At 44.3% G+C, this 72,089-nt stretch overlaps 1 protein-coding gene across 1 annotated transcript; it reads right to left on the reverse strand.

The window, feature by feature from the left end:
• Nucleotides 1-5,877: 5,877 nt before the first annotated feature.
• On the reverse strand, nt 5,878-57,360 carry LOC115111302 (transmembrane protein 161B-like). The gene is made up of 12 exons (XM_029637219.2): nt 56,744-57,360; nt 41,196-41,299; nt 38,382-38,465; nt 31,365-31,462; nt 29,857-30,013; nt 27,834-27,985; nt 27,449-27,509; nt 27,177-27,317; nt 26,802-26,915; nt 26,297-26,471; nt 14,865-14,961; nt 5,878-14,751 (listed from the first exon to the last, which is right to left on the reverse strand). The coding sequence occupies exons 1-12, from the start codon at nt 56,744-56,746 to the stop codon at nt 14,489-14,491; spliced, it is 1,449 nt and encodes a 482-aa protein (XP_029493079.1). The 5' UTR covers nt 56,747-57,360; the 3' UTR covers nt 5,878-14,488.
• Between the last annotated feature and the right edge of the window lie 14,729 nt (nt 57,361-72,089).

Here is a 72,089-nt window from a genome sequence, read left to right on the forward strand (position 1 = left end):
GGCTAATACATTTTTTTGTCAAGGAAGGCCAAATATTGCTGGCTTCCCTTGCCTTCAATGCTACGGGCGGCAACAATGTCATACTCATTTGGACCAAACAGCATCAGATAGATGGCCTACACAGAGAGAGACAGAGGGGCGCTGTTTCACTCGCTCGGATGCTTTCTCCTGTGAGATACATTTATCCTCTTGTGAATTTAAGAAAAATGACGAAACTCAGAGACGAAAGAAAAAAAATTATGTTTTTCAAATGTTTTATTGGTCCATTTTTGGGGGAAGCCTGGCTTCTCTTGGCATCCATGAATACACGGCACCGCATACTTGAGAAAATAATACCAAAGCAGGCCACGTTTTTCCTTTTTTCAAATCTGAAGTAGAATTGCAAAAATGATCTACATGTATAAAAACAGGTCAGAGGTGTCCAGGAGAACCGAAGTGTCCTCTTTTGAGCCATTCATTCTACAAGGTCAGGTCATTCAGGGAGCAGCTCCTCTTTATTGCTACTTCTCCCAGTTCCAATAACACAATGGTTGAATTCCTATTCTCCCTCAGAGACCTAGTGATTAAAGGGACACCTCTCCAGAAGATTCCATCATTCTTAATGTGAGATGGGGGTCTGGAGGGGTACGCCAACCCCCCAAAGGGGTGCTCTGTTGCCCTCTGTGGTGAACAGACTGATCTGAATGGGCCCCTTTCAAGGGAAAGAAAAGAGCCTCACCAGAGGTTGGTTTTGGGATCCGTCTCATTGATCCAGCTGCCTTTGAAATGAATGTATTGGCCCAGTTTCCCCTGTTCATATGGAGTATGGACAATGGCACTCAGCCTTTATTATAGCGCTGTACTATTCAAGGAATGCCTCATAATGACTGAGTTTGAGTATGACTCCCCTGTCGTACAACTCATCACCTCACTCCAACATACAAGGACATCAGAGGACAGGCAAAGCAAATCAATAGAGAATGGCTAAATTAATTTCAGTTGGTACAAGGACTTCCATTTAGTCTAAAGTGTCACTCGAGGCTAAATGAAAAGATATGACAACCAAACAATATTGAACGCTATCTTGAGACTGGTTTACAATGAAGCCGAAAATGTGTCCTCAAAAGTAACTCGATGGAGGCCTTGGAAAGCCAAAATGAACACAGGTCATTTACAGTGAGGGGCTTATCAGAGCATTTTCATTATCAGTCTAGTTGACAGGCTGATGCTAAGACACACCCTGTTAGGAGCACAACCAGGACAGAGCCAAATGTGAGGAAGACATCAGGGATGAAAAGGCCAGTTACTAAAGTTCATTTCTTTATTTGTTTCTGTTTATCTTTGGAACTGTAAAATGCTGTTGCCTGTAGCCAGTTTACACATGCTACTGTAACTAATAAATCAATAAAAGCAGTGGTGTAGTGTCATAATGTAAACAAACAACAATACTATGTATTACATTCAAGCAGCACTTTTCACTGAGGTCTTAAAACACTCATAATTGCATGGGGTTAATTCATCCCATCCACTGACAATATGTAGCATCCACCTGGGTGATGCACGGCAGCCATTTTGGATTGTAAATAACATGGTGGGCTTTTCAACACATGGGTCGTGTTCCCCTGCTCAGACGTTACATGCGTCAACCAATGATTGCGTGCCACATCATCAACTGTGCCGTCGGGGACCAGATTGCTATAACACGATGTGGTTAGCTGATACGTAAAATACCTATCCAGGTGTTGTAAGATCTGGCATGCATCAGTATGACTGACTGACTGTCATCAGATTCCTGCTTACCATATCAGAGTGAGTCTAACTTTCCTCCACATTAAACCAAATAAGTTAAACATAGGTCATAATAAGACATGACAAAGAAAATGACAAAACAAATGCCACTTTATTTAAATGCAAGACTCAAATTCAGACAATTTGAGTCTTGAATTTAAATGTAAATTCAGACAATGTATAAAATCAGTCGGTTTTTCCACTGAGTAAAAATAAGTAATTACTTGCCTGTTTATAGTCTACAGAGAACTGTTAAATCATTGGGAATAATTTCACTATACACACACAGTGTGCCAAACAGTATAAACTCACTGTTGTCAAAACTACATTCAAACAGGAAAGAATGGTTCTCATGTTATGATTTTGAGAAGAGAGCACAGAGAGGTGTCGACACAGAGAGAGGGACAATATAAGGACACATGGTTGTGTTCCCCTGCTCAGGTGTTGTTGATGCATGCCAATCTTACAATTCCTGGATTGGCATTTAACGTATCAGCTAACCATGTTATAGAAATCTGGTGCTAGACTCCACAGTCGATGACATGGCACTTCAAGGAAAAATCCACTCAAAAACTGTCTTCTGTATTTTTTTTCCTTAGTCTACTGTTGATACAGTCCCAAAGTGTTTTGCATGTCCGCAGTAAAGTTTTCAAGATATTGGACTCTTAAGAAGCCAAGTGTCACTTCATCATGAAGTTTCAAGTGACAACTTTGCTTCTTGAAAGTCCAATATCTTGAAAACTTTACTGCTGACATGCAAAACACTTTGGGACTGTATCAACAGTAGACTAAGGAAAAAAAGAGCAAATGATAGTTTTTGAGTGTACTTTTCCTTTAACCCATGCAACATCTGAGCAGGGTAACTCAGCCCTTTACACAGGGAGTCTTTGGCAAGGCATCATTTCTGTCCATTTGTTTTGTACTGAACACACGTATCAGACAATACTGAAACACTAGGAAATAATTCAAATTGAAGCTAATATTTTTCACTGGTAACATATGGATTAATATGAGTCTGGACACTATTGTCACGTGGCCTAACTCTTTCTAATGATCCTCCAACAGCTGCCTGAAGGTATGATCAATTTAGTTCTAAAGTCAAATACTACAACAGATGCCATCATAATAATAATGCTGATTTATATAGAGCCTTTCTACCGAGGTACTGAAAGCACTTTACATAGTAAGTGGGAAACTCACCTCATCCACAACCAATGATGACTCACTATATTAACACTTGTCCATTGGAAAATTGCTGCATTATTGAGTCAGAAACTGGCAACATTTTCAGAGCTTTCAAGAAGAGGTACATACATGTATGCCATGCCTCTAGTGGCACTCTTCATTCCGTCCTACAGTGGGTCATCCCTGCAGTGGGTCCCTCCCACAGTGGGTCCTTCCTGCAGTGTCCACGACTCTGGCGCATAGAGCTCAAGTGATCAGTGGTCTAAAGGTCCTCGATAATATTTCAGAGCAAACCGGTTAAAAAATACAAATGTTTTAGATAATATAGAGTCTTGAATGTAACCTCTCATGCAGTTTAAGTGTAATGGTTACTCAATCATGCCACTGCTGGCCTAGCCTGGCCATTGGGATAGGAACCCTCTGAGACATAAAACATTTGCTTTTCCTTGTGCTGTGCTTCAACTTGGTCAATTAGCAACCAGTTAGTCAGTAAATGGAAATTCTTGAGATTGAAAACAAATTTTAAAAAAGAAATAATATATATTTTAATTTAAAGACAAACTAAACCAGAAGTAATAAACACATGGAAATGTAGAAATACTTGACCCAAATAAAGAAATACAAAAAAAAAAAAAATCGCAAATGGTGACAGACGAGACAAACAATGCCTTTTTGGCCAATGCATTGTAAACGTATCTCAGCTTCTCCTCGATTGACAAATTAAAGATACAATTTGCAATTGATTTGTCTTGAACACATTTCTGAACTGAAACATTGTACAGTCCAATATCACATTGTTTGGTGTTAAGATTAGAAATGATTAGATACAGGCCCTCAAATACTGTATATACTGAACAGAAATATAAACACAACATGCAACAATTTCAGTGAGTTTACAGAGTTACAGTTCATATGAGGAAATCAGTCAATTGAAATAAATGAATTAGGCCCAGCCATTGGTGGGCATAGGGCCACCCACTGGGGAGACAGCTTTTCCCCACAAAAGGGCTTTATTACAGACAGGCATACACCTCAGTTTCATCAGCTGCCTGGGTGGCTGGCCTCAGACGATCCCACAGGTGAAAATGCCAGACGTGGAGGTCCTGGGCTGGTGTGGTTAAAAGTGGTCTGCGGTTGTGAGGCCGGTTGGACGTACTGCCAAATTCTCTAAAACGTCATTGGAGGTGGTTTATGGTAGAGAAATTGACTTTAAATTCTCTGGCAACAGCTCTGGTGGACATTCCTGCAGTCTACATGCCAATTGCACGCTCCCTCAAAACTTGAGACATCTGTGGAATTGTGTTTTGTGACAAAACCGCACATTTTAGAGTGGCCTTTTATTATCCCCAGCACAAGGTGCACCTGTGTAATGATCATGCTGTTTAATCAGCTTCTTGTTATAGCAGACCTGTCTGGTGGATGGATTATCTTGGCAAAGGAGAAATGCTCACTAACATGGATGTAAACAAATGTGTGCGTATGGAACATTTCTGGGATTTTTTTTTATTTCAGCTCATGAAACATGGGATCAACGCTTCACATGGTGCATTTATATTTTTGTTCAGTATACAATAAATGAAAAAAAAAAGATTTAACTTAAAACGTGGTGTTCGTAGAGGTTCAAGAAATCTTCTGTTGAACTAGTCACGAGGCATATGGCTGGTAATAAGAGCCATGTGCAGCCCTTAACCGTTGAAGGTAACAATTTAAATCACAGACGCCAAACACTTTCATCATAAGAACAAGCTGAAATTAGGCAGGATTGATACATTCAGTGTGCACACTCCCCACCTTTCAAGAGAGGAACAAGTTAGGGTAAGATTGACAGAAAGCCTTCACAGGAAACAAAACAATGATTTTGTCATCCGATATAATGCTGTGTGAACATGTTAAAGGTTGACTCAGTGAAATGACGTTGCCACGAGCAGCACAGCAGATATTGAGACGAGCGAGATGCAAGACTTCACTCTCACACAGTATCTGTGCATGTGCACGCACGGGTTCGCTTCACGCTGTTCACAGCTTGGTAGCCAGGGCACCAAAACAGCGGAGAAGTTGAGCTTCGCTCTTCAACGCTTTTAGTTGTTGTGGAAATTGACCAACTATGCGGTTTACTTTCTGCATCTGTCACATCGCTGAATCTACATATCAATACGGAGTTAGTGTTACGATAACCATTGACCAAAACAAAGCTCTCTCTGAACTCTGATGAGTATACTGCAATGATCAAGGGGGCTCCCGAGTGGTGCAGCAGTCTAAGGCACTGCATCTCAGTGCTAGTGTCCAGGCGTCTTTTATTCACGGGCTGGACAATCAGACACCCTGGTTGCATGCATGTCAGTAAGCCAGCTGCTGTATCATAACCAGACTCTGAAGATAGAAGGCCGCAGAGTTGCTGGGAGTCCCACTGGAAGGGCAGTCTTGGCATCTCTTTCAAAAAAAATATTCCTACATTCACAGAAAATCATAGTTTCTCTACTGGCTCTACAATGGGTGGAGGAGGGGAGAAGAGAGTGGAGGAGGGGAGAAGAGAGTTGAGGAGGGTGGAGGAGGGGAGAATGGCCGAGGAGAGTGGAGTCAGGTGAATGCACCAATTTGTAAGTCGCTCTGGATAAGAGCGTCTGCTAAATGACTTAAATGTAATGTAAATGAGTCGAGGGGAGATTGGAGGAGGGGAGGGGAGAGTGCAAGATGGCCGAGGAGAGTAGAGGAGGGTCGAGGGTGGAGGATGGGAGGGGAGGGTGGAGGAAAAGAGTCTTATAAGTGGCAGTTGACTTAACTCTTCTCCTCTTGATCAAAATGCCCTTTTAGTTTTTAACCGCTAGGCTACCTGCTGCCCACGGGCATAATGTATGCCAACATGACAGCAGGGATCTTACTCACATTCACATTGATACATACACATGACACATACACACATGCCAATCTTAGTTAACTCAGAATTAAAGTCTTGTGTAATTGGTAAAATGCTCATTTAAGTTCTGGTTCCACACGTTAAGAGAAGATATTGAAAAAGGATCAGACCCGGAACGAAGACCTCCACCTTCTCTCTCTCTGCAGGTTACGGCAGGGTCAAATGTCCCCTCTCCTTCTGAAACACCTGCGAAATCGTGATTTGTCCAAAGTACCGGAACTATAATACCGCTCGTTATCTCACGCATCCCATTGCATCATTACAGATCTACAATACAATTTCTGTTTACTTTAGTCTGCACACACAAGTATTAATCTACAGGGCACACCTGTAAAAGAGACATTGGTGTGATTTCCCTGTCAAACTAAAAGATTAAATAAAACATCTACAGATGCTATTCCCTTGAACATGCCCTGTGTGCTGCCCTACCTGACTGCTGCCACAGCTTGTCAGAAGGGGCACAAGTTTCTCTCAGCTCTTTCAGTATGGCACAGTTTGTACCAGGGTCAGGTAATATATACACCACAAACCATAAGAACACATTGCACAGTTTCAAGTGATGGGATCTCAGCAAGGAATGTCCCAGTGAGGTTCCCCTCCTCCTCATCCAGCAGGAATAGCATCGCTTCCAGCTGTCCCTTCTCAAACCGTGACTTGCGAGCAGTGGTTTAGCTCTCATGTCCCATCACACCATCCACAGGTCCCAAGCCCCCACCACAGCATGCAGAGACAAGGTCGTTTCTGCTGCTCTGTTTAAGACTGTACGCACATTGAGTGTACAAAATATTATGAACACCTGCTCTTTCCATGACAGACTGACCAAGGGAATCCAGGTGAAAGCTACTGAATGATCCCTTATTGATGACACTGGTTCAATCCACTTCAAATTCCGTGTAGATGAAGGAAGGACAACAGGGTAAAGGACTTGTAAGCTTTCAGACATGGTGTGTGTGTGTGCCATTCAGAGGGTGGATGGGCAAGACAAATATTTAAGTGCCTTTGAAAGGGGTATGGTAGTAGGTGCCAGGCGCACTGGTTTGAGTGTCAAGAACTGCAACACTGCTGGGTTTTTCATGCGCAACAGTTTTACGTCTGTATCAAGAATGGTCCACCCCCCAAAGGACATCCAGCCAACTTGATATAACTTTGGGAAGCACTGGACTCAACATGGGCCAGCATCCCTGTGGAACACTATCGACACCATGCCCCGACGAATTGAGGCAACTCAATATTAGGAAGCTGTAGGGCTGTGGTGTTCATGAAATTTTGTCAGCCGGTGAAAATAACTGCCGGTGTCACTGTAATTGACCGTCAATTAACATAAACACGTATAGCATCTCCTGGCTTCCACGCAGCCTACAAGCCACTGATGTAGAACTTTGGAACATCTACATTTGAAAAAGTCTAATAAATCAATGTAATATAGCCTACACCATCACAATAAACCCATTACAGGTCTAAAGAAACATGATATGAAGAATAGGTAGCCTATTTCAGAAGAGCAGAATCTGGCTATGCCATATGGCTCTGGGCGCAGACAAAATTTGCTTAGAATTCCGTGGTATTATTTTACACTATGAAGAAAATCTTTTTGAACATAGTGGGGCAAAAAGTATTTAGTCAGTCACCAATTGTGCATGTTCTCCCACTTAAAAAGATGAGAGGCCTGTAATTTTCATCATAGGTACACTTCAACTATGACAGACAAAATTAGAAAAAAAAAAATCCAGAAAAATCACATTGTAGGATTTTTAATGAATTTATTTGCAAATTATGGCGGAAAATAAGTATTTGGTCAATAACAAAAGTTTCTCACTACTTTGTTATATACCCTTTGTTGGCAATGACAGAGGTCAAACGCTTTTGGTCTCAGCTCTCTGCAGGTCATTCACTAGGTCCCCCCGTGTGGTTCTGGGATTTTTGCTCACCGTTCTTGTGATCATTTTGACCCCACGGGGTGAGATCTTACGTGGAGCCCCAGATCGAGGGAGATTATCAGTGGTCTTGTATGTCTTCCATTTCCTAATAATTTCTCCCACAGTTGATTTCTTCAAACCAAGCTGCTTACCTATTGCAGATTCAGTCTTCCCAGCCTGGTGCAGGTCTACAATTTTGTTTCTGGTGTCCTTTGACAGCTCTTTGGGTCTTGGCCATAGCGGAGTTTGGAGTGTGACTGTTTGAGGTTGTGGACAGGTGTCTTTTATACTGATAACAAGTTCAAACAGGTGCCATTAATACAGGTAACGAGTGGACAGAGGAGCCTCTTAAAGAAGAAGTTACAGGTCTGTGAGAGCCATAAATCTTGCTTGTTTGTAGGTGACCAAATACTTATTTTCCACCATAATTTGCAAATAAATTCATTAAAAATCCTACAATGTGATTTTCTGGATTTTCCCCCTCATTTTGTCTGTCATAGTTGAAGTGTACCTATGATGAAAATTACAGGCCTCTCTCATTTTTAAGTGAGTGGGCATGCACAATTGGTGGCTGACTAAATACTTTTTTGCCCCACTGCAGCTGAATAAAACACAAAGGTCTTTTTTCAAACGATTTCTGTGGGAGAGCGCACACATGGCTATTCTGTTAGGTTAACAAAGAAGCAAGTTCTCCTATATGCTTAATTTAGAGTTATTTCTGCAACATTAGTTGTGATAAACTTTGGGCTATATGTTTAGATTTGTAATACATTCTAAGCCTGCATGATGCGACTGAGGATTTTAAAATGTTTTCATTAAAGGCATGACCTCTGCTTTGTTTCTTGTGCAGGCTGCACACACTTCATCAGTAACGCCCCCTAAAAAACCCATGCTTTTTGCAGCCAAAGTGGACATTATGCCCTTGGGCTGAACATAATCATTATAATTCCCTTCTCCCGGCTGCCAATCGCCTTGCTCCAAAGCACCTCTCACATGGCTCTCTCAGATATCTCAATTATTTTTAACCAATGCCCGTCATGTGATCGTGTCCTTCTTACAGGCATCTCAGCTAAGTAGGCTACAAGTGAAGACAGACACACGCAACTGCGCTCGTCCCTCTTATCGAATTCCGAGGCGCATACTGAAGATGTTAGAAGAACTGTCCACATTTACATTTCGTCAGCCAACAAGATGAGTGAAGGGCAAACGAAGGGCAAAAACACTGGCCTATGTCAATCTGCTATCCACCGTACCACAAAAGTTGACCTATTACCTATGGTCAACTTGCCCTTCTGGGCAAGAAATCAATATTCTAAACATAGTCTGAGACAGTTATGAGATGCGATAGATCCCAAATGACTACAACCACTCACATCAAAATTAATTTAAAAAGCAATGAGGCTGATGCAACAGATCAGCACGTTTAATTTAAAATCTTGATAAATTACACTTTTTCTTTATATTATAAGCTGAGGAATGTGCACACGGCAGTAGGGAAAACACTAATTTTAATGGTAGGTTTATTTGAACAGTGAGAGACAGAATAACAACAACAAAAATCCAGAAAAACGCATGTCAAAAATGTTATAAATTGATTTGCATTTTAATGAGGGAAATAAGTATTTGACCCCCTCTCAATCAGAAAGATTTCTGGCTTCCAGGTGTCTTTTATACAGGTAACGAGCTGAGATTAGGAGCACACTCTTAAAGGGAGTGCTCCTAATCTCAGCTTGCTACCTGTATAAAAGACACAGAAGCAATCCATCAATCAGATTCCAAACTCTCCACCATGGCCAAGACCAAAGAGCTCTCCAAGGATGTCAGGGACAAGATTGTAGACCTACACAAGGCTGGAATGGGCTATAAGACCATCGCCAAGCAGCTTGGTGAGAAGGTGACAACAAATTCGCAAATGGAAGAAACATAAAATAACTTCCAATCTCCCTCGGCCTGGGGCTCCATGCAAGCTCTCACCTCGTGGAGTTGCAATGATCATGAGAACGGTGAGGAATCAGCCCAGAACTACACGGGAGGATCTTGTCAATGGTAACACACTTCGCTGTGAAGGACTGAAATCCTGCAGCCCCCACAAGGTCTCTCTGCTCAAGAAAACACATATACATACCCGTCTGAAGTTTGCAAATGAACATCTGAATGATTCAGAGGACAACTGGGTGAAAGTGTTGTGGTCAGATGAGACCAAAATGGAGCTCTTTCAGCATCAACTCAACTCACCGTGTTTGGAGGAGGAGGAGGAATGCTGCCTATGGCCCCAAGAACACCATCCCCACCGTCAAACATGGAGGTGGAAACATTATGCTTTGGGGGTGTTTTTCTGCTAAGGTGACAGGACAACTTCACCGCATCAAAGGGACGATGAACGGGGCTATGTACCGTCAAACCTTGGGTGAGAACCTCCTTCCCTCAGCCAGGGCATTGAAAATGGGTCATGGATGGATATTCCAGCATGAATATGACCCAAAACACACGGCCAAGGCAACAAAGGAGTGGCTCAAGAAGAAGCACAATAAGGTCCTGGAGTGGCCTAGCCAGTCTCCAGACCTTAATCCCATAGAAAATCTGTGGGGGGAGCTGAAGGTTCGAGTTGCCAAACGTCAGCCTCGAAACCTTAATGACTTGGAGAAGATCTGCAAAGAGGAGTGGGACAAAATCCCTTCTGAGATGTGTGCAAACCTGGTGGCCAACTACAACAAACGTCTGACCTCTGTGATTGCCAACAAGGGTTTTGCCACCAAGTACTAAGTCATGTTTTGCAGAGGGGTCAAATACTTCCCTCATTAAAATGCAAATCAATTTATAACATTTTTGACATGCGTTTTTCTGGATTTTGTTGTTGTTATTGTCTCTCACTGTTCAAATAAACCGACCATTAAAATTATAGACTGATAATTTCTTTGTCAGTGGGCAAACGTACAAAATCAGCAGGGGATCATACTTCTTCCCCTCAATGTACATAGCTGATGACCCCTGGACTGTTTCAATAACACGGTACCTCATTTTGTTTACCTGTCGGCCCCAGCCTCAAACTCAGGTCCTGTATGTACCTAACTGACCCGCTCTGCCAATTCATCGTCATTTACCCGTTGTTGTCTTAGCTCTCCTGATCAACACCTGTGTTTGCTTTATGCCTCTCTCTAAAGTCAGTATGCCTTGTCTACTGCTGTCTTGGCTAGTTTTTATATCACTGTAGAGCCCTCAGTCCTGCTCAAAATGCCTTAGATAGCTCTTTTGTTCCACCCCACACACATGCGGCGACCTCACCTGGCTTAACTGGTGCCTCCAGAGACGAAACCTCTCATCATCACTCAACGCCTAGGTTTACCTCCACGGTACTCACATCCTACCATAGTCTGTACATTATGCCCTGAATCTATTCTACTATGCCCGAAAATCTGCTCCTTCTATTCTCTGTCCCCAAAGCACTAGACTACCAGTTCTTATAGCCTTTAGCAATGCCTTTATCCTACTCCTCCTCTGTTCTTCTGGTGATGTTGAGGTTAACCCAGGCCATGTAGCCCTTAGTTCCATTCCTTTTCCCCAGGCGCTATCATTTGTTGACTTTTGTAACCGTAAAAGCCATGGTTTCATGCATGTTAATATCAGAAGCCTCCTCCCTAAGTGTGTTTTATTCATTGCTTTAGCGCAGTCCTCCAACCCTGATGTCCTAGCCGTGTCTGAATCCTGGCTTAGGAAAGCAACCAAAAATTCAGAAATTTCCATCCCCAACTACAACATTTTCCACCAAGATAGAACTGCCAAAGGGGGTGGAGTTGCAATCTACTGCGGAGATAGCCTGCAGAGGTCTGTGTCCAAACAGTTCGAGCTTCTACTTTTAAAAATCCACCTTTCCAGAAATAAGTCTCTCACTGTTGTTATTGACCCCCCTCAGCCCCCAGCGGTGCCCTGGACACCATATGTGAATTAACTGCCCCCCATTTATCTTCAGAGTTTGTACTGTTAGGTGACCTAAACTGGGATATGCTTAACACCCCAGCTGTCCTACAATCTACGCTAGATGCCCTCGATCTCACACAAATGATCAAGGAACCTATCAGGTACAACCCCAAATCCGTAAACACGGGCACCTTCATAGATATCATCCTGACCAACCTGCCCTCTAAATACACCTCTGCTATCTTCAACTAGGATCTCAGCGATCACTGCCTGCATCCATAATGTGTCCGCGGTCAAACGACCACCCCTCATCACTGTCAAACACTCCCTAAAACACTTCAGCGAGCAGGCCTTTCTAATCGACCTGGCCCGGGTATCCTGCAAGGATATTGACCTCATTCTGTCAGTAGAGGATGCCTGGTTATTCTTTAAAATTGCCTTCCTCACCATCTTAAATAAGCATGCCCTATTCAAAAAAAAATTAGAACTAAGAACAGATAAAGCCCCTGGTTCACTCCAGACTTGACTGCCCTTGAGCAGCACAAAAACATCCTGTGGCGTACTGCATTAGCATCGAATAGCCAAAATCTAACATCTACAAATCAGCTGGGCTAGACAATCTAGACACTCTCTTTCTAAAATTATCCACCACAAATAGTTGCAACCCCTATTACTAGCCTGTTCAACCTCTCTTTCATATTGTCTGAGATCCCTAAAGATTGGAAAACTGCCTCGTTCATCCCCCTCCTCAAAGGGGGAGACACTCTAGACCCAAACAGTTAAGGGCCTATATCTATTCTACCCTGCCTTTCTAGAGTCTTCGAAAGCCAAGTTAACAAACAGATCACCAACCATTTTGAATCCCACCGTACCTTCTCCGCTCTGCAATCTGGTTTCCGAGCTGGTCATGGGTGCACCTCAGCCCCGCTCAAGGTCCTAAACAATATCATAACCGCCATCAATAAAAGACAGTACTGTGCAGCCGTCTTCATCAACCTGGCCAAGGCTTTCGACTCTGTCAATCACCACATACTTATCGGGAGAATCCACAGCCTTGGTTTCTCAAATGACTGCTTCGCTGGTTCACCAACTACTTCACAGATATACATTACTGTTTCAAATCGGAGGGCCTGTTGTCCGGACCTCTGGCAGTCTCTATGGGGGTGCCGTAGGGTTCAATTCTCAGACCAACTCTTTTCTCTGTAAACATCAATGATGTTGGTGATTCTCTGATCCATCTCTACGCAGACGACACCATTCTGTATACTTCTGGCACATCTTTGGAAGCTGTGTTACTAACCTCTAGACGAGCTTCAATGCCATACAACTCTCCTTCCGCGGCCTCCAACTGCTCTTAAATGCAAGCAAAACTAAATGCATGCTCTTCAACCGATTGCTGCCCGCACCCGCCCACCTGTCTAGCATCACGACACTGGACAGTTCTGACTTAGAATATGTGGACAACTACAAATACCTAGGTGTCTGGTTATACTGTAAAGTCTCACTCCAGACTCACATTAAGCATCTCCAATCCAAAATTACATCTAGAATCGGCATCCTATTTCACAACAAAGCATCCTTCCCTCATGCTATCCTAACGATCCTTGACTTCGGCGATGTCATTTACAAAATAGCCCCCGAAACTACTCAGCAAACTTGATGTAGTCTTACACAGTGCCATTCGTCTTGTCACCAAAGCCCCATATACTACCCACCACTGCAACTTGTATGCGCTCATTGGCTGGCCCTTGCTTCATATTTGTCGCCAAACCCACTGGTTCCAGGTCATCTATAAGTCTTGCTAGGTAAAGCCCCACCTTATCTCAGCTCACTGGTCACCACAGCAGCACCCACCCGTAGCACATGCTCCACCAAGTATATTTCACTGGTCATCCCCAAAGCCAACTCCTCCTTTGGCCACCTTTCCTTCCAGTTCTCTGCTGCCAATGACTGGAATTAATTTCAAAAATCTCTACTTGCACATTTCATCTTCTGCACATCTATCACTCCAGTGTTAATGCTAAATTGTACTTACTTCACCACTATGGTCTACTTATTGCCTTATACCTCCCTAATCTTACTACATTTGCACACACTGTATATTGATTTTTCTATTGTGCTATTGACTGTATGTTTGTTAATCCCATGTGTAACTCTGTTGTTTGTGTTGCACTGCTTTGCTCCATCTTGGCCTGCTCGCATTTGTAAATGAGAAGTTGTTCTCAACTGGCCTACCTGGTTAAATAAAGGTGAAATAAAACATAAAAATAGAGGCCATCAAAACTCTGTTTTCTCACGCAATTGCATAGCCTATAGAAATGTTGCACATGAGCTCATGGGCTCACATGGAGTGTTTGATTTTCAATTTCTTTGCATTGATGTCAGAGTGACAATAGTGTGCTGGGTACCAGGCAGTAAGCAGGTTTGGTAGTCTACTAATGACCATCAGCAGCAGAGCTTGGAGAAGCCAAGTTACCGTAACTAAATGGTCACATGGAATTTGACTGCTGTCATGAACGCCAGTGTGGCGGTAATACGGTCACCATAACAGCCCCTAGGAAGGTGTTCTTAATGTTTTGTACACTCAGTGTATATTATCACTACCCTCATTTACATTAGTCTCATGGTAAGGATTTGTGAATCCTGCTCTCAAAAATAAGGTTGTAAAAAAAAGAAGGTTTAGAGTCATCCATGGAGGAAGCATTAGGGCACCTAATGACAACTCAGTCACTTCTGAACGGGCCTGGAACAGATCCTTGTGGGACACCACACTGACCCTGGGGCAATGCTGCTATGCCGCCATAAGATACTGATGATAGAAGAGGCCGAATATTGATGTGGAGAAGAGGCAGGCAGCGATCCACCAGGTGAAGAAGGAGAGGAGGCCGCGGAAAAGCAGGGGGGTGAACACTGTCCGCAAGCCCCCGAGAGCCACTGACAGGTGGGCCTCCACCTCCGGCCCTGGAGCTGCAGTTGGTGCTGCCACCATGGCAGGGTCAGAGTCCAGCGGACAGGGGAAGTCTTCCTCGGGGTACACACCCCAGGAGTGTCCACCTATAACACAGAGAGTAGGGGGGTACGTTAGCAGAGTGGTGGGCTAAAGACTGCTGTTAAAACGTTCAATATACTGTACAGACAATCATTTCTGATGATGGTACCAAACTCACCTAAGGTTTTTAGCAGCAAGGTTGTATGCAGCAACATCACCAAGGGTGCCACATACTGCAGTGCGATTACACATAGGTAGTAGAAAATACGGGCCACCTGGAAAGCACAAGAAAAGAGTAAAGACAGTCTTCAAACCCAGCGATTTGTGTGCCATTGAAATCCTTGGGCGGGCCTCTTAACCTCTCTAGGGTAGGTGAGACGCTAACGTCCCACCAGGCCAACATCCGGTGAAACTGCAGAGAGCTAACATTCTAAATACACCATTTGTTATAGTAAACATTCTTGTAAATACATGTATCTTACATCTTTTAAAAGATGAACGTCTTATTAATCCAGCTGCTGTGTCAGATTTCAAAAAGGTTTACTGCGAAAGCAAACATGCGATTTTCTGAGGACGGCGCCCCACACACACACACAAGTATTACTTGCATGCTCCAACCAAGCATTAGCGTCACGAAAGTCAGAAATAACAATAAAATGAATTGCTTACCATTGAAGATCTTCCTCTGGTGGCAATGCCAAGTGTCCTAACTATAAAGTGAATGTTAGTTTTGTTTGATAAAATCAATTTTTATAGCCTAACATGAAACATTTGTAAACCGCTTGCGTCGTGATTTCCGTCTCATTCAACTTTGGACGAAGCGTTCGTGGTAATTACACACACTAAACAAACGTTTATCCAGTCATGGTTGGTTTCATTGCAATCCTCTGGTTGTTACTAACACAACCATACTTGATGGTTCTTTTCCCGGGACGTATTGACCGAAACAAACCGATTTGAAGACACCAATCAATGACCTCATTGCGCACCAATGGTAGGACCGGTCTATCGTTGATTGACTGTATTTTGGCCCAATGACCACTGATCATCTTGAAATCTAGCTTGGAAGATAGCCAATGAGCTGAGGTAAACAGCAATATGTAATGGTTATATGTTCGAAGACCAGCCTTTGTCGTAAACTCGGGCGTAAAAGAGGTTCATTTGCCATTGCAAATCCTACTTGACCGAGCCACGAGTGTTACGCATAGCAGTACATATTAAATAGCATTTTCAACAAGTTTAAATATTTAAATTATGGCGAATAAATCAGGAAGAGCTAAAACAAAGTCTAGGTATACAGATTTAACCCAAATTATAGAGGAAAAAGCTAGAGACAGTGAGACCGAGTTGCTTCAGGAAGATGAATCTTTCAGCAAAGCTAGTTTTGACTCCCAGGCGGAAGACATGTTTCTGCAATCCATGCTGGATTGGTCAATTCTAATAATGTCATTGTTTGAAATTAATAATATCAAATATTATTCATTTGAGATTTTTTGTTGTTGATTTTCTTATTTTATTTGCAATATATAAAAATATAATCTGTAATGAAATGTGTAAAGTACACATTGGCTATACTGTGTGTGTGATATATATATATATATTTTTTCATAAACATGGAATGGAACAGCATTTCACCATAGTGATTATGTTCCCTGTACTCTATATATATCTGTTTATTTTACGTGTTGATACAGGGCTCAAACATGAAAGTATTGTTACTGATTATTTAAATCTTTCACAGTGGCAGTGATTCTGATTATGAGCCGCCAATGTCTAGGTGTCCATCTCCCTCTGAAGCTGGTTCATCCAGCCGGACCCCCGCTGTCTCCGGCTCCACACCTACTCGGCCATCTAGAGATGTGAAGTTAGTGACAAAGAAGAGGAGGTGGGGAAGAGAGAAACCTGCAGACAGAGGGCCAGAGGGTCGTTGTCACTATGTGAGAAGATGATGTGGAACCGTTTTTAGACCCAAAAGGCAGCCAGGACCTCAACTAGACATGACTGCAAAGTACAGCCCCCTTCAACTTTTTCAACTGTTTTCGCCTCGTCAGTTGTTGATTCCCTGGTGGCGAACACCAATAAGTACGAGGCTAAGAAGCAGGCAGGAAAAAAAGAGGCATGGAAGACCATTTCCATGTCAGAGCTTTTCTGCTACTTTTCAATGGTCATTTACATGGAGCTGGTGAAGTTGAAAACTCTACGGGACTCCTGGAAAACGTCAGCTCTCTATCAACTGCCTTTCCCCAAGACTGTCATGTCTTGTAAAGGGTTTCTGACATGCTCACGGGCGCTTCACATCAGTGACCCAGAAGTTGATGGGGAGAATGACAAGGAGGCACAGCAAAGTTTGATAGGCTGTGCAAAATCAAACCTCTCTACCCCAACATCGTTGAGGCCTGCAAGACCTATTTTCAGCCCGCCCAGAACCTGTCCATCGATGAGGATGGTAGCCTCAAAGGCCAGAATCAGCCTAAAACAATACATGCGTAACAAACCAACCAAATGGGGTTACAAACTGTTTGTTTTGGCTGATTCGGTGTGTGCCTACACTAGCAATATTTTTGTTTATGAGGGGAAAAACAGTTTTGCTACCGGTAATGGACTGAGTTATGATTCCATTATGGAGTTATTGGATTTTCAACTGCTGGGGAAGGGCTATAAACTGTTTGTGGACAACTTCTACACAAGCCCTACCCTGTTTACAGAGCTGAGGAAGGGCTACAAACTGTTTGTGGACAACATCTACACAAGCCCTACCCTGTTTACAGAGCTGAGGAAGGGCTACAAACTGTTTGTGGACAACTTCTACACAAGCCCTACCCTGTTTACAGAGCTGAGGAAGGGCTACAAACTGTTTGTGGACAACTTCTACACAAGCCCTACCCTGTTTACAGAGCTGAGGAAGGGCTACAAACTGTTTGTGGACAACTTCTACACAAGCCCTACCCTGTTTACAGAGCTGAGGAAGGGCTATAAACTGTTTGTGGACAACTTCTACACAAGCCCTACCCTGTTTACAGAGCGGAGGAAGGGCTACAAACTGTTTGTGGACAACTTCTACACAAGCCCTACCCTGTTTACAGAGCTGAGGAAGGGCTACAAACTGTTTGTGGACAACTTCTACACAAGCCCTACCCTGTTTACAGAGCTGAGGAAGGGCTACAAACTGTTTGTGGACAACTTCTACACAAGCCCTACCCTGTTTACAGAGCTGAGGAAGGGCTACAAACTGTTTGTGGACAACTTCTACACAAGCCCTACCCTGTTTACAGAGGTGAGGAAGGGCTACAAACTGTTTGTGGACAACTTCTCCACAAGCCCTACCCTGTTTACAGAGCTGAGGAAGGGCTACAAACTGTTTGTGGACAACTTCTACACAAGCCCTACCCTGTTTACAGAGCTGAGGAAGGGCTACAAACTGTTTGTGGACAACTTCTACACAAGCCCTACCCTGTTTACAGAGCTGAGGAAGGGCTACAAACTGTTTGTGGACAACTTCTACACAAGCCCTACCCTGTTTACAGAGCTGAGGAAGGGCTACAAACTGTTTGTGGACAACTTCTACACAAGCCCTACCCTGTTTACAGAGCTGAGGAAGGGCTACAAACTGTTTGTGGACAACTTCTACACAAGCCCTACCCTGTTTACAGAGCTGAGGAAGGGCTACAAACTGTTTGTGGACAACTTCTACACAAGCCCTACCCTGTTTACAGAGCTGAGGAAGGGCTACAAACTGTTTGTGGACAACTTCTACACAAGCCCTACCCTGTTTACAGAGCTGAGGAAGGGCTACAAACTGTTTGTGGACAACTTCTACACAAGCCCTACCCTGTTTACAGAGCTGAGGAAGGGCTACAAACTGTTTGTGGACAACTTCTACACAAGCCCTACCCTGTTTACAGAGCTGAGGAAGGGCTACAAACTGTTTGTGGACAACTTCTACACAAGCCCTACCCTGTTTACAGAGCTGAGGAAGGGCTACAAACTGTTTGTGGACAACTTCTACACAAGCCCTACCCTGTTTACAGAGCTGAGGAAGGGCTACAAACTGTTTGTGGACAACTTCTACACAAGCCCTACCCTGTTTACAGAGCTGAGGAAGGGCTACAAACTGTTTGTGGACAACTTCTACACAAGCCCTACCCTGTTTACAGAGCTGAGGAAGGGCTACAAACTGTTTGTGGACAACTTCTACACAAGCCCTACCCTGTTTACAGAGCTGAGGAAGGGCTACAAACTGTTTGTGGACAACTTCTACACAAGCCCTACCCTGTTTACAGAGCTGAGGAAGGGCTACAAACTGTTTGTGGACAACTTCTACACAAGCCCTACCCTGTTTACAGAGCTGAGGAAGGGCTACAAACTGTTTGTGGACAACTTCTACACAAGCCCTACCCTGTTTACAGAGCTGAGGAAGGGCTACAAACTGTTTGTGGACAACTTCTACACAAGCCCTACCCTGTTTACAGAGCTGAGGAAGGGCTACAAACTGTTTGTGGACAACTTCTACACAAGCCCTACCCTGTTTACAGAGCTGAAGGGCTACAAACTGTTTGTGGCTACAAACCCTGTTTACAGAGCTGAGGAAGGGCTACAAACTGTTTGTGGACAACTTCTCCACAAGCCCTACCCTGTTTACAGAGCTGAGGAAGGGCTACAAACTGTTTGTGGACAACTTCTACACAAGCCCTACCCTGTTTACAGAGCTGAGGAAGGGCTACAAACTGTTTGTGGACAACTTCTACACAAGCCCTACCCTGTTTACAGAGCTGAGGAAGGGCTACAAACTGTTTGTGGACAACTTCTACCCAAGCCCTACCCTGTTTACAGAGCGGAGGAAGCAGGATGTGTGGGCTTGTGGCACCATTCAGACCAACAGAGTGGGCTTTCCAAAGACAAAGGTGAACGACATGCCTAAGCGGACTGAGCGGGGTACCATGGGATGGATCCGTGAAGATGGCCTACTCTTTGTGAAGTGGATTTACCAGAGAGGTGGTCATGTGCTCCAGTATCCACAAGTCCTTCAGTGGAGATCACGTCGTCAGGCGTGTGAAGGACGGTGCCGGGGCATGGACCACAACAAATGTCCCCATTCCAGCTGCTGTGAAGGACTACAACAAGGGCATGGGAGGTGTGGACCTGTCAGATGCACCGATAGGTTACTATAATGTTCTCCACAAGACATTTTTCTATCATTTCATTGACATTGCTGTGGTGAATTCCTTCATCCTCCAGAAGGAAATGGCCAAGAGCTGTCCCCTATCTCACAACTAGCCTTCAGGGAGCTGCTCATCCAGGAGCATGCTAGCAACAGCAAGTCCACTGCAGCACCTTCTGTCCCTTCTGGTCCAACAGGTGGTGTTCACCTGCCCAGATTCATCTCTGCAGGCATGAATGTGCCTCAGGGCAAAAAGGGCACAGTAGGGAGACGTTGTTGTGCCCTTTGTCACAGGAAATGCCCCATCACCTGCACCACCTGTTCAGTAAGCCTCTGCTTTACACCAGAAAGAGACTGCTATGGCCCATGGCACCAGCAGCACACTATTGTGCAGAGGACTGAGGGTCTTCACAATATTGTAAATAGAAAATGTGTAAATAGTTACCCTTGTTATTCGTTTGTTTATTATTATTTTTATGTTTTTTTGGGGGGGGGGGGTGTTAGAATAGCATTTATGTATTTTGTATATAGTTCTTTCCTTCAAAATGTATCACTGTACCATTCGGCCACTTGGGTACATTTGGGTACATTTGTGTGTGACACCTGAGTGACTTCATGCTCAATGTCATGTAGCTCGCTCATTTTTGAAGTTATCTGTCCAAAACTTTGCTCAGCTATTGTTGCCATCTTATGTTATTCATTCAAATCATCCCCAGCATCCTATTTGTATGTTTGTCTGTTCTTGGTCATTTGAAAGATGATGCAGCAACAATAAAAAACAGAACATGTATGTTTATTTCCTTGTATTTTCTTCTACCAGATCTATTGGTGTTATATTCTCCTACATTCAATTCACATTTCCACAAAATTCAGAGTGTTTCCTTTCAAATGATACCAAGAATATGCATATCCTTGCCTCTGGGCCTGAGCTACAGGCAGTTAGATTAGGGTATGTCTTTAGGCGGAAATTGAGAAGGGGGGGGGGTACCCCAAAGAAGTTAAGTATTTTGTTTCCTAAAACACAAGGCCAAATCTACACTGGAGTTACTTGCAAGAAGGCAGTGAATGTTCCTGAGTGGCGGAGTCACAGGTTTGACTTGATCTACATGAAAATCTATGGCAAGACCTGAAAATGGTTATCAAGCAATGATCAACAACCAATTCGACAAAGCTTGAAGAATTTTGAAAAGAACGAGCAAATGATGCACAATCAAGGTGTGGAAAGCTCTGCCAAAGGTGCTTCTACAAAGAATTGACTTAGGGGTGTGAATACTTACGTAAAATAAATAATTCTGTAAATAATTTTCAATACATTTGCACAAAAAAAGGATATATACAGTTGAAGTCGGAAGTTTAAAACTAGTTTTTCAACCATTCCACAAATTTCATCTTAAAACTTGTTAGGGCCGTGGTCCCGTGGTGGGAACATCAATCAGCGGAAATGTTCAAGAGCGCCACCTATAGTGGTTGATAAAACTCAAACTTTCATTAAAATGGACATACAATGTACTGAATTAAAGCTACACTCGTTGTGAATCTATCCACCAAGTCAGATTTGTAAAATGCTTTTCGGCAAAAGCATGAGAAGCTATTATCTGATAGCATGTATCCCCCATAATACAGCAACGTCACCTAACGACAGATTTTGCGATAGCCGGGGGCTACTCAAAACGCAGAAATAAAATATAAAACATTCATTACCTTTGACGAGCTTCTTTCTTGGCACTCCTAGATGTCCCATAAACATCATTTTGGGTCTTTTTTCGATTAAATCGGTCCATATATAGCCTAGATATCGATCTATGAATACTGTGTGAACAACGGAAAAAAACATCGTTTTCTAACGTAACGTCATTTTTTTAAATAAAAAAAGTAGACGATAAACTTTCACAAAACACTTCGAAATACTTTTGTAATGCAACTTTAGGTATTAGTACACGTTAATAAGCGATAAAATTCATCAGGAGGCGATGTAAATTCTATAGGTGTCCGTCTGGAAATAATGTCCGGAGAAATCTCAACCAAAACATCCGGTCGGAGACCGGAGGGAATCGGTTCCCTTGTGTCGGTTTGACCAAGAAACAAAGCCGAAGCAAATGACAAGACTCTAGACATCGTGTGGAAGCTGTAGGTACCGCAACCTCGGCCTCATTTAATCCGGTTCACCTTTAACAATTCCTGGAAGTGGCGCATGGATATTTATTTCCATTTTCAGTGATCAGATTTTCCTGCACTTTTCGATGAAACGCACGTTCTGTTATAGTCACAGCCGTGATTTAACCAGTTTTATAAACGTCTGAGTGTTTTCTATCCACACATACTAATCATATGCATATACTATATTCCTGGCATGAATAGCAGGGCGCTGAAATGTTGCGCGATTTTTAACAAAAAGCTGTGAAAATTCGCAGCTTCCCTAACAGGTTTTAACAAACTATAGTTGTGGCAAGTCGGTTAGAACATCTACTTTGTGCATGACAAGCCATTTTTCCAACAATTGTTTACAGACAGATTGTTTAACTTATAATTCACTGTATCACAATTCCAGTGGGTCAGAAGTTTACATACACTAAGTTGACTGTGCCTTAAACTTCTTCGAGATAGGGGGCGCTCTTTTAATTTTTGGATAAAAAACGTTCCCGTTTTAAACAAGATATTTTGTCACGAAAAGATGCTCGACTATGCATGTAATTGACAGCTTTGGAAAGAAAAAACTGACGTTTCCAAAACTGCAAAGATATTATCTGTGAGTGCCCCAGAACTAATGCTACAGGCGAAACCAAGATGAAGTTTCATACAGGAAATGCCCAAGAATCTGAAGGCGCTGTGTTCCAATGTCTCCTTATATGGCTGTGAATGCGCCAGGAATGAGCCTGCCCTTTGTGTCGTTTCTCCAAGGTGTCTGCAGCATTGTGACGTATTTGTAGGCATATCATTGGAAGATTGACCATAAGAGACTACATTTACCAGGTGTCCGCCCGGTGTCCTGTGTCGAAATTATTGCGTAATCTTTAGGTCCATGCGCGTTCCATTTCTTCAGAAGAGAAAGTCAACTGCCACGATGGATTTATCGTCGATACATATGTGAAAAACACCTTGAGGATTGATTCTAAACATCGGTTTGCCATGTTTCTGTCGATATTATGGAGTTAATTTGGAAAAAAGTTTGCGTTTTAATGACTTAATTTTCGTTTTTTTTCTTACCCAAACGTGATGAAGAAAATGGAGCGATTTGTCAACACAAATAAAATTTTGCTATCTAACTGAGAGTCTCCTCATTGAAAACATCTGAAGTTCTTCAAAGGTAAATTATTTTATTTGAATGTTTTTCTGTTTTTTGTGAAAATGTTGCACGCTGAATGTCAGGCATAATCCTATGCTAGGCTATCAATACTGTTACACAAATGCTTGTTTTGCTATGGCTGGGAAGCATATTTTTGAAAATCTGAGATGACAGTGTTGTTAATAAAAGGCTAAGCTTGAGAGCAAATAGATTTATTTCATTTCATTTGCGATTTTCATGAATAGTTAACGTTGCGTTATGCTAATGAGCTTGCGGATAGATTTACATAGTTCTGGATACAGGTTTTTTTCGTAGCTAAACGTGACTCAGAAAATGGAGCGATTTGTCCTAAACAAATAATATTTTTGTAAAAACTGAACATTTGCTATCTAACTGGGTCTCCTCATTGAAAACATCTGAAGTTCTTCAAAGGTAAATGATTTTATTTGAATGTTTTTCTGGTTTTTGTGAAAATGTTGCCTGCTGAATGCTAACGCTAAATGCTACGCTAAATGCTACGCTAGCTATCAATACTGTTACACAAATGCTTGTTTTGCTATGGTTGAGAAGCATATTTTGAAAATCTGAGATGACAGTGTTGTTAACAAAAATCGAAGCTTGAGAGCTAGCATATTGATTTCATTTCATTTGCGATTTTCATGAATAGTTAACGTTGCGTTATGGTAATTAGCTTGAGGCTGTATTCACGATCCCGGATCCGGGATGGCTCGTCGCAACAGGTTAAACAGCTTGGAAAATTCCAGAAAATGATATCATGGCTTTAGAAGCTTCTGATAGGCTAATTGACATAATGTGAGTCAATTGGAGGTGTACCTGTATTTCAAGGCCTACCTTCAAACTCAGTGCCTCTTTGCTTGACATCATGGGAAAATCAAAAGAAATCAGCCAAGACCTCAGAAAAATAATTGTAGACCTCCACAAGTCTGGTTCATCCATGGGAGCAATTTCCAAACGCCTGAAGGTACCACATTCATCTGTACAAACAATAATACGCAAGTATAAACACCATGGGACCACGCAGCCATCATACCGCTCAGGAAGGAGACGTGTTCTGTCTCCTAGAGATGAACGTACTTTGGTTCAAAAAGTGAAAATCAATTCCAGAACAACAGCAAAGGACCTTGTGAAGATGCTGGAGGAAACAGGTGCAAAAGTATCTATATCCACAGTAAAACGAGTCCTATAAATCGACAAAACCTAAAAGGCCGCTCAGCAAGGAAGAAGCCACTGCTCCACAACCGCCATAAAAAGCCAGACTACGGTTTGCAACTGCGGGGACAAAGATCGTACTTTTTGGAGAAATGTCCTCTGGTCTAATGAAACAAAAATAGAACTGTTTGGCCATAATGACCATCGTTATGTTTGGAGGAAAAAGGGGAGGCTTGCAAGCCAAAGAACACCATCCCAACCATGAAGCACGGGGTTGGCAGCATGTTGTGGGGATGCTTTGCTGCAGAAGAGACTGGTGCACTTCATAAAATAGATGGCATCATGAGGACCCCAAGCATACTTCCAACGTTGTGGTTAAAATTGCTTAAGGACAACAAAGTCAAGGTATTGGAGTGGCCATCCCAAAGCCCTGACCACAATCCTACAGAAAATGTGTGGGCAGAACTGAAAAAGCACGTGCGAGCAAGGAGGCCAACAAACGTGACTCAGTTACACCAGCTCTGTCAGGAGGAATGGGCCAAAATTCACCCAATTTATCGTGGGAAGCTTGTGGAAGGCTACCCGAACCGTTTGTCCCAAATTAAACTATTTAAAGGCAATGCTACCAAATACTAATTGAGTGTACGCAAACTTCTGACCCACTGGGAATGTGAAAGAAATAAAAGCTGAAATAAATAATTCTCTACTATTATTCGGACATTTCACATTCTTAAAATAAAGTGGTGGTCCTAACTGACCTAAAACAGGAAATTCTTACTAGGGTTAAATGTCAGGAATTGTGAAAAACTGAGTTTAAATGTATTTGGCTAAGGTGTATGAAAACCTCCGACTTCAACTGTACACTACCGTTCAAACGTTTGGGGTCAATTAGAAATGTCCTTGTTTATGAAAGCAAATTTTTTGTCCATTAAAATAACATCAAATTGATCAGAAAAAAACTGCAGTTTCCAGCTACAATAGTCATTTACAACATTAACAATGTATTTCAGATCAATTTGATGTTATTTTAATGGACAAAAAAAATGTGCTTTTCTTTAAAAAAACAAGGACATTTCTAAGTGACCCCAAACCTTTGAATGGTACTGTATATAAAATCGCAGGAAATTGGCTTAAAAATTCAAAAAACATTTTTTTTTACAGAAATTCAACTGCGCCCATTACCACACCACTTAATTAAGCTCCTTTTAGATCCAGAAAAACAATGGGGTTTTAGAGTTCTCATACTCTGCCCATCTGTCAAGGCCAAATTATTGTCAGATTCAAGGCGCTAGGCTTGGGACGATAAACCGAAAATTACAGACAGACATTGCCTCCCTTGTTACCGAAGCATTTTTCTTACATCTGTAATTTTGCTACATAACATTCCTGTAGATTGTTCTAAAACCATTATTTGGTCAACATTAATAGCCTATGCACAAAGATGTCGGCATTTCTCTGAAGAGCCAAAAATAAATCTGATCATTCTGGATCCTATTTTGACAGGTTGCACATTGAAATATCAAATCATACATTTCCTGGATATGTTAGATTAAATAGTCTATGAGTCAAAAAGTAAACTACCATCTCAGTTGTCTTACTTGGCACTGGGAAAAAATTGTCTAGAGCCCTGCCGCTAATGTAAAGTAACCTATTTTGACAGGTTGCACATTGAAATATCAAATCATACATTTCCTGGATATGTTAGATGAAATAGTCTATGAGTCAAAAAGTAAACTACCATCTCAGTTGTCTTACTTGGCACTGGTAAAAAATTGTCTAGAGCCCTGCCGCTAATGTAAAGTAACTGTCCATAAAATGTTGTGTGTTATTGGGCCAAATAGTTACATTTATCATGATATAACTTTTTGTCGATATTGCCCAAATGTAACAATTTCCCCCCAAAAAACTTTTGTATAATGTATCGCTGATTTATTGTTTCCGAAGAACATTGGCCAATTTATTGCGTCCATATTGCTCAGATCTACAACGTGTCACTCACCATCTTCTGCAGGTCGACGGTGCTGATGCGTCCCGCCTCCTTCTTCATCTGCTCCACGCCCTTCTGGGCCAGGCTGAGGTAGGCCTGGAGGTGGTGCCTCATCATAGCCAGGCGCAGCACACACAGCAGCAGGATGGTCCATAAACGCAACGTATCGTACATCTCCTCAGTCATCCTGGTGGAGAGAAGAGAGACAGAGAGAGTCAATGTGTGAGAGAGAAAGAAAGAGTGTGTGAGTCAGTGTAAGGGAAAATGATTGGCCAACCCAAGTCAATAGCGTGAGAGAAGGTGAGGGTAGGAAAGAAGAGAAGTGGGATGACAGGGAGAGGTGGAAAGAGAGGAGATGGGAAGCTGTTTTACATGATGCAACTTACTACAAATATTTCAAACATTGGAAAGGCCTGGCTCTTTGACCTTGGGTGTGCCGTTTCATCACCATACATGTGGTTGAAAAACACTGGGAAAACATGAAATGACAAATGAAACAACCCAGAAGTGAACTTACAAAGGCACACTCTCCTTCCCCAGGGTAGGGTTCAGGATGTAGTCCTTGGTTATGGGCTTGACCCACAACAATACCATAATAAGAGGGGCCAGGAAGTTGATATGAAGCAAGGTCCTGGGAGACAGGAATAACATAAATAGGTCACACATTTTAGTCAGCAAAAGCCTTGCCCTATCCAAGAGTCCTTGAGAAAAGTGAATGAGTCCTCATAGGATGTCTCCCCACTCCAATGTGTGTTAACTGCACAGATCTGAAAACAACATAACACTCACACAACTACCACAGCAAACTCATAGAGGAATGGGAAAACAGCAGCTGTTGAACCGTGGTCTGGTTGAGGAAAGAATGAAGACTGAAAGGAAGAGAGGAACTCACTGTGTGACTTTAGCTGTGGTCAGGTTGAGGGCGTCCAGGTGCATTTGGGCCAATCGTAGGCCGGGGAAGGTGAGAAATGCACCAATCAGAGAGCAGAGCAGGGCCAGGATCAGCTTAAAGGTGAGTTTAGATATGGGACCCCTACAGAAAAGAACAGAGACACAGTCATACTGGGTTAAAGTCTACTTTACATTCATGTGTCAAAACACACAGTCCAGGAGTCATTTAGATTAATGACACCATGCATACTGATAGAATAAGCTCTTACTTACTGGGACTCCAACCCCTGGTTCTCTAAAAAATGTGTGGCACTTTCGGAGAAATTTGCAAAACCTAGGAGGAAATTAAAACATCTCTATATTTTAATTTGTCCTACAAATACCAGAAAAACAACAATTACAGTATATTAGAAAAATGGATTTAACTATGGTCCTGGGGAACCACAGGGTTTGCATGCTATTCTATCCTATCACTAACACACCTAGCTTGGGGAGTTGAATTGTATGTGTTAGCACTGGGCTGGAACAACAGCCAGACCAGCCTGTGAGTCCTAAGGGTTATATTCATATGGAAGCAAAGTTTTGCACTAATGAATAGGTTCCAGGCACAGGACTGAAGAAGTGCTATCTAGCCGTAATGACAGATGGTTCCACTCACCTGTCTCCAGGCCGAACTCCAGGTAGTTCTCGGTGACGATGAGGATGGCCATGGCTTTGACGAAGAAGAAGAAAGCGAAGGTGATGCAGAGCGAGCGCTCACCGCCCTCCTCCAGCTTGAAGTAGAAGGCCGTCAGGGAGAACAGAGTCTTACTGTGGGGCACGGGAGTTAAGGAACACACCAGCAGAAACACACAACTCATGAAATATAGCCTACAAATCATACTGCTGAGCGCCAAGACTGTGCAGAGATCAAAAATCAATCAAATTGTCACGTGCTGAATACAACATGTGTAAACCTTACTGTGATATGCTCACTTACAAGCCCTTAACCAACAGTGCAGTTCAAGAAAGAGTTAAGAAAATATTTACCAAATAAAAGCAAGTAAACAATTATAAAAAGTAACACAATAAAACAACAACAAGGCTATATACAGGGGGTATTGGAACCGAGTCAGTGTGCGGGGATACAGGTTAGTCGATGTAATTTGTATATGTAGGCAGGGGTGAAGTGACTATGCATCCTACACATGTATCTGGAGTAATGGTGTAATATACCAGATGTATCAGAAGCACTGCTGCATTGTAACCGGCACACACACACACACACACACACAGTCTAGCATCTGTCTCCCTCCTCAACAGTAGCTGTCATACATTACCCTGGGGTTCAATGGGCCAGGCTTCCTCAGACCTAGAATGGTATTTTTTTGTATTTTTTGTCTCTAGAGCTGGCCTGGCTCTCCACGGAGAGGGAGCTCAGCCTTTATTTCACAAACCAATGTCTCAGTGCATTCTGAATGGGGGAATCCAATGGACTTTTTCTGTGGGGTCACAAACGGGATACTAAAGGCTGCATTTTAAAAAGTTACTTGACAACTTCGAGCTAGCCTCTCAAAAGAGCAATGCAGCCCCATTGACAGAGCTGTCAGTGAAGCTGCTGCTAACGTGCCCCTAAACACTATCTGGGAAGCAGCCACAGAAAGTAAGGTGCAAATATTGCAGCAGCATTTCTGTAAGAGTAGCTTTTGCCCATTCCAGTTATACCATCACTGATTGTCTTGATAAGTCTAGGCTAACCAACGTCTACTTGATGTGTATTAGTTTGGGTATTCAACGTCATCAACATTTGTAGAAACTCAGAGCTCAGGAACAATCATGAGTTCTACTACTGAGCCACTGCAACCTGTGTTTTTCCTAACTTGCACAAAAACATTTTTATCTGCTAAATACATTCAAACTTAGCCATTTTAAGATTCCATTCCATAGATGCGTCAAGTCGAGGTTAACACAGCAGGTGCCTGGCTGCAGCCTCTGGCTCTTTACCACCCCGAGAGGGTTGCTGGAGATGGGAATCTGAATTCAAGTGTGGCATTAACACACAGACCATCGCATGCCCATCATCATCTTCATCATCCATCCAGCCGTGCTCCCCCCTCCTCCTCCTCCCACCACCTCAAAGTCTCTTCTTTTCCCAGGCAAATCAGTCTGGTGGGCTGTGAAAATTGAGCATCCAATCTTCCTCAGCAGGTAGGCAGGAAATGACATGCCTTCCGACCGCACTCAGCCAGTTCCCGACAGGGAGTGTGGGAAAGATTGACTGTGGCGAAGGATAACGCGTTGAATATAGTGACGTGTCGGTGGAAGAAAGTAACAGGTAGGGGGAGACAGGTGGTGGCAGGCAGTGGTTGGAGCCATGTCTGTCAGTTTATGGCCACTAACTGCCTGCTCTCCTGATGATCTCCTGATGCTCCCTGACTACTGAAATGGAGCCTGGAAACAATAAAGGCTCTCGCTCAGGTTTTTTTCTGTTAACCAGCAACAGAAGGGATGATTCTCAGTGTGTGTGTGTGGGATACTGCTGAAACTCTTTTACTAGGTCTTTAACCCAACATTTTGGGATTTGGCTTGACGGTGCTACTAGGTGAGATCAAATTGAACCTTCAACATCCTCTCGACAAATGTCAAATTGATTTGATATAAAAAAAGAGGATGTATTGAACGATGTATTGACTGAAGGATACATGACAAAGGCAAGGACCAGCAGGCACCACACCACGCTGATGTTCATCTCTCCTGAGGGCTGGGCCACAGTGTAGTACAGCTCTGTGATCAGATACACCACTGTGGCTGCCACCGTGAAGTCCACCAGCCACTGGAACTCTGGGAAGTAGTGCAATGCTGCAGAGACCAGGAGAGGCGGGAAGAGGAGGAGCAGCGGGAAGAGGAGGGGCAGCGGGAAGAGGAGGGGGAGAGGAGGGGCAGCGGGGAGAGGAAGGGCAGCGGGAAGAGGAAGGGCAGCGGGGAGAGGAAGGGCAGCGGGGAGAGGAAGAGCAGCGGGGAGAGGAAGGGCAGCGGGGAGAGGAGGGGCAGCGGGGAGGGGAGAGGAAGAGCAGCGGGAAGAGGAGGGGCAGCGGGAAGAGGAGGGGCAGCGGGGAGAAGAGGAGCAGCGGGAGAGGAGGGGCAACGGGGAGAGGAGGGGCACGGGAGAGGAGGGGGGAGAGGAAGAGAGGGGGAGAGGCGGGAGGGCAGCGGGGGGAGAGGAAGAGCAGCGGGGGAAGTGGAGGGGCAGCGGGGAAGAGGAGGGGGCAGCGGGAAGAGGAGGAGCAGCGGGAAGAGGAGGAGCAGCGGGGGGAGAGGAAGGGCAGCGGGGAAGAGGAGGGGCAGCGGGGAGAGGAGGGGCAGCGGGGAGAGGAGGGGCAGCGGGGAGAGGAAGGGCAGCGGGGAGAGGAAGGGCAGCGGGGGAGAGGAAGGAGGGGCAGCGGGGGGAGAGGAAGGGCAGCGGGGAGAGGAGGGGCAGCGGGGAGAGGGAGGGGCAGGGGGAGAGGAAGGGCAGCGGGGAGAGGAAGGGCAGCGGGGAGAGGAGGGGCAGCGGGGAGAGGAGGGGCAGCGGAGGAGGGGGCAGGGGGAAGAGGAGGGGCAGCGGGGAGAGGAAGGGCAGCGGGGAGAGGAGGGGCAGCGGGGAGAGGAGGGGCAGCGGGGAGAGGAAGGGCAGCGGAGGAGGGGCAGCGGGGAGAGGAAGGGCAGCGGGAGGGAGAGGAAGGGTAGCGGGGAGAGGAGGGGCAGCGGGGAGAGGAGGGGCAGCGGGGAGAGGAGGGGCAGCGGGGGGAGCGGGGGGAAGGGGCAGCGGGGAGAGGAGGGGGGCAGCGGGGGAGAGGAAGGGGGGAGAGGAGGGGCAGCGGAGGAGGGGCAGCGGGGAGAGGAAGGGCAGCGGGGAGAGGAACGGGAAGAGGAGGGGCAGCGGGGGAGAGGAAGGGCAGCGGGGAGAGGAAGGGCAGCGGGGAGAGGAGGGGCAGCGGGGAGAGGAGGGGCAGCGGGGAGAGGAGGGGCAGCGGGAAGAGGAGGGGCAGCGGGAAGAGGATTAGTTTGTTAATTTATGACAGTAGTTCTGGATGGGGATGTTGATATTTCGGGGAAAATGTAGATGTGCACAAATACTGAATTATGACGATTTGTTGAGGTTCAAGGGACAAAACAAAGGTCATAAAGATAAGATGATAATTGAATAGTGTTTGTAGATATGGCCTCATACCTAACGTATCCACTTCTGTGATGCACTTGGTCTCCAGCTGCAGGTCTATGTCCTTGGGAATGGTCAGAGGCTTGTAATCTATGTGGCCATTGTTCCTCCTGGGACAAAAGACAGTGCCAAATCATTACCAGACAGACAGACATGTCCCATGTTGCAGGCAGGTGTACTCATGTTTTTCACGGTCATTGTTCCACCTCTAATCAAGTGCACAGCAAAGACTGCTTAATACAAATATACTGCTATCATGTCCAATTACTGGCTGCCCTAAAGAACAATACATTAAACCCTGGACTAAATCAAACTTGATTTGTGTACAAGGTAGTGATGGGGTTTGAAATAATTCCACTATTCAAATAGTATAATTTTGCCAGATATCGGGATATTCGAAATACATGTATTTAACCTGAGCACTGCTGCATGATATCATCTAGCGACTTCCAGCGACAAATGGATCAACCAACAGATAACGGTACTTTCCTTGAAAAATTGTTGGGCAACACTGAGCAGATGGAGGGAGAGAGATGCCAAGGCAACTCGGCTACAGCCAAGACTAGATAACGTGTAACAGCCACGTTATTTATCATCCCATAACGTTAACAGTGCGTGTCTTGACTGGAGTAGCCTAGTAGTAGAGAAGATAGCTAAGCTAGCCAGCTATAGCTAATTGAGGCCACATGCTGTGCTTTCTGCCCAACCCCCATTCAAATAAAAAAACAGCCTACCTGTTGGTTGCTCGTTGTAGCCTACTCCTCAATTCACACACTTTTAATTACGTAATTTATTCCATCTGGCATTGCATTAGTGAACTCTCACTCCACTTGCAATACATTGAGCCTCTTTGCATCTTTGCACGTGCATGTCATTAAAAAAAATACATTGACAATTTTGTTTTATTAAATTAATAATTTGAAATGTCATGGTATATTCTTGTATGTAACAATGTCACATGGATATTTTAATTTAGAAAAAGCCTTTTCAACGTTATAATAGGCCTATATACATTTGAACTCTCATAAACAAATACTCACAAGTATTGAAATACTAATGTCCGTTCAGATATTCAAATAACTGCACATCCCAAGTACAAGGTCATTTGGGCATCTGCTAGCATCAAACTGGCTAGCGTCATCAAACTGGCTAGTCTTCCTTAACTTAGTCTCTATTGTCAACCTAACCAAGGGGTGCTGAGCACTGATGCTTTCTCTTTTGTAGTGCGGATTAGGGCCCATATAATTCATAAATCCAATATTTTGTCATAGGGCTAAAGGGGGCGAAGTGCAGGACAGGCTGCAAGAGCAGCACACGGCAGAGATTGGGCCAGCTGTTCCTGGGACCAACTGACCTTTCTAGTGGGCCTTCGGGACACAGGGCAGTGTTTGCTCAGCTCTGTGTGTGCTGGATTCAGAAGACAATACCTCGGCAAGACACTGGAGCCAAACATGTCCTGGACACATTTCAATTCTGTGGCACCTGACTGGAGAAAAGGGCTTCACAACAAAAGGAATGGACATGTGTGGCACAAGCAGGCAAAAGGACAGTGATCAGTCTTTTGAAGCATAAGCAAATGTGTGGCGTTGAGCTACGACCTGCCTCATGGAAGCTTAAGGAATGGTCTACGACCTGCCTCATGGAAGCTTAAGGAATGGTCTACGACCTGCCTCATGGAAGCTTAAGGAATGGTCTACGACTAACTCATGGCTCCCAGCGTGAATCTAGATAGCGTCAACTTCATACACTTCAACTCTCAAATGTTCCAGAACATTTCACATTGCCACACCTTGCTTTCTGTGAGGCTAAAGGCAGTAACACAGAATGTAGATATGGAATATGATCATTCATCACTGACGGCCATACAGATTAGAAATAAAGACATTACATGGCATGCCTACTTTCAGAACTCGTCATAGCATCGCCATGACCCCTGACGTGTGGGGTTACAGCTTGTTTTGTTGGAGTCTGAAAAAACTGCTGTTCATATACTACTGAGTTGATTGGTGAATTCAGGAAGCAGAGGAGGCAACATGCCCCAATCCACATTTGTAGTAGAGAGTCACAAATTAAGTTCCTCTGTGTCCATGCTAGTAGATAACCATAGACTTCCTGTCAACACTAGTTAGCATTGGCTCGCAAAAATACCTCTAAAAATGTGTATTTTTCCATATATAGACATATCATATGTGTTTAAATCAAATCAACTATATGCACTGAGCTTGTCTGATGCTTTAAGCGAACTGTTGGATTAAATAATTAAGACAAATGACTAGGAATCCGACTCAATTGATTTCATTGTGCTGGGCCTGGCTCAGATTTGCTGCGCTGTGTTAAAAAAATAAAACAGAGGGACTGTGTGACTAGCACCAGTTGTCTCTCTCCTCCCTCCTGCAGCGACCACCACAGAACATCAACAGTGTACATCGCGCTGTCCGTGTTGCTGAAGCGGCAACATACAGTATAATTCAAAAGTTTGGACACACCTACTCATTCAAGGGTTTTTCTTTATTTTTTACATTGTAGAATAATAGTGAAGACATCAAAACAATGGAAGAACACATATGGAATCAGGTAGTAAGCAAAACATATATTTTATATCTGAGATTCTTCAAAGTAGCCACCCTTTGCCTTGATGACAGCTTTGCACACTCTTGGCATTCTCTCAACCAGCTTTATGAGGTAGTCACCTCGAATGCATTTCAATTTCAAGTGTGCCTTGTTAAAAGTTAATTTGTGTAATTTCTTTCCATCTTAATCTGTTTGAGCCAATCAGTTATGTTGTGACAAGGTAGGGGTGGTAAACAGAAGAAATCCCTATTTGGTAAAAGACCAAGTCCATAAAATGGCAAAAACAGCTCAAATAAGCAAAGAGAAATGACAGTCCATCCTTAATTTAAGGTTAGTCAATCCGAAACATTTCAAGAACTTTGAATGTTTCTTCAAGTGCAGTCGCAAAAACCATCAAGCACTATGATGAAACTGGCTCTCATGAGGACCGCCACAGGAAAGGAAGACCCAGAGTTACCTCTGCAGCAGAGGATAAGTTCATTAGAGTTAGTAGCCTAAGAAATTGCAGTCCAAATAAATGCTTCACAGAGTTCAAGTAACAGACACAGCTCAACATCAACTGTTCAGAGACTGTGTGAATCAGGCTTTAAAATGGTTGAATTGCTGCAAAGAAACCACTACTGAAGGACACCAATAAGAAGAAAGAGACTTGCTTGGGCCAAGAAACACGAGCAATTGACATTAGACTGGTGGAAATCTGTCCTTTGGTCTGATGAGTCCAAATGTGAAATTTTTGGTTCCAACCGCCGTGTCTTTGTGAGATGCAGAGTAGGTGAACGGATGATCTCCACATGTGTGGATCCCACCGTGAAGGATGGAGGAGGAGGTGTGATGATATGGGGGTGCATTGCTGAATTTAAATACCTTAACCAACATGGCTACCACAGCATTCTGCAATGACAAGCCATCCCATCTGGTTTGCACTTAGTGGGACTATCATTTGTTTTTCAACAGGACAGTGACCCAACACACCTCCAGGTTGAAGGAGGAGAGTAATGGAGTGCTGCATCAGATGACCTGGGCTCCACAATCACCCGACCTCAACCCAATTGAGATAGTTTGGGATGAGTTGGACCGCAGAGTGAAGTAAAAGCAGCCAACAAGTGCTCAGCATATGTGGGAACTCCTTCAAGACTGTTGAAAAAGCATTCCAGGTGAAGTTGGTTGAGAGAATTCCTAGAGTGTGCAAAGCTGGCTACTTTGAAGAATCTCAAATATATTTTCAGTTGTTTAACAATTTATTTGCTGTAGGTTGCCGCTTCAGCAACACTGACAGCGAGATACACACTGTTGATGCTCTGTGGTGGTCACTGGAGAAGGGAGGAGAGAGACAACGGGTGCTAGTCACACAGTCACTCAGTTTGTTTATTTGAAAATAAAGAAAAACCCTGGAATGAGTAGGTGTGTCCAAACCTTTGACTGTTACTGAATATGGTTGAATAATAAAGCTAGGCACATTTAACAGTTAGGCTATTGATTATAGACCTAATTAATTTGGGGTTTCCTCTCTCCTCACTTTTCTTTGACAATTAAGGCAAGGGCTGTTTTCTCGTCTCCTAACTCCGCTGCTGCCTCCACTGCATTGTTCTCAACACCAATACGCTGGTTAACTTTGCTATTATGTACATAGAAACATGGTCTAGGAAGGCAACAATTCAACAGCGCACTGATGTGTTTCAGAACCACAGACAGCGACCACTATGCAACGCGGGAGAAAGCGCATCTGTTATAAAATATAAAATATTTTTCTTCTTACATAATATAACCATATACAATTTCAGTAGCAACTGTCTTAGACTGATGGAATGTGCCATCCCCACAACCTCCACAATGGATTAGTGCACTCAGACGAATCAGACAGGTGTTTCCTACTGCTCGACTAAAGAAATCTCGGTCGACCATCAGCTTATTGATCAAACAATCGACCAGTCGACTAAATGGGGTCAACCCTAACAGAGACATAAAAATGTTATCTACGAGTTCATCGGACTCTGGGGAAGTAGATAAAAATCCTGCCAAAATCCTGAAGTATCCCTTTAACTAACTACCACAAGATAGTCAGAGCCCATTCTAATAAGCAAAGGATAGCTTTGCTCACAGGTAAAAACAAACAACAAAAATACTTTAGGCCTTAAACAAGCTTCCTAAACACATCTGCTTCATCTCTCCGTTGTCGCACCTGTGTTCTCCTCTCCACCCTTCTCAAACGTCTGCCACCCCTCTTTAAAATTCCTGCCTGATCCAAAAGGCACCACTCACTCCCCTTTGTGTCACTGCCGTCCTCACCCCTACCCTCCCCAACCATCCCCACCCCTACACTCCCCTACCCTCCTCACCCCACCCCTCCTCACCCCTACCATCCCAACCCTCCCCTACCATCCCCACCCATACCCTCCTCACCCCTACCATCCCCACCCCTACCATCCCCACCCACCCCTACCCTCCTCACCCACCCCTACCCTCCTCACCCCTACCATCCCCACCCCTACCTCCCCACCCTCACCCCTACCCACCCTCCTCACCCCTACCATCCCCACCCCTCCCTACCCCCCTCCCACCCCCCTACCCCCCCCTCCTCACCCCTACCATCCCCACCCCACCCTCCCTACCCACCCCTACCTTCCCCACCCACCCTACCATCCCCTCCCCACTCCCTACCATCCCCCACCCCTACCCTCCCTCACCCTCCCTACCATCCCCCACCCCTACCATCCCCACCCCTACCCTCCTCACCCCTACCATCCCCACCCTCCCTACCATCCCCACCCCTACCCACCCACCCCTACCCCTCCCCTCCCCTACCATCCCCACCCCTACCCTCCTCCCCCACCCCTACCCTACCCTTCCTCCTCACCCCTACCCTCCCTCCTCACCCCCACCCTCCCTACCCCTACCCCTCCCCATTCCTACCCTCCCTACCATCCCCACCCTCCCTACCCCTACCCTCCCCACCCTCCCCTACCCTCCTCACCCCTACCATCCCCACCCCTACCCTCCTCACCCCTACCCTCCCCCCTCACCCCTCCTTCTCACCCCCACCCTCACCCCTACCCACCCTTCCCCCCACCCCTACCCTTCCCTCCTCCCCTCCCTCCTCACCCCTACCCTTCCATCCCCACCCTCCCTACCCTCCCCTACCATCCCCACCCTCCTACCCCTACCCTCCCCCTACCCTCCTCACCCCCCCATCCCCCCTACACTCCCCTACCCCCTCCTCACCCCTACCATCCCCACCCTCCCTACCCTCCTCACCCTCCTCCCCCTACCATCCCAACCCTCCTCACCCCTACCATCCCAACCCCTACCCCCTCACCCCCCCCTCCCTCCCCACCCCCTCACCCCTACCCTCCCCACCCCCTACCCTCCCTCCCCTCCCTCCACCCCACCCTCTACCCTCCCTCACCCCTACCCTACCATCCCCTCCCCCCTCCCCACCCCTACCCTCCCCTACCCTCCTCACCCCCATACCACCCTCCCTCCCAACTCCCCTACCATCCCCACCCTCCCTCACCCCCCTCCCTACCCCCCACCTCTACCCTCCTCACCCCTACCCTCCCCACCCCTCCCCTACCCTCCCACCCCCTCCTCACCCCTACCCTCCCCACCCCTACCATCCCCTCCCCTCCCTCCTCCCCCACCTCTACCCTCCTCACCCCTACCCCCCCTCCCCTCCCCTACCCTCCTCACCCCACCCTCGACCCTCCCCATCCCAACCCCTACCCTCCCCTCCCCACCCCACCCCTACCCTCCCCTCCCACCCCTACCCTCCTCACCCCTACCACCCTCACCCTCCCTCACCCCACCCCCCATACCCTCCTCACCCCTACCCTCCCCTTCTCATACCCCCTCCCCTACCCTCCCCACCCCCCTACCCTCCCCCCTCCCTCCTCCCCCACCTCCCATCCTCCTACCCTCCTCACCCCTACCCTCCCCACCCCCCCTCCCTACCCTCCCCTACCCTCCTCACCCCTACCCTCCTCACCCCACCCCACCCCGACCCTCCCCACCCCTCCTCACCCCTCACCCTCCCTCCCTCCCACCTCTACCCTCCTCACCCCTACCCTCCCCTCCCTCCTCACCCCTACCCTCCTCACCCCTACCATCCCCCCCTACCCCTCACCATCCCCTCCCTACCCCCTCCCCACCCCTACCCTCCCTACCCTCCCCACCCTCTCACCCTCCTCCCCCACCCCTACCCTCCCCACCCCACCCCTACCCTCCTCACCCCTATCCTCCTCCTCACCCCTACCCTCCCTCCCCCCACCCCTCTACCCTCCTCACCCCTACCCTCCCATACCCCTACCCTCCCACCCCTACCCTCCCCTCACCCTCCCCTACCCTCCTCACCCCTACCCCCTCCTCACCCCCTACCCTCCCACCCCACCCCTCACCCCCCCTACCCTCCTCACCCCTACCCACCATCCCCTCCCTACCACCCTCCTCAGTCTGCCTTCTTACCGGTCCTTCTTGCTCTTTGTTTTTTGTTGTTTTCCAGCAAGGCTCCTCAACTCATCTTCCGTAGGGTGCTGGTACCACCGAAGACTGGGGAAGGAGAGAGGAGACAGAGGAAGGAAGGAGACAAGTGAGTAATCTAGGTAGCTTTAGCTTTACACCTGTGGTCCCCAGTCCTGGTTCAGGGGGGATACAGGGTAGGCAGAATTTTACTCTGAAGCCTAGCAAGGAAACACCTCAATCTATTAACCAATTAATAGCAGAGAGTGCTACATTTAGATTTTTTATCCCAGCCCCCATCCCCGCAGGAGGCATTTTGCCTCTTGGTAGGCCGTCATTGTAAATAATCTGTTCTTAATTGACTTAATACCCTAGTTAAATAAAGGTTAAATAAAATAATCATCAATGACAGTAGTAATGTGGATTGGAGGTTTTAGTGCTGTGCAATAACAATATAGGCGATTCTACATAGGCTGTGACCCTCCAGGACCCAGTATTGGTGACATAATCCATCATCATACTTAAAAAAAGGAAAATGCCTTGAAAAAGTAGGCGTTTATGATTCATAGGACAATAGTTTGTCGTTCCAGGCCTACATGATTGAACATGAATAGGACAATCACTTAGCAAATGAGCTGGATTTGAGTTCCTTTACCTAAAAAAATACACACATAGGACAAAGAAAACCCTCAAATCATCTTAACATATTCAAATCAACTAATACACTCCTGACAGCAAATAGGCTAGTTTTTGTGTTCCTTGAGGACCGGACTTAAAAATAAAAGAGCCAATTTAAGCGCAGCCTTTTGAAGACTAAGATTTCATTACAACCTCTAACTTCATTTAGAAACCCACTTGTCACAAGCTCTGAGAGGCATAAGGGAAGGAGGGGTGGAGGGCTCAGATTTAATTTTGTGTACTTACTGTGGATCCGTCTCCCCGTATGTACGTCCGTCCATCCATTTGTCTGTCCGTTCATTCATACGTTAGTCACACACGATATATATCAAACACCACTGTCCTGATTTTCAGAAAACTTGGTGATTTTTTTTATTTAACCTTTATTTATCTAGGCAAGTCAGTTAATTAAGACCAAATTCTTATTTACAATGACGGCCTACCCCTAACAATGCTGGGCCAATTGTGCGCCACCCTATGGGAGTCCCAATCACGGCTAGTTGGGTTACAGCCTGGAATCGAACCAGAGTCTGTAGTGACGCCTCTAGCACGGTGATGCAGTGCCTTAGACCGCTGCACCACTCAGGAGCCCTAATGATGCATCTTGCCATAGAAACCAGGCATTTATAAAATTACACTGATTGGCCCAAGGCATGAGCTATAGTGATTAACTGAAATTTGCGAGTCACACCAGAGAGGAAGAGGCGAAGATAGAGAGGGATAACTGGGCCCAAAATATGTATTATCCAGCATGGAGCGTTTTTCCACACACACAGATCAATGAAAGTGGCGAATTTGGCTAACAAAACATTGAATGGATTATTTCCTACGTGTGGTTTATTTGATCAAAGAGAAGTTTCGTAGTACTTAGGTTGTTACGAGTGTACTGATAAGTAAGACATCACATCCCGGGAACTTTTTGAAAAAATGTGTTAAATCAGAGATGCCTGTTGTTCACACACGTATCTGCCCCTCATTGGCTAGAATGGTCCTACCTGATCTTGCCTCCTCCCAGTCTCTTTTGCTAACATTCCAGTCCTTGTCACTGCCAAAATCTCAACGTTTAATATGCACTGGATTTATGGTGGAGTTGCTCATTGGTTGTTGGAAATAACATATTTTCCATGACAACATGTGGAGACTTGAACATTGAATTGGAATTTATAACAAATGTAAAAAAGGCTAAATGTATTAAAACTAGTCTTAAAACTAAAACATTTTGTGGTTGGAATTGCAGGATATATTTACTTTAAAAATTTTGACTTGAGCTAGCAACTTTTGACAGACTGGTGTTATCTGGACAAACAAACAAAATGGTTGCTTAGCAACCATATACATGTGTTCTGTGGAGAAAGTGATGAGTTCCAATATTTGCATAATTGTTGTGATTGAAAGGATAGCTGTGAAGGTGATGGAATCAGGATCAAAGCCTCTGTTCTCCCACATCACATGGCGTAAAGGGAGAGGATTAGCTAAAGCGACTTGTACCAAGGCTAACTGCCTTCCATTTTTGGAGACATGTATTTTCATTGTTAGAGTGGCCACTTGAGTATCTGGTCAAAATAATGGATAATCTGTGGTTACACACGATAACTGAAATGTTTTAGTCACACAGGATACCTCAGTTGGCCCAAGGGGGTGCTGCATCATTTGTGGGGCACAACATGTTTACTGATGCCTTGTTTATTAGGGGAAACTTCATTGCGGGTCTCTCTGGAGCGTCAAAGATTTTTTTTAATGCTTCAAAAGCCCCCTGAAAAAAGCACTGATGAATTATTAAGTGTTCTGAGGAGCTGTTTACTCAAAAACACATCTGGCGCTAATTATAGGAAACGAGACGGCGCTTTATTTGAATTCCCAGTCCTCTTGGGTCGTCCCAATAGCTGATGATGCCCTTTGGTCTATGCAATACGACTAATTGTGTTTTTTTTTTAATGCTTTTTGTGTTTTCAGAAAATTTGCTTTCAGCAGACAACTTGTAAACAGAGAGACTGTTTACAAGTTGAGCAAACACTCTGTTCCACATTGTTAAGCATCCTTTGAAATGAATTAGTCTGAAGGGTAAACCAGTGAGGAGATTAAATCATGGCTCTTACAGACACCATCAGAAACAAAAACAGCAGGTACAGACTTCTACATTACCCTCCACTGCAGAGCAGCCATCTTGCGAAGGAATAATGAGGTATGATCTTCTGAATGACACTGGCCATTACCATGGTAACCACCAGCTGCACACCAATCACACCCTAAGGGAGGGAAAACAGATCAAGTTATATTCTAATATGTACAAAACATTAGGAACACCTACTCTTTCCATGACAGACTGACTAGGTTAATCCAGGTGAAAGCCATGATCCATTATTGATGGCACCAATCCACTTCAAATCAGTGTAGATGAAGGAGACAGGTTAAAGAAGGACTTTTAAGCCTTGAGACAATTGGGACATGGATTGTGTATGTGTGCAATTAAGAGGGTGAATGGGCAAGACAAAATATTTAAGTGCCTTTGAAAGGGGTATGGTAGAAGGTGCCAGGCGCACCGGTTTGAGTGTGTCAAGAACTCCAACACCGCTGGGTTTTTCATGCTCAACAGTTTCCTGTGTGCATCAAGAATGGTCCACCACCCAAAGGACATCCAGCCAATATGACAACTGTGGGAAGCATTGGAGTCAACATGGGCCAGCATCCCTGTTGAACGCCTTCAACACCTTGTAGAGTCCATGCCCCAACGATATGAGGCTGTTCTGAGGGTAAAAGGGGTGCAACTCCTTTGGTATACTCATTTAACATTTACATTTAAGTCATTTAGCAGACGCTCTTATCCAGAGCGACTTACAAATTGGTGCATTCACCTTATGACATCCAGTGGAACAGCCACTTTACAATAGTGCATCTAAATTTTTTAAGGGGGGGGTGAGAAGGATTACTTTATCCTATCCTAGGTATTCCTTAAAGAGGTGGGGTTTCAGGTGTCTCCGGAAGGTGGTGATTGACTCCGCTGTCCTGGCGTCGTGAGGGAGTTTGTTCCACCATTGGGGGGCCAGAGCAGCGAACAGTTTTGACTGGGCTGAGCGGGAACTGTACTTCCTCAGTGGTAGGGAGGCGAGCAGGCCAGAGGTGGATGAACGCAGTGCCCTTGTTTGGGTGTAGGGCCTGATCAGAGCCTGGAGGTACTGAGGTGCCGTTCCCCTCACAGCTCCGTAGGCAAGCACCATGGTCTTGTAGCGGATGCGAGCTTCAACTGGAAGCCAGTGGAGAGAGCGGAGGAGCGGGGTGACGTGAGAGAACTTGGGAAGGTTGAACACCAGACGGGCTGCGGCTTTCTGGATGAGTTGTAGGGGTTTAATGGCACAGGCAGGGAGCCCAGCCAACAGCGAGTTGCAGTAATCCAGACGGGAGATGACAAGTGCCTGGATTAGGACCTGCGCCGCTTCCTGTGTGAGGCAGGGTCGTACTCTGCGGATGTTGTAGAGCATGAACCTACAGGAACGGGCCACCGCCTTGATGTTATTTGAGAACGACAGGGTGTTGTCCAGGATCACACCAAGGTTCTTAGCGCTCTGGGAGCACACATATACACTCTTCCAAATGGAAACGAGTCATTAAATCATGGTGTTTCATGCTCTTTGTAAAAAGTTAAATGTATGTAACACAGAAATCCATCACTCAAATTTTCAGTGATCAAGTGACAGCTAAATTGAGAATAACTTTGTAGAATTGAGAGCGGCAAAATACAGTATTATTGGAATTTATTCCACCGTTTCTAAAATTATTCACCTAAAGGGCGTTATGGGTTTTTGCTGAAGGGCGTTGTTTTTTTGCAGAAAAAGCAGCATAGGAACATAAGGGGATGGATAGATGGTGTAGTCAAACTATTCGGCCATAAGAAGTGGACAATCCTTATGCGACGTGCTTAGCTAGACACTGATAATACACCAACCCAGACCACACCTCAACACTCCAATCAGAGAGTATCCGCATGCAGCGCCGAAAGACTGTGTAGGGGGATTCTGAATGGTCCACCTCTTTTCAATCATGAACGGAACGTGTCTGGGAATGCAGCGGGTGGCAAGGTTGGGGCGTTCAAATTAGAGGTTGACCGATTAATCAGAATGGCCGATTAATTAGGGCCGATTTCAAGTTATCATAACAATCAGTAATCAGCATTTTTGGACACCGATTATGGCCGATTACATTGCACTCCACGAGGAGACTACATGGCAGTCTGACTACCTGTTACGCGAGTGCAGCAAGAAGCCATGGTAAGTTGCTAGCTAGCATTAAACTTACCTTATAAAAAACAATCAATCTTAACATAATCACTAGTTAACTACACATGGTTGGTGATATTACTAGTTTATCTAGCTTGTCCTGCATTGCATATAATCGATGCGGTGCCTGTTAATTTCTCATCGAATCACAGCCTACTTCGCCAAACGGGTGATGATTTAACAAGCGCATTCGCAAAAAAAGCACTGTCGTTGCACCAATGTGTACCTAACCATAAACATCCATGCCTTTCTTTAAAATCTATACACAAGTATATATATTTTAAACCTGCATATTTCGTTAATATTGCCTGCGAACACGAATTTATTTTAACTAGGGAAATTGTGTCACTTCTCTTGCGTTCTTTGCAAGCAGAGTCAGGGTATATGCAGCAGTTTGGGCCGCCTGGCTCGTTGTGAACTGTGTGAAGACCATTTATTCCTAACAAAGACTAATTAATTTGCCAGAATTGTACATAATTATGACATAACATTGAAGGTTGTGCAATGTAACAGCAATATTTAGACTTAGGGATGCCACCTGTTAGATAAAATACAGAACGGTTCCGTATTTCACTGAAAGAATAAACGTTTTGTTTTCAAAATTATAATGTCACGCCCTGGTCGAAGTATTGTGTGTTTCTTCATTTATTTGGTCAGGCCAGGGTGTGACATGGGTTTATTGTGGTGTGTTTTGTCTTGGGGTTTTGTGGGGTGTTGGGTGTGTGGCTTAGTGGGGTTATCTAGCAAAGTCTATGGCTGTCTGGAGTGGTTCTCAATCAGAGGCAGGTGTGTATCGTTGTCTCTGATTGGGAACCATATTTAGGCAGCCATATTCTTTGAGTGTTTTGTGGGTGATTGTCCTTAGTGTTGTTGTTCCTGTCTCTGTGTTAGTTTACACAAGTATAGGCTGTTTCGGTTTTCGTTACGTTCTTTGTTTTGTAGTGTTTATAATTGATTCGTGTTTTACGTGTGTTTATTAAACATGGATCGCAATCTACACGCTGCATTTTGGTCCGACTCTCCTTCACCACAAGAGAACCGTTACAGAATCACCCACCGCAACAGGACCAAGCGGCGTGGCAACAGCAGCAGCAGGAGCAGCGCGACAAGAATTTCTGGACTTGGGAGGAAATCCTCGACGGGAGAGGACCCTTGGCTAAACCAGGGGAGTGTAGCCGCCCCAAGGTGCAGCCTGGAGAATATCGCCGCCCCAAAGAAGAACTGGAGGCGGCGAGAGCTGAGAGGCGCTGGTATGAGGAGAAGCAACAGCGGCAACAGGAGCAACAATATCTGGACTACACAACTTGGGAGGAGATAGACAGGTGGGCGGTCGACCCAGGGAGCGTGCCGGAGCCCGCCTGGGATTCGATGGAGCAGTGTGCAGGAGGTTACGAGAGAATGAGGTTGGCGAAGCAAGCACGGCGGCGCGGAAGGAAGCCCCAAAAATGTATTGGGGGGGGGGCTCAGGGAGAGTGTGGCAGAGTCAGGAGTCAGACCTGAGCCAACTCTCCCTGTTTATCGTGAGGAACCAAGGAGGAGACCAGAACCAGAGCCGGTGTTGGAGGTGAGCGAAGCAGAGACTGTGAAGGAGTTCATGGGGAAATTGGAGGAGAGAGTAGTGAGGGAGTTGCTGTGTTGGTGTTTTAAACATGGAATTCGCCCGACGGAGCGTGTAGGGGATTTGATGGCACCTGGGTCAGCGCTCCCTACTCGTCCTGAGGTGCGTGTTAGTCGGCTGGTGAAGTTGGTGCCAGCCTCACGCACCAGGCCTCCTGTGCACATCCCTAGCCTTGCACGTCCTGTGCCAGCACTGCTCTCAAGATCTCCAGTACGCCTTCACGGTCTAGCCCATCCTATGCCACCTCCACACACCAGCCCTCCGGTGGCAGCTCCCCGCACCAGGCTTCCTGTGTGTGTCCTCGGTCCAGTACCACCAGTGCCAGCACCACGCACCAGGCCTTGTGCGCCTCGCCTGTCTAGCGCTATCAGAGCCTTCCTCCTCTCCAGCGCTGTCGGAGTCTCCCGCCTGTTCATCGCAGCCTTCCTCCTCTACAGCGCTGCCGGAGCCTCCCGCCTGTTCAGCGCAGCCAGAGCCTTCCTCTTCTACAGCGCTGCTGGAGTCTCCCGCCTGTTTAGCGCAGCCAGAGCTTTCCTCCTCTCCTGTGCTGCCGGAGTCTCCCGCCTGTTCAGCGCTGCCAGAGCCTTCCTCCTCTACAGCGCTGTCGGAGTCTCCTGCCTGTTCAGCGCAGCCAGAGCTGCCAGTCTGCACGGAGCTGCCAGTCTGTAAGGAGCAGCCAGAGCCGCCAGTCAGCGTGGAGCAGCCAGAGCCGCCAGTCAGCGTGGAGCAGCCAGAGCCGCCAGTCAGCGTGGAGCAGCCAGATCCGTCAGTCTGCCAGGATCCGCCAGTCAGCCAGACTCTTCCAGATCCGCCAGTCAGCCAGACTCTTCCAGATCCGCCAGTCAGCCAGACTCTTCCAGATCCGCCAGTCAGCCAGACTCTTCCAGATCCGCCAGTCAGCCAGACTCTTCCAGATCCGCCAGTCAGCCAGACTCTTCCAGATCCGCCAGTCAGCCAGACTCTTCCAGGTCAACCAGACTCTTCCAGATCCGCGAGTCAGCCGGGATCTGCCAGAACTGCCAGTCGGCCAGGATCTGCCAGGATCAGCCAGGATCCGCCAGTCAGCCAGGATCCGCCAGTCAGCCAGGATCTGCCAGTCAGCCAGGATCTGCCGAAACCACCAGCCAGCCAGGATCTGGTAGATCCATCAACCTGCCTGAGCTTCCCCTCACTCCCGAGCTGCCCCTCACTCCCGAGCTGCCCCTCACTCCCCCTCACTCCCGAGCTGCCCCTCACTCCCGAGCTGCCCCTCAGTCCAGTGGGGTTCTGGGTGAGGACTACTAGGCCATGGTCGGCGGCGAGGGTGGACCATCCAAGGACGCGAGGAGGAGGGACTAAGACAGTGTTTGAGTGGTGTCCACGTCCCGCGCCGGAGCCGCCACCATGGACAGACGCCCACCCGGACCCTCCCTATTGTTTTGAGGTGCGTTCGGGAGTCCGCACCTTAGGGGGGTTTCTGTCACGCCCTAGTCGAAGTATTTTGTGTTTCTTCATTTATTTGGTCAGGCCAGGGTGTGACATGGGTTTATTGTGGTGTGTTTTGTTTTGTGGGGTGTTGGGTGTGTGGCTTAGTGGGGTTATCTAGCAAAGTCTATGGCTGTCTGGAGTGGTTCTCAATCAGAGGCAGGTGTGTATCGTTGTCTCTGATTGGGAACCATATTTAGGCAGCCATATTCTTTGAGTGTTTTGTGGGTGATTGTCCTTAGTGTTGTTGTTCCTGTCTCTGTGTTAGTTTACACAAGTATAGGCTGTTTCGGTTTTCGTTACGTTCTTTGTTTTGTAGTGTTTATAATTGATTCGTGTTTTACGTGTGTTTATTAAACATGGATCGCAATCTACACGCTGCATTTTGGTCCGCCTCTCCTTCACCACAAGAGAACCGTTACATATAATTTCCGGATTTGACCATATGAATGACCTAAGGCTCGTATTTCTGTGTATTATTATGTTATAATTAAGTTTATAATTTTATAATTAAGTCTATGATTTGATATTCAACAGAAAAGTCTGACTGAGCGGTGGTAGGCAGCAGCAGGCTCGTAAGCATTCATTCAAACAGCATTTTCGTGCGTTTGCCAGCAGCTCTTCGCTGTGCTTCAAGCATTGAGCTGTTAATGACTTCAAGCCTTTCAACTCACCGATGTGAAATGGCTATCTAGTTAGCGGGGTGGGCGCTAAGTGTTTAAATCGGTGACGTCACTCGCTCTGAGACCTTGAAGTAGTTGTTTGTTCCCCTTGCTCTGCAAGGGCCGCGGCTTGTGGAGAGATGAGTAACGATGCTTCGAGCGTAGCTGTTGTCGATGTGTTCCTGGTTCGAGGAGAGGGATGGAAGCTATACTGTTACACTGGCTATACTAAAGTGCCTATAAGAACATCCAATAATCAAAGGTATATGAAATACAAGTGGTATAGAGAGAAATAGTCCTATAATTCCTATAATAACTACAACCTAAAACTTCTTACCTGGGAATATTGAAGACTCATGTTAAAAGGAACCACCAGCTTTCATATGTTCTGAGGAAGGAACTGAAACGTTCGCTTTTTTACATCGCACATATTGCACTTTTACTTTCTTCTCCAACACTTTGTTTTTGCATTATTTAAACCAAATTGATCATGTTTCATTATGTATTTGAGGCTAAATTGATTTTATTGATGTATTGTATTAAGTTCAAATAAAAGTATTCAGTGTTGTTGTAGTTGTCATTATTACAAATTAATTCATTTAAAAAAATACAACTTTTTTTTTTGGAATCGGCAGATTAATCGGTATAGGCTTTTTTTGGGTCCTCCAATAATCGGTATTGGCGTTAAAATCATAATTGGTCAACCTCTAGTTCAAATTATCCATCTCAAATTGCACACCAGCCTCCATATAGAAGTCTCTCAGAAGCGATGCAAACGAAGGGGACCTAAAACAGCGCTGGCAAGACGTCACAGAAGACAAGATTGTTTCAAAACCAAGAGAAACACACAGATACACACAGAGGCTAAATCGATGGCTCCATGTTTACACAAATACCTTACGGAATGAGAGGGCTGAGAGGTGCTGTCAGTCATCAACTCCTTAACAATATCCCTGCTCTTAACAGTCACTGACAGTCACAGCCATTTAGACCATGAGTATGAGATCCAACCTGTGGCCTTCTCTTCTGATGAGCGCATAATTCACTTGGCTTAGTATGCATGTTCTCTTCCAGTATTGGCACAGCATGGACGATTTGGGCTTAATTATAGCCTAGCCAAATCTATACAGGATGGAAGTGGTGGTCTTAAGTAGGCCTACATGGAATAATACCCTCTTTGCAGTGTACCATTAACAAACAGGGTGGTACTACTGGTCCCAGAGTTCCCACAATTTGGAGATAGTGGTGTGGCTGTTCATATTAAACACAAGAGCCTTTTATTCTTCTGTAACATGCAATATGTCTGATTAAAACAGTGTTCACTGCAAAGCAAAGAATGGGAATACGTCTTTTGTTGACCTTTTGATTAGATTATATCAATTTGGGACGGGTAGGCCGACTTCTACAGTGACCTTCAATTGAGTTGACACAGGGACAGGGAAAGAGTGCTACCTAGGTTACTTGTTCATCTGAATGTCAATTCACCTTCCTCATCCTCACAACATGACAGTAAAGGTAAGATTTTTTCCCTAAAAACCCAGGTATTGTAGTTCATAATGTTGCACTTTCTGCTATGTATTGTGGAGGAGAGTTGTTGAACATTTCAAAAGGCTTTGGTAATTGTGCTTAGAGAGTATTCACTTAATCTATTGCCAGGACAGAGAAGAGCTTGAACTGGGCTGAGTGGGAGCTGCCCTCCTGTAGGGGTCGGAGGGCCAAAAGACCAGTATGTGGCAGTACGGAGTGCTCGGGTTGGGATGAAGGGTTTGATCATAGCCTGAAGGTGGGGGGGGCAGTTCCTCTTACTGCTCTGTAGGCAACATGGTCTTGAAGTGGATGCGAGCTTCAACTGGAAGTCAGTGGAAAGGGCAGAGGCTGCAGTGTTCTGGATAAATTGCAGAGGTTTGATGGCACAAGTGGGGAGCCCAGCTAACAGCGAGATGCAGAAGTCCAGATGGGAGATTACAAATTCCTGGATTAGGACCTGCACCGCTTTCTGTGTGAGGTAGGGTCGTACTCTACGGATGTTGCAGAGCATGAAACTGCACGAGCGAGTCACTGCTTTGAGGTTTGCAGAGAACAACAGCGTGTTGTCCTGGGTCATGCCAAGGTTCTTTGCACTCTGGGAGGGCAACACTGTGGAGTTGTCAACTGTGATGAAGAGGTCTTTGAGCAGGCAGGCCTTCCCCGGGAGGAAGAGCAGCTCTATCTTGTCGAGGTTGAGGTGGTGGGCCGACATCCAAGCTGAGATACAGTGGCAAGAAAAAGTATGTGAATCCTTTGGAATTAGCTGGATTTCTGCATAAATTGGTCTTCACATTTGATCTGATCATCTAAGTCACAGTAATTGACAAATAATTGTATTTTTCTTATCTATATTGAATTCATAATTGTACATTTTCACAGTGTAGGTTGGACAAAGCATGTGAACCCCTAGACCCCAGCTAACCTGGGGTCCAATCAATGAGACAAGATTGGAGATGTTGGTTAGAGCTGCCTTGCCGTATAAAGACACTCACAAAATATGATTTTGCTATTCACAAGAAGCATTGCCTGATGTGAACCATGCCTCGAACAAATGAGATCTCAGAAGACCTACGATTAAGAATCGTTGACTTGCATAAAGCTGGAAAGAGTTACAAAAGTATCTCTAAAAGCCTTGATGTTCATTAGTCCACAGTAAGACAAATTGTCTAGAAATGGAGAAAGTTCAGCAATGTCGCTACTCTCCCTAGGAGTGGCTGTCCTGCAAAGATGACTGCAAGAGCACAGCGCAGAATGCTCAATGAGGTTAAGAAGAAGCCTAGAGTGTCAGCTAAAGACATACAGAAATCTCTGGAACATGCCAACATCTCGATTGACGAGTCTACGATATGTACAACACTAAACAATAATGGTGTTCATGGGAGGACACCACGGAAGAAGCCACTGCTGTCCAAAAAAAACATTGCTGCACGTCTGAAGTTTGCAAAAGTGCACCTGGATGTTCCACAGCGCTACTGGCAAAATATTCTGTGGACAGATGAAACTACAGTTGATATGTTTGGAAAGAACACAACACTATGTGTGGAGAAAGAAAAAGGCACAGCACACCAACATCAAAACCTCGTCCCAACTGTAAAGTATGGTGGAGGGAGCATCATGGTTTGGGGCTGCTTTGATGCCTCAGGGCCTGGACAGCTTGCTATCAGACAGAAAAATTAATTCCCATGTTTATCAAAACATTTTGCAGGAGAATGATAGGCTCTGTCTGCCAATTGAAGCTCAACAGAAATTGGGTGATGCAACAGGACAATGACCCAAAACACAGAAGTAAATCAACAACAGAATGGCTTCAACAGAAGAGTCCTGACCTCAACCCGATTGAGATGCTGTGGCATGACCTCAAGAGAGCAGTTCACACCAGACATCCCAAGAATATTGCTGAACTGAAACAGTTTTGTAAAGACGAATGGTCCAAAATTCCTCCTGACCGTTGTGCAAGTCTGATCCGCAACTACAGAACATGCTTGGTTGAGGTTATTGCTGCCAAAGGAGGGTCAAACTGTTATTAAATCCAAGGGTTCACATACTTTTCCCAACCTGAACTGTGAATATTTACACGGTGTGCTCAATACAGACATACTTGCAGGCTGCGCAAGAAATAGAGCATGGTACTATCTTCAAATCATCATGCAGCATTAGAATGTTTTAAAAATCAAAACATATAGCCTAAGGTTTGTATCACAAGTAAAGTTGCATAAATAACTCTAAATTAATCATCTAGGAGTACCCATTTCTTTGTTAACCGCTCAACACAGAATAGCAGCATGTGTTCACTCCCTCAAATCTTTTGGAGAAAAAATCCTTCCTATTTTATTCAGCTATGTTCAATTGTATTCTTTATACTATAAAATAATGCCACGGAATTCTAAACAAATCTTGTCTGCTTAATGAACTAGTGTAGCCCACAGCCATATGGCATAGCCAGATCAGAATATGCTATTCTGTTCTTCTGAAATAGGCTACCTATTCTTCATATCATGCTTCTTTAGACCTGTTTATTGTGACGGTTTAGGCTATATTACATGGATTTATTAGACGTTTTAAATGTTCCAACGGTCTCCATCAGTGGATTGTAGGCTATGCATGGAAGTCAGGAGATGCTAAACGTGTTTATGTTCATTAAAAGGTCAATTACAGTGACAGCCACAGCCCTACTTCTTCCCTTATGATATACAACTGCAGTAACAAAGACGTGAGAGCATTTTATTGGCCTGTTTGAGGCACTTGCACAAAATGCCCTCAGTGCAATACAAAAATGAGTGTCTGACTCTCAGCACCCATGATGCTCAGCTGAGAACAAGCAGCAGTCAACAGTGGAGAGCGGACAGTGATAGCCAGCTTTAGCACAGGGGGTTCAATTTCAACCCTTACAGATCAATATTCCCTTAACAGGTTGGCTAGAAGTGTGCTGCTACTTTATCCCTCACTGTAGGGTAGTCCAACTTTTACCCTAGTAAGTGGGCTTAGTGATATCAGCACACGTGTGTTGGTGAATATAGGCCTTTGAATAGCACACTTCAGAGTTTTTTGTTGGGCATGTTACATAGGCAATAATCAAATGTATTTATCATGCCCTTTCTTACATCAGCTGATGTCACAAAGCACTGTACAGAAACGCATAACATATTGCATAGCAGCTATAACTCTCCCATATGATTATAATTATCACCTCCAAAAGCAGAGCCAGACACCAAATGCCACCAAGATCCATCCTCTCTCTCCGTTCACCTAGCTATCTGGCTGTGATTACACACGGGAGACACCCAACTGAAGGCCTGCCACCTTGCCCCTGAAAACAACAAGAGCCCAGACAGGGAAGCCCTGGGTGCCCCCTGCTCCCTAGTTAAGCTGGCAGTTGTGGGAAGCTTCAAGGTATTCCTCACAGAAAATGTTTCTCACTACTAGCAATATGGACTCAAAGAGACAACATACAATCTCATCAAAAGTGGTCAAAGAATTCTGTGTAGGCCTACAGTGCATTCGGAAAGTATTCTGACCCCTTCTTTATCCAAACTCTTGTTAGTTTTATTCTAAAATGTATTTTTTTCTCATCACACACACACACACACACACAATACCCCATAATGACAAAGCAAAAAACATATGTTAAGACATTTTTGCAAATGTATAAAAAATATAAAACTGAAATATCACATTTACATACAGTACTAGTCAAAAGTTTGGACACCTACTCATTCAAGGATTTTATTTTTTATTTATTTTTTACATTGTAGAATAATAGTGAAGACAACAAAAACAATGGAAGAACACATATGGAATCAGGTAGTAACCACAAAAAAAGTGTTAAACAAATCAAAAAATATCTTATATCTGAGATTCTTCAAAATAGCCACCCTTTGTCTTGATGACAGCTATGCACACTCTTGGCATTCTCTCAACCAGCTTCATGAGGTAGTCATGATGCATTTGATCCAATCAGTTGTGTTGTGACAAGGTGGGGTGGTATACAGAAGATAGCCTTATTTGGTAAAAGACCAAGTAAGCAAAGAGAAATGACAGTCCATCACGCTACGGTCACAAGACGCAGGCCTCCTAATTGTCCCTAGAATTTCTAAGCAAACAGCTGGAGGCAGGGCTTTCTCCTATAGAGCTCCATTTTTATGGAACGGTCTGCCTACCCATGTCAGAGACGCAAACTCGGTCTCAACCTTTAAGTCTTTACTGAAGACTCATCTCTTCAGTTGGTCATATGATTGAGTGTAGTCTGGCCCAGGAGTGGGAAGGTGAACGGAAAGGCTCTGGAGCAACGAACCGCCCTTGCTGTCTCTGCCTGGCCGGTTCCCCTCTTTCCACTGGGATTCTCTGCCTCTAACCCTGTTACAGGGGCTGAGTCACTGGCTTACTGGGGCTCTCTCATGCCGTCCCTGGGGGGGTGCGTCACCTGAGTGGGTTGATTCACTGTTGTGGTCAGCCTGTCTGGGTTGGCACCCCCCCCCCTTGGGTTGTGCCGTGGCGAAGATCTTTGTGGGCTATACTCGGCCTTGTCTCAGGATGGTAAGTTGGTGGTTGAAGATATCCCTCTAGTGGTGTGGGGGCTGTGCTTTGGCAAAGTGGGTGGGGTTATATCCTTCCTGTTTGGCCCTGTCTGGGGGTGTCCCCGGATGGGGCCACAGTGTCTCCTGACCCCTCCTGTCTCAGCCTCCAGTATTTATGCTGCAGTAGTTTATGTGTCGGGGGGCTAGGGTCAGTTTGTTATATCTGGAGTACTTCTCCTGTCCTATTCGGTGTCCTGTGTGAATCTAAGTGTGCGTTCTCTAATTCTCTCCTTCTCTCGGAGGAGGACCTGAGCCCTAGGACCATGCCCCAGGACTACCTGACATGATGACTCCTTGCTGTCCCCAGTCCACCTGGCCATGCTGCTGCTCCAGTTTCAACTGGCCTGGGCCCTAGGACCATGTCCCAGGACTACCTAACATGATGACTCCTTGCTGTCCCCAGTCCACCTGGCCATGCTGCTGCTCCAGTTTCAACTGTTCTGCCTTACTATTATTCGACCATGCTGGTCATTTATGAACATTTGAACATCTTGGCCACGTTCTGTTATAATCTCCACCCGGCACAGCCAGAAGAGGACTGGCCACCCCACGTATGCTCTCTCTAATTCTCTCTTTCTTTCTCTCTCTCTGAGGACCTGAGCCCTAGGACCGTGCCCCAGGACTACCTGACATGATGACTCCTTGCTGTCCCCAGTCCACCTGACTGTGCTGCTGCTCCAGTTTCAACTGTTCTGCCTTATTATTATTCGACCATGCTGGTCATTTATGAACATTTGAACATCTTGGCCATGTTCTGTTATAATCTCTACCCGGCACAGCCAGAAGAGGACTGGCCACCCCACATAGCCTGGTTCCTCTCTAGGTTTCTTCCTAGGTTTTGGCCTTTCTAGGGAGTTTTTCCTAGCCACCGTGCTTTTACACCTGCATTGCTTGCTGTTTGGGGTTTTAGGCTGGGTTTCTGTACAGCACTTTGAGATATCAGCTGATGTACGAAGGGCTATATAAATAAATTTGATTTGATTTGATCATTACTTTAAGACATGAAGGTCAATCAATCTGGAAAATGTCAAGAACTTTGAAAGTGGAGTCGCAATAACCATCTAGCACTATGATGAAACTGGCTCTCATGATGACTGCAACAGGAAAGGAAGACCCAGAGTTACTTCTACTGCAGAGGATAAGTTCATTAGAGTTAGTAGCCTAAGAAATTCCAGCCCAAATAAATGTAAAAGAGACATCTCAACATCAACTGCTCAGAGGAGACTGTGTGAATCAGGCCTTTGTGGTCGAATTGCTGCAAAGAAACCACTACTGAAGGACACCAAAATCACGAGCAATGGACATTAGACCGGTGGAAATCTTTCCTTTGGTCTGATGAGTCCAAATGTTTGGTTCTAACTGCTGTGTCTTTGTGAGATGCAGAGTAGGTGAACGGATGATCTCTGCATGTGTGGTTCCCACCGTGAAGCATGGAGGAGGAGGTGTGATGGTGTCAGGGTGCTTTGCTGGTGACACTGTCTGTGATTTATTTAGAATTCAAAGCACACTTAACCAGCATGGCTACCACAGCATTCTGAAACGACACGCCATCCCATCTGGTTTGCACTTAGCAGGACTATCATTTGTTTTACAACAGGACAATGACCCAACACACCTCCAGGCTGTGTAAGGGCTATTTGACCAAGAAGGAGAGTGATTGAGTGCTGCATCAGATGACCTGGCCTCCACAATCACCCAATCTCAACCCAATTGAGATGGTTTGGATGAGTTGGACCGCAGAGGGAAGGAAAAGCAGCCAACAAGTGTGGGAACTCCTTCAAGAATGTTGGAAAGGCATTCCAGGTGAAGCTGGTTGAGAGAATGCAAAGAGTATGCAAAGCTGTCATCAAGGCAAAAAGGGTGGCTACTTTGAAGAATCTCAAATATAAAAACATTTTTGATTTGTATATTTTCCGAAGGCACTGTATGACACTTTTGAACAACACAATCATGGTGTGCTACACGTACATTGATTATTATTAGGCTATTATCCATATTATTATTTAGCCTAATAGTTTATCTAAATGTCCAATGTGAAAAGCCTAGGCATCATAAGACAAATTGCATTAGAAATGGTCTCCATGACAATCTCTGTTATAAACCTCTTATAACTGGCATATAAACCACCAAATTTAGTGAGTGAGTTCATCCTTAGTGACACTGAACAGGTTTCCTATATCTCACACCTGTGCTTCCATTACACAAAAACATGAGTGCTTTCCTCCATGTCCCTTTTTTAAATTGCCATGAATTACTTGCCTGGCTAACGACGCCACGCCCACGGACGGACGTTAGTTTCTTCTCTGCAATGAGTCTGGATCGGAGTTCATCCCCGACAATTTCTAGAACGCAAACACATTCTAACCATTCTGATTGATCCAGAAATCGACGTGTTGGGCCAGAACACATATGGGTGAAGCAGCATTTTGAAAATATGTCATTGGCTTTGATATTCTGATTGGTTAGAAATTATCCAATCACTTGTGTTGTACAACAATGCTCATTTTGACATTATCACAAACAACTTCAATGATCAGTCTCAGAGTGATTGATGTATGTAGCAAATCGTAGAGCAGCAGAATAATTCCGCTTGAGTCGTCAGGCAAGTTAATTACAGCCATTTCTGTAAAAGATGAGGCTGCTTTGGTGTAGCCTACTAAATTAGGAATCTAATCTCTTTCAGCAAACCTGGGCCTATAGTCTAGGAGACCTTATGATAACACACAATTCACCTAAACATTAAATGGACATCAAGAGTCCATTTACATTTAAACCAGAGAGGGTAGGCCCATCTTCCCCTTCAAAATGTTTTAAATTGTACTGTTTTGGTCTTTGGTAGTGCATTTGACTTTTATAACATGCCAAGGGATGCTATGGCATCTGCTCCTGCTTTTATGTTGCATCTTTTGAACATCCAGTGCCAAAAGTTCTTCTTAACCGGTTGCCCTGGCGATTTTGCAAACAATACCAGTACCCTAACATTATAAGATACACGAATGCGGGACAGTGTATGGCTCATCAAAAAGCAGTTTTGCAGTGTATACATTTTGCTCTGAATAGGTAGAAAATAACCCTAAAGCATACCACCTCACGGAGGGCAATCTGAGGTCAAAACGAGTCGTCTGGATGTGAGAAAAACACCTTTCCCTACTTGAACGTCCTCAGGGAGCGACATAAACAACGTGAAGCTAGCAAACCAGCAAGTATCTATTTGCTGCGCATCACGAGCGCCAAATTAGCAATCTAAGCAGTTGTCAGAAAACGATGGATAAAAACATTGATTAGTGATAATAGATCATTTGCTTTACTACCTGTCGGTAGCTACCCACAGTAGCTAACGTTAGCTAGTTAACGTTAGCTACTAACTAGCAAGGGAGATGCCAAGCTAACGTTCGCTAACTTAGCTAACACAGAGGGACTGCACATTTAGCTAATATTACAACGGGTTGTGAAACACTATTAGCATGTTCTACCTATATCAAGATGCGAACCATTGCTGAAGTGCAGCTGTATTAGTTCTGATATCAAGCTAACGGCTAATAGCTAGCTACTGCAGCCATAGCAGGATACTCACCATGTTGATGCAGTGGTGCTGAAAAGGACTCAACGCCGACACCTGTCACATTAAGCTCCCCGGGTCGAAAATCGAGCGTCGCGGAGCACATAAGCCTTTTCTAAAGTTAGTAATTTTTAAGAGTAATGAATTTGTAAATCAAACTGCTGCCCGGTTGCTGCAATTATATTTAAATGATCCATTCATTCAACCTCGGTTCCCGAGTGTTTTGAACGGTCGTCACTAAGTGACACGGCCACAAAGTCATAAACCTCGACTATTTCTACAATATATCTTCTTAAAATGTGATCTTAACCCTTACCTTGACCAGAATGCTAATCTCAAGCCTAACCCTAAAATTCAAACCAAAAAGCAAATGGTTGTTTTCATAAATGTTTACGATAAAGCCAATTTAGATTTTGTGGCTGGGGTAACTAGTGGAAACCGTTTTCAACTGGAGTAGAGGTCATGCTAATAGGCGTCACTGGATATGCCAGTTTACAGTATGACGGATGTGAGCGTTATTTTCCTTTTTACCAAACACTTGCGCACTGTATTTAAAACCGTATTCAAGAACAGTGAGATATTGCATACGTTCTACTGTATTATATTGATTTTATTACGGCATTATTGACCCTAAAACGGAAAACTTAAAGGTACACGTGACTTTTATTTTAGAGCTGGGAGATGGTGTTGCCAATTTAGCAACTTTGTCGCTAGATTTAGCGATTTTTTCAGACGCCTCCATCGAATTGTATTGGTTAAAGTCTATAGCAGCAAATGTATAAGGCTGGCCCAGTGACGTTTGCTTGATTTAGCGACTTCCCTGTTTGTGTATGTGGCTGCTCTGCTGTGCTGCTCGCAGCTCCGCCGGCTGCTGATGAATGTGTGTGTGCATTCGTCACTTGCGCGCATTTCCCCCGCCTCTCGGTCTTCTATGGAATCAATATCATGCCAAATGTAAATCACCAATTCTGAAAAGATTTGACATTGGTCCCTAGATCCTCAAAAGGTTCTACAGCTGCACCACCGAGAGCACCCTGACCAGTTGCATCACTGCCTGGTATGGCAACTTCCCGGCATCTGTAGTGTGAACGGCCCAGTACATCACTGGGGCCAAGCTTCCTGCCATCCAGGACCTCCGAGGAAAGCCCATAAAATTGTCAGAGACTCCAGTCAACCAAGTTATAGACTGTTTTCTTTGCTACCACACGGCAAGAGGTACCGGAGAGCCAAGTCTAGGACCAAGAGGCTCCTCAACATGTTCTACCCCCAAGCCATAAGAGCCACCGGACAATTTACATTGACCACCCCTCCCCTCCCTTTTGTACACTGCTGCTACTCACTGTTTATTATCTATGCATAGTCACTTCACCCCCACCTACATGTACAGTGCCTTGCGAAAGTATTCGGCCCCCTTGAACTTTGCGACCTTTTGCCACATTTCAGGCTTCAAACATAAAGATATAACATTGTATTTTTTTGTGAAGAATCAACAACAAGTGGGACACAATCATGAAGTGGAACGACATTTATTGGATATTTCAAACTTTTTTAACAAATCAAAAACGGAAAAATTGGGCGTGCAGAATTATTCAGCCCCCTTAAGTTAATACTTTGTAGCGCCACCTTTTGCTGCGATTACAGCTGTAAGTCGCTTGGGGTATGTCTCTATCAGTTTTGCACATCGAGAGACTGTAATTTTTTCCCATTCCTCCTTGCAAAACAGCTCGAGCTCAGTGAGGTTGGATGGAGAGCATTTGTGAACAGCAGTTTTCAGTTCTTTCCACAGATTCTCAATTGGATTCAGGTCTGGACTTTGACTTGGCCATTCTAACACCTGGATATGTTTATTTTTGAACCATTCCATTGTAGATTTTGCTTTATGTTTTGGATCATTGTCTTGTTGGAAGACAAATCTCCGTCCCAGTCTCAGGTCTTTTGCAGACTCCATCAGGTTTTCTTCCAGAATGGTCCTGTATTTGGCTCCCTCCATCTTCCCATCAATTTTAACCATCTTCCCTGTCCCTGCTGAAGAAAAGCAGGCCCAAACCATGATGCTGCCACCACCATGTTTGACAGTGGGGATGGTGTGTTCAGGGTGATGAGCTGTGTTGCTTTTACGCCAAACATAACGTTTTGCATTGTTGCCAAAAAGTTCAATTTTGGTTTCATCTGACCAGAGCACCTTCTTCCACATGTTTGGTGTGTCTCCCAGGTGGCTTGTGGCAAACTTTAAACGACACTTTTTATGGATATCTTTAAGAAATGGCTTTCTTCTTGCCACTCTTCCATAAAGGCCAGATTTGTGCAATATACGACTGATTGTTGTCCTATGGACAGAGTCTCCCACCTCAGCTGTAGATCTCTGCAGTTCATCCAGAGTGATCATGGGCCTCTTGGCTGCATCTCTGATCAGTCTTCTCCTTGTATGAGCTGAAAGTTTAGAGGGACGGCCAGGTCTTGGTAGATTTGCAGTGGTCTGATACTCCTTCCATTTCAATATTATTGCTTGCACAGTGCTCCTTGGGATGTTTAAAGTTTGGGAAATCTTTTTGTATCCAAATCCGGCTTTAAACTTCTTCACAACAGTATCTCGGACCTGCCTGGTGTGTTCCTTGTTCTTCATGATGCTCTCTGCGCTTTTAACGGACCTCTGAGACTATCACAGTGCAGGTGCATTTATACGGAGACTTGATTACACACAGGTGGATTGTATTTATCATCATTAGTCATTTAGGTCAACATTGGATCATTCAGAGATCCTCACTGAACTTCTGGAGAGAGTTTGCTGCACTGAAAGTAAAGGGGCTGAATAATTTTGCACGCCCAATTTTTCAGTTTTTGATTTGTTAAAAAAGTTTGAAATATCCAATAAATGTCGTTCCACTTCATGATTGTGTCCCACTTGTTGTTGATTCTTCACAAACAAATACAGTTTTATATCTTTATGTTTGAAGCCTGAAATGTGGCAAAAGGTCGCAAAGTTCAAGGGGGCCGAATACTTTCGCAAGGCACTGTATAAATGATTCAACTAACCTGTACCTCCACACACTGACTCGGTACTAGTGTATATAACCTCATTGAAATTCTTATTGTGTTACTTTTTTATTATAGTCTACTTGGTAAATATTTTCTTAACTCTTCTTGAACTGCACTCTTGGTTATGTGTTTGTAAGTATGCATTTCAAGGAAAAGTCTACACTTGTATTCAGAGCATGTGACAAATAAAGTTCGATTTGAATCCACAAATATAAAACACTTTCCACAAATGTAAATCACCAATCCACAAATGTAAATCACTTTTCACAAATGTAAATCACCAATCCACAAATGTAAATCGCTATCCGCAAATGCAATTCACTATCCACAAACAAACACCTTTTGATTTGCATTTTCAAATTGATATATTGCATTATAAAAAAATATATAACTGCAGATATGCGGGTCATTTCCAAGGGCCTTAAGTAAAATGACTGCCATACAGATTTGCACGTAGGAGAGATATGCAGGTTTGCCATATCTGTCATGTTTGCGCAACTCCATATTTGGAAGCGCTTAGGTCACCTGACTTTTGACAGGGATTTGAGGACAAGAAATAGACAAGAAGTTATCACGCATAGAAAGTGATTTGTATTCATAGAAAAAAGGTTTGTACCCCTAGAAAGCGATTTCTATAAATCGCTGGCAGCCTCTCGTTTGGTCATGTTGATGCCTGCCTTTCAACACTGCAGAAATTATAGTATGGTAACCATAATATGTTAACCATATGTGTAACCAACGTAAATAATCGAAACCCTAGCCCTAGATTACTCCATATTTCTCCACACGATGAGCATTAAGATAAATATTCCTGAGGGGGCTCTAACCGTTTTCCCAGGAGAGGCATGCAAAAGGTAGAAGGAAGATATAGGGGATATGGGATCAGACTTTGTAACAGTATTTCTTCCACCCTTCTCCTCGCTCCAACCTTGGCTTGAATCAGGGATTCTCTGCACACATTGACAACAGTCACCCTCGAAGCATTGTTACCCATCGCTCCACAAAAGCCACAGCCCTTGCACTGCAAGGGAAACAACTACTTCAAGGGCTTAGAGCGAGTGATGTCACCGATTTAAACGCTATTAGCGGTTAGCAGTGATCCAGGTAAACAACACCATCAATGGGATCAACTTTTTTTCTACGACTACAAATTGCTTTCTATGCGTGAGAACTTTTTTGTCTTTATGGCAGTCATTTTACTTAAGGCCCTTGGAAATTACCTGCATATCTGCAGTTATATTTTTTTATATCGATTTACAACTACAAATCAAAAGGTGTTTGTTTGTGGATAGTGAATTCCATTTGTGGAAAGTGACTTACATGTATGGATTGGTGATTTACATTTGTGAATACATTTAACATGATACTGATCCCACGTTCTCCCTACAGCTGCAGCAGCAAATGAAGTGCATTTATTAAATCAGTTCCTTGTTGTTAAATGACACCACAGCTTTCCAAGGCATAAATATGAATAATAATACTCTGTTTTGTCTTTTCTGTTAAATTTTTCAAACATTTTTGTTCTCCTTCAAACATACTATTTAGTTTTGCTTTGGGGAATTTATCTTTCATCATGGAGTTGAGATGGGAAACTGGGATGCTAGCAAAGCCGGGAGAAGATTAGTTCTGGGACATGGATATGGGAAGTTGGATTTCAGAGAGGGAAGGATGAAAAAGAGGAGGAAGGGGAAGAAGAGAGTGAGGAAAGCAGAGGTTAAGTTTGAATCTGGTGGGGATGACGATAGAGGGGGAGCTGGTGTGTCGAACAAGAATGAGGTTACGTACAAACATAGAGAGCCGTGTGCCAGACCCGAGTTCTGGAGGTGAAATGGAATTGAATGAGGGACATTTAAGTGAGGTGAAAGGTGTGGTGAGGAGCTTGGAGCCCGAGCCTTGCATCGATAGACATGGTTATGATAAAGATGAGTTTGGTCCAGTGGGAATGAGATTTTTGGAGAAAGTGGGTCCAGACCTTTTGGCTGATCCATATGTGGCATCAGGTTGGGTGGAAAAGATGTTGGGTGCTGTTGAGTCGGTGAAGGTAACCCGAAGTGGACTTGTGATGTTAGTTTGTGTTTCCTCTGTCCAGAGGGAGTGGGCACTCTGTGTGACGCAACTTGATCTGTATCTTGCTTTTAGGAACAGTGCACCATTGAAGGGAGTGATTTCTGGGGTAGCGTTAAGTGTGGAGGTGGAGCAATTAAAGATTAAGATTCCTGGTATTTGTGAAGGTTGTGGGGAGCGTGGTGAAACAGAAGTGACACAGTCTGTTCTTTGGAGCATTGAATCAGTCTTTACCCAACAAAGTCATGTTAGGATATTTGAGTTATGCTGTTAAAGCTTTCGTGCTGAAACCACTGCGGTGTTACAGGTGCCACATTTATGGTCATGTCACAGCAGTGTGTAGGAGGGAGATTTCAGAATGTGGGAAATGTGCAGGAGGACAGAGGAATGTGTAGTTTCGGGGGGAAAACTTGTGTGTCAACTGTTGGGGTTCCCATGTTGCTGGGGATCGGAGGTGTCCGGTGCAGGAAAGGGAGGTTGAGGTGACAAGAAGTTGTCGGATCCTGAAGCAGTGAGGAAAGTAGAGAAGGATGGATGAAAGGGGAGGGATTCTAATATGATCCCTGTGAGTACTAGATCTATGCCAGCACAGAGGGATAGGCCAACTAGTGATATATGCTTCAGTAAGGTCGGCTTGTTAGCATTCATAGCAATGGTTACCAAATGTTGTGGTCAATGTAGTGGCAGCTGCAGCAAAGTACTTTTTTCCCTTTTTGTATCAAAGTAATTGATTTATACTATAGTTGCTTTTATTTTATTTTAATTTCACCTTTGTTTAATCAGGTAGGCCAGTTGAGAACAAGTTCTCATTTACAACTGTAACCTGGCCAAGATAAAGCAAAGCAGTGCGACAAAAACAACAGAGTTGCACATAAACAAACGTACAGTCAATAACACAAAATAAAATGAAAAAGGAAAAATCTATGTACAGTGTGTGCAAATGTAGAAGAGTAGGGAGGTTGGCAATAAATATGCCCTTGAGGCGAAAATAATTATAATTTAGCATTAGTACTGGAGTGGTAGATGTGCAGATGATGTCGTTTAAGTAGAAACACTGGGGTGCAAAAGAGCAAGAGGGTAAGTAATAATAGGGGGATAAGGTAGTCGCTGTGCTATTTACAGATTGGCTGTGTTCTAATCTATTCCTTGTTCTAATTCTGACTAAAACTACACACATCAGATTATAGTTTTATGATTCTAATAAATTTCATACAATTATATGGTTTCAGAGTGGAATTACTTAATCATTATCTTTAAACATATAAATTATTTTATCAATCCACCCTTAATGACTAAATAATATACACTGATATATCAAACACTATATGGAAACATAAATGTTATACAAGAATATACCAAACCAATACCGGTATTTACATTCGATACTCATCAATGACTGTTCTAGGCCTATATCCAATTATAACTCTTCCTGTTAGGATTTTCATCATAATTTTCATAAAAGGAACAGTGTCTAAACATTGAAGATAGTCTCATATAACATTGGCTCCTCGTGGTTAAAAGAAACGGAGTCATCTCCTAGGCCTGGAGGCCTGTATTCGTCATCCCACTGGAATCGGTCCGTATCTCACCATCTGTTGCGTCGTCGACCTCTCTAGAGTTCTGGTGATCAAACCTCTCACACATGGGACCAAACAGCATCCACACAAAACCAACACTCATACAGGTGAAAGCAGCCCACAATACAGTACTTACAATATTTTTCTATTTCCCAAACATGCTATCGAACCACCCTGTCAGGGAAGCATCCACCCCAGAGTTCTCTGCTAACTCATGAGCTAATGTGGTCAAACCTGCCAGGGCCTTGGTCACTGATCCGTCTGGAGCTGTGTTATTTAAAAAATAAACGTACAGCAATGAACTCCAATCATTCTACATACCCCGCCCTTTTCTGCCAATAACATATCGAGAGTCAGTCTATTTTACCAGGTCATGAGGGAGGTGGCGGATAATTGGTCAGAGAACCACTTTACTGCATCCCCAGTATCATTCACAAATCGCTGTTGATTATAATAGATGTCATTAATCCAATCCACATTTTTATTTATTGTCAACCACCAAAATAATGTAGTGGTAAAGCCTTCACATATTTGATTCATAGCTTTGTATTCATATGGAATTTCCCTGAGGATGCCAATAGCATCCATCTAGACAAAGCTACTCTCATCCTGGTCAAAACTCCTCCTGTGCCTACTTTAGCCTCCTATAACTGGCCTCTGATGACTAACTTGAACTGGTTGGACCAATAACCCCGTGGTGTAATTTTCTAACCACCTTTTTTGGTAGTTTATTTCGTATGCATCTTTATTACTACGAGGCTATTCTTAAACAATGTTTTTAGCAACCACATTGTCCACTCCACATTGTGTTTACCTTTCACCACTTTATGTGTTGTGTTGAGTTGTGCATAGCTATGGTGAGTCTTTCCATTGTCCCTTGGATGTGAAGGATATACGTAGATGCTAATTGGTCTATCAACAGTTGGACAGGTTGAATGCCCCTCCCTCTGTTTATATGATACTGTATCAAATCAAATTGTATTTGTCACATGTGCTGAATACAACAGGTGTAGACCTTACAATGGAAGCTTACTTACAAGCCATTAACCAACAATCCAGTTTTAAGAAAAATACAAAAAAATAAGAAATAAAGTAACAAATAATTAAAGGGCGGCAGGGTAGCCTAGTGGTTAGAGTGTTGGACTAGTAACCGAAAGGTTGCAAGTTCGAATCCCCGAGCTGACAAGGTACAAAATCTGTCGTTCTGCCCCTGAACAGGCAGTTAACCCACTGTTCCTAGGCCGTCATTGAAAATAAGAATTTGTTCTTAACTGACTTGCCTAGTAAAATAAAGGTAAAGAGCAGCAGTAAAATAACAATAGCAGTTGCTATATACAAGGGGTACCGGTACAGAGTCAATGTGCGGGGTCACTGGTCACTCTACATGTGGGTAGAGTTGTTAAAGTGACTTATGCATAGATAATAACAGAGAGTAGCAGCAGCATAAAAGAGGAGGAGGGGGGGGGGCAATGCAAGTAGTCTGGGTATCCATTTGATTAGATGTTCAGTAGTCTTATGGCTTGGAGTAGAAGCTGTTTAGAAGCCTCTTGGACTTAAACTTGGTATTCTGGTACCGCTTGCCGTGCGATAGCAGCGATAACAGTCTATGACATTTTTTTATTGCATTCCTCTGACACTGCGTGGTATAGAGGTCCTGGATGGCAGGAAGCTTGGCCCCAGTGATGTACTGGTTGTACACACTACCCTCTGTAGTGCCTTGCGGTCGGAGGCCGAGTAGTTTCCATACCAGGAAGTGATGCAACCAGTCAGGATGCTCTCGATGTTGCAGCTGTAGAACCTTTTGAGGATCTGAGGACCTAAGCCAAATCTTTTCAGTCTCCTGAGGGGGAATAGGTTTTGTCGTGCCCTCTCACAACTGTCTTAGTGTGTTTGGACCAACTTGAAGCTTTCAACCTGCTCCACTAGCACCGTCGATGAGAATGGGGGCGTGCTCGGTCCTATTTTTCCTGTAGTCCACAATCATCTCCTTAGTCTTGATAACGTTGAGGGAGAGGTTGTTGTCCTGGCACCACACGGCCAGTTCTCTGAACTCCTCCCTATATGCTGTCTCATTGTTGTTGGTGATCAGGCCTGTTGTATCATCGGCTAACTTAATGATGGCGTTGGAGTTGTGCCTGGCCGTGCAGTCATGAGTGAACAGGGAGTACAGGAGTGGACTGAGCACACACCCCTGAGGGGCCCCCGTGTTAAGGATCAGCGTGGCGGATGTGTTGTTACCTTCCCTTACCACTTGGGGGCGGCCCGTCAGGAAGTCTAGGATCCAGTTGCAGAGGGAAGTGTTTAGTCTGCAGTAGTTTATGTGTCTGGGGGCTAGGGTAGTCTGTTATATCTGGAGTATTTCTCCTGTCTTATCCGGTGTCCTGTGTGAATTTAAGTATGCTCTCTCTAATTCTCTCTCTCTCGGAGGACCTGAGCCCTAGGACCATGCCTCAGGACTATCTGGCATGATGAGTCCTTGCCGTCCCCAGTCCACCTGGCCGTGCTGCTGCTCCAGTTTCAACTGCGGCTATGGAACCCTGACCTGTTCACCGGACGTGCTACCTGTCCCAGACCTGCAGTTTTCAACTCTAGAGACAGCAGGAGCGAGAGATACTCTCAATGATTGGCTATGAAAAGCCAACTGACATTTACTTTTCAGTCACTTTCAGCGTGGCCCCATCATAGGTTGTCAACTTTCCAACAAGACAGTTTGTCAAATTTTTGCCCTGCTAAAGCTGCCCCGGTCAACTGTAAGGGCTGTTATTATGAAGTGTAAATGTCTAGGAGTAACAATGGCTCAGCCACAAAGTGGTAGGCCACACAAGCTCACAGAATGGGACCGGCACGCGTCAGCACAGGACCTGTTCGTCGGGAGCTTCATGAAAGGGGTTTCCATGGCCGAGTAGCCGACACACAAACCTAAGATCACCATGCGCAATGCCAAGCGTCGGCTGGAGTGGTGTAAATCTCGCCGCCATTGGACATGAATCACACTTCACCATCTAGCAGTCCAACGGACTAATCTGGGTTTGACGGATGCCAGGAGAACTCTACCTGCCTGAATGCATAGTACCAAGTGTAAAGTTTGGTGGATGGGGAATAATGGTCTGGGGCTGTTTTTCATGGTTCAGGCTAGGCCTCACTAATGCTCTTGTGACTGATTGGAAGAAAGTCCCTGCAGCAATGCAATGCTCCAACATCTAGTGGAAAGCTTTCCCTGAAGAGTGGAAGCTGTTATAGCAGCAAAGGGGGGACCAACTCCATATTAATGCCCATGATTTTGGTATGAGATGTTCGACGAACAGGTGTCCACATACTTTTGGTCATGTAGTGTACATCAGAGATTGGCCTAGTGTTGGAAGTATCCATCGGGGTAAATTTTGTTTTTGTATTTCTGAATTGTAGTACATTTGACTTAGAAATAGCCTTCATCAACAGTGTAAATAGGACAACAATAGCCTATGGTCAATTAACATATGTATGCTACACAGTGTTCAAGATTACAACAAGAAGTATTCAAATCTTACCATGGGAGTCCAAAGTGCTGCTGGTTTTCTGTTTTACCTGATTATGTAACGGGTGTCGTCGTTTGAAGAAGAGGAATCGGACAAAAGCGCAGCGTGGTAAGTGTTCATGCTTTTTATTTAAACTGAACACTATAACAAAATAACAAAGAGAATAAACGAAACCGAAACAGTCCTGTCAGGTGCAGAAAACACTAAACAGAAAATAACTACCCACAAAGTATAGGTGGGAAAAATCTACCGAAGTATGGTTCCCAATCAGAGACAACGATAGTCAGCTGTCCCTGATTGAGAACCATACCCGGCCAAAACAAAGAAATACAAAACATAGAAAAAGGAACATAGAATGCCCAACCAAATCACACCCTGACCAAACCAACATAGAGACATAAAAAGCCCACCCGGTGTCCCAGGTCTAGATCCGTTCGCAACACAAATACAATACTGCATGTTTCCACCAGACCAGAGGATTTATTTCAGATATGTAGTAGGGGAAGACAGGATACAACCTAGTACAAGACGGTACTTAGTCTGATTAATCAGGCTGTAATACACAATGAATTGGTATATACAGCATGAAACTAACAAATTCATAATCATGTAAATGTTCTGTACAAACCAGAATGTTGAATACAATTACATTTGAACTTACTCTAACGGTTGTCCGTGGTGTTGGTCCTTCAGATGGTTGAAATTTGAGACAAAATAACCACGCAAAGGTATTGCCTGACTTTTTAGAGCACCTGTACTGAAGTTGTTTCTACCCCTGGCACATGTGCAAAACCCTGTAAACACCTGCTCACCTCAGTTATTATGCATGCATTGTGTGCATACCCATGCCAACACATGACCGAAGGCACGTGCACAAGACGAAGTACATACACACAATTGCGCATGTGCCAGGGGATAGAAATATCAACCGGTAAAAAGTAATTTTATTCAACATTCTGGCTTGTAAAGAACATTTACACAATTTTGCATTCATTCGTTTCAGGCTGTATATACCAGCTAATTGTGTATTGCAGCCTGATTAATCAGAAAAGGCGATAAGGTAAGTTAGCCTAAACAATCTGGCATCCTGTCGCTAAAATATGGATTGATACACTGTGGCCTACAGTCATTGCGTATTGAGTTATCGACAAGTCTACACTTGTTTCTAAACTTCGCAATCTAAAAGCAATCTAAATATCTGTAGTGATTAATTGTAGGCCGCCTCTGCAGTCACAAGAATGACTTGTGTCACGCTTACCATTGATGTGACATGGTGGGGGATGGGGAGGAAGCATTGTGTGTGAGAATGTGCATCTGCATGGGTGTGTGCAGCCAGCTTGAGGGCACGCGCACGCCTGTGTATGTATTTGCACATGCGCATGTCTCCATTCTCCAGTCCAGAGCCCTCCTCTCTCATTGCAGGGATCCCTACCCACATGATGCATCACTCCAGCCCCCAGTGGCATACAGATGTAAGTGCTCATACACAAACACACACACAGGAGGAGTGCGTTTCTCTTCTCTCAATCTGAAACATCGCTCATCTCCCCGTGTTGGCTTCAGGCCTGAAGTGAGCTCACAGAGAAAGCAATTCATTGTGGAAATATTGTGATATGCATTCACCACAAGTGCTGTGTACATATTTCATTTATACGGTAGGGCATGGTTATTCAAAATGTAATACTTTTCTGACAGTACAGATGTAGGATCGTAATTTGTTCGCTCTTTTGTTACTGATGATCTTCTTGCACCGCAGGAAATGCGGATGAACTCAAAACCCACACTAACACATGGTTATAATAACAGTATTGCACTTTTCATGTAGCCTACTTTTGGCCAGCTAATAGCCTAACCGCTAATCAAGCAACATTATGGAATAAATGTTAAAATCCTGTTGCAGGATTATTTTTATGTGACAATATAGGTCAAATTAAGATCCTACATCTGTATATACTGTGACATGGTGACTCCATACATTTCAAAAACATTTTACATTCGTAATAAAAAGCCATGCTCTGTATTGTATTGTGACCATATTGTAAATGCCCATACATGCTCTATCATTGTTATAAACATCCAGTGTGTCAGCATCCAGTGTGTGCTGTTGAGTTTTACCCATGATTCTAATCCATGTGTCATCTCCTCAGTGTCTCCTGCTCTGTTGAGGTCCCCCTCATGAGCCCTGCCAGATAAATAAAGATAATAGAAATATTACAGTAGAACCTCTGCATATTCAATCCAACACACACATTGCACAATGTCACACTTCATTTTTAATGGCAGGGCTTTTTTCGTTAATCAAATAACAGTTTGAAATGCACTCTATTGATCTCAGCAATATACTAGCTTGGAGTTGAAGAAAATCAAACAAAAAAAACCTGTCACCGACGGCACTGAAAACGGTTTGTCTGGTGTAGCGCCTCCTTCCCCATTCAATCTAATCTACAAGAATGCAAATGACATGCAAATGAAAATACTACTGAATAATTTATGCATTGTGTTGCTTAACACAAACCAAGAGCTTTTGACTTAAACAGAATAATATAGTAGTGCTGCATACATTTGATTTGCCATAGCAGTGCAGCATACACACACACACACGGTTCTGCTTGACAATATGGCAGAAGCTGCACATGCAGAAATGTACTCTACTTGTATTTTAGTAAGAAAGTAAATACATATCATATCATTGTGTGACAGGCTGGGTTGTTTCTGTGCTGTGATCAACCAGACCTCCACCTCTACCACACCTGAATGTTAGTAGGACTACTGTAGTCTATACCAGTGAGCTCATATACAGGCCCTTCGTCTCTTTACTTTTCTTGATGAACATTTAACTATTTCAAATCCATTGTCGTTGCTTGGAGATGGATGGAATGTTGTTGGGTTGTTGTTTTGACTGTTATGTACCAAATGATTTCTCACAAATGTTTTGTGAAATTTGCTGAAGCTATAGGTTACATCATTAGCTAATTGTAGCAATTGAAACATGTGGGTTATTTTGATATTATGAGCTGCTACTATTACTGTTGTTATTTTGTTTTTATATATGTGTTAATTTTCTTACTTTTTAACCTCACTGTTGGGAAAGGGCTTGTAAGTAAGCATTTCACAGTAAAGTCTACACTTGTTGTATTCGGCACGTGACAAATAACATTTTATTTTATTTTGATTTGCTGCTATTTTAATATGTGAATATTACCCCTGTTGACTTTAGATCATACAACACAGCAACATGGACCTTCCAATGCCCTTCCTTGGACCATATGAGATTCTCAATTGGATACATCTGTCCACTCCTCGACTCCTCTGTCCTCCATTTCCTCCATGAGGAAACTGATAAATGGTCGCCACAAGTTAGTAGGAGAACGGAGGAGTTTGCTACTCTCCTCGATAGCCTCCTCCGATGGAGGATGCACAAGTGTATCCTAGCGCAGAAGAGATTTGAAATCAGCTGGATGTTGCTGGATTGTTTTTTGTTTTTTGGGGTGGTGATTCTGTAAGACTCCTTTTAATATGACTGAATTCTTTCAACGGGTGCTTTGAGGGGCCATCCGAAAGGGCCTGAAAAGGGGGAGGGCTAGGCCTGAGTGGGCTCTATGAGGGGTCCATTGGGTCAGAGCGACCCCATGCTAGGATACACCCACACCTTTCACTCCCCTCACCTCCCCTCTCTCCTGCAGAACCACCTTCTAAAGTATCTGTCTAATGGAAGGGGAGGTGCCAGTGTGTTTGGAGCGAGGTCAGCCACCCTGTGTCCCGCTTTGACTGTGCAGGGTAAAACAACAATGGCTCGCTTTTTACCAAGCAACATTTTCTAAAGATAAATAGTTGTGAAATTAGCAGCCCAGACTCTAGAGTGCAGCCAACAGTCATTTTATGCTATTTTGAAGACAGAATTCTACAATAATATAAATATAGCTTAATATAGGTACGCCCTAATTGTAATGACAATGATTGGTGTGCTTGTGATTGACAGAGAAAGAGATGGAGGGGGTGGGGGGGGGGGGGAGTTGGGAGGGAGACAGACTTTATTATAATCAGCTAATTACGGCAGTGGAATTAGAAGTGTCCTTATTTTCTCAGGCGGCAGTCAGAGTGTGGGGACGTTGAAGTGATTCTTAAACCATAGATAGAGCAGACTCTCTCTGGGCTGACTATGGGGAGCGGGTGTAGCTTGTTGTAAAACAACAGGATTTGGAGGTGAAAGCCTGTCCCCTCAGCGACCTGGGAGCGCTGGGTCACAGGGTTCCCCAGGTTCTGGGCACTCATTTGCATTGATGAGGATTTTCTTTATGCTTTAGCTCGGCACATCCACAACCAGCGAGACAGGCATCCCTCTCACCAAATCCTCTGGCCTCACTGGTTGGAATTTAAGCTGCGTTTATACAGGTAGCCCAATTTTGATCTTTTTTTTCTCACCCAATTCTGATCTTTTAACCCAAAATATCAGAATTGGGCTGCCTGTGTAAATGCAGCCTTACACAACCACCCAAATGCCATCTAATTCCATATTTATTTCTACAATTTCATTATTTTTTTAATCCAATATAATAGTATAACCTCTGTGCTGTTTTGTAAATAGAAACAACATTTATGTACATTTGTGTCCATATGTCTTACATGTACGAATAGGCCTATTCAAATATAGTAAACCATGAATTGTGTTATTAATGGATTTATGATAATACCTGCCAACTTAATTCACTTCACTTGGCACTGATTGTATAAGGAGGAGTAAGTGCATGAGATGTGTGTCTGGTGTATGTCTGGTGTGTGTCTGGCATGTGTCTGGCGTGTGTGTGTGTGTCTGGTGTGTGTGTGTGTGTGTACATTTGTCAAGTGTCTTGCCAGTCAAATGAATTAGTTAAATTTAAATGATAGATTACATTTATGGGCTGCTTTAAAGTAGGTTATTCATTTTAGATAGGCTATTTTATCAAGATAAATGTTTCATAATGTCAATGTGAAAAGACGCACAGTTTTGCATTAGGCTTAAATAATTAGGGGCATTTGGTCTTCCACAACAGTCAATATTTCCATTGCTCTCAATGAAAACAAATAATAAGCAATATGATATGTTTTTTAAAAAACACCCACATATATATATATATATATATATATATATATAGAGAGAGAGAGAGACCTATTTATTTTATAGGCTAATTA

The sequence above is a fragment of the Oncorhynchus nerka genome, linkage group LG27 (genome assembly GCF_034236695.1).
Source record: "Oncorhynchus nerka isolate Pitt River linkage group LG27, Oner_Uvic_2.0, whole genome shotgun sequence".
NCBI classification, from domain to species: domain Eukaryota; kingdom Metazoa; phylum Chordata; class Actinopteri; order Salmoniformes; family Salmonidae; genus Oncorhynchus; species Oncorhynchus nerka.

Excerpts from the sequence above, each read along its gene's own strand:
- LOC115111302 (XM_029637219.2), bottom strand. Across the intron at positions 30,014-31,364 it reads CACAGAAGTGGATACGTTAG|CATTGCACTACTTCCCAGAG; the intron begins GTATGAGGCCAT and ends TGGTCTCTGCAG. Across the intron at positions 26,916-27,176 it reads ACCACAGCTAAAGTCACACA|GACCTTGCTTCATATCAACT; the intron begins GTGAGTTCCTCT and ends CCTGTCTCCCAG.